General features: G+C 42.0%; 1 protein-coding gene across 4 annotated transcripts; it reads left to right on the top strand.

Moving 5' to 3' along the window:
• The first annotated feature begins 18,033 nt into the window (after positions 1-18,033).
• On the top strand, positions 18,034-63,545 carry MOB3A (MOB kinase activator 3A). Of its 4 annotated transcripts, none has more exons than XM_043976750.1 (6): positions 18,034-18,198; positions 42,411-42,562; positions 44,917-45,013; positions 45,262-45,816; positions 58,092-58,294; positions 61,136-63,545. In XM_043976750.1, exons 4-6 carry the CDS (start codon positions 45,396-45,398, stop codon positions 61,163-61,165), a joined length of 654 nt encoding a protein of 217 aa, XP_043832685.1. In that variant the 5' UTR covers positions 18,034-18,198; positions 42,411-42,562; positions 44,917-45,013; positions 45,262-45,395; the 3' UTR covers positions 61,166-63,545. The 4 variants fall into 4 exon arrangements, with proteins under 4 accessions (XP_043832685.1, XP_043832687.1, XP_043832684.1 ...); XM_043976751.1 differs by lacking the exon at positions 18,034-18,198 and adding an exon at positions 39,299-39,426; XM_043976752.1 differs by lacking the exon at positions 44,917-45,013.
• Positions 63,546-72,089: the final 8,544 nt, after the last annotated feature.

Here is a 72,089-nt window from a genome sequence, read left to right as displayed (position 1 = left end):
CCAACCTCCTTTTATTTTTAGTTAGTTAGTTAGTTAGTTAGTTAGTTAGTTTGCAGGGCAATGGGGGTTAAGTGACTTGCCCAGGGTCACACAACTAGTAAGTGTCAAGTGTCTGAGGCCGGATTTGAACTCAGGTACTCCTGAATCCAGGGCTGGTGCTTTATCCACTGCACCACCTAGCTGCCCCCCCCCCTTTTATTATTTATGGAAAGTCTGAAGCCCAGAGAAATGAAATGGCTTGTTTAAAGTCACACAAGGAATAATAACTGGCACATGGGTTAATGAATAGTCTTGTTCAAGTCTCCCAACTGTTCTCTAAGTCAAATGCTATAGGTATTAGTCTCATTTTACAGATGGAAAAACTGAGACTTGGAGAGGTGAAATGGCTTGTCTAGGGTTACACAGCTAATTAAGTGTCCAAGGCTAGATTCAAACTCAAGTCTTCCTGACTCTAGGTCCCAAATTCTATTCATCCTACCAGGCTGTCTTAGGAAGTACCCAAACCAACAGATTCCTATCAAGAGAACCTGCAGAGCGGGGCAGCTAAGTGGCACAGTGGATAAAGAACCGGTCCTGGATTCAGGAGGACCTGAGTTCAAATATGACCTGTGTGACCCTGGGCAAGTCACCTAACCCTCATTGCCCCACCAAAAAAAAAGAGAGAGAGAACCTGCCAGAAAAGGGCTTTCTGAAATTAGACATTGTATTGAAAGCCCTTTTTAAACATTAAAGGCAGCTAGGTAGCAGGGAGAGTCTGTGTGTCTCAGAGACAGATGTGTTGGTGAATACTCATACAGGTTCCTGGAGCTGGTTGTTAAATATTCAGTGTGAGCATTTACATCTCAGAAAACAGCAAATGCAAAATAAATCAGGCCTTGATTTATTGTTTTGTTGATTGCCTAAACTTAAGAAAGTAATGGAGAAAATATTAATAATGAGATTAAACTGATAAGTGTGTCCTACCTATACATACACCAGCACATCTCTGCCTCAGATATTTATGAGCTGAGTAACCCTGGGCAAGTCACTTAACCTCTTGGAGCCTCAGTTTCCCCACCTATATAAAGTGGGGATAATAACAGCACCTCCCTCCCTCCCTCTAGGTGAAAAGACCCTTTCCCCCCCGGCCCGCTCCCCAGTGGAAAAATACAGAGTACAAGAGATACTGATAAATAGGGTCACGAGGCTTGCGGTTAGGCCCGGTGTCAGGACTGAAGCCCACACCCAAACAGATGGCCTCACTTGATGAAGCCCACACCCAAACGGATGGCTTCATTTGGACGAGCCAATGAAAATCCCGTAACTATGCTTCTGCTTCTGTACGCGCGCTTCTGCCTCACCAACCCCATAAAAAGGAATCGCAGAGGAACCCCGGCGCACCAGTTCCCCAAGCGGCCTGGTCGCCCGCAGGTACCTGTGTTCAATAAACCTCGTGTTGTTTGCATCAGATCAGTGGTCTCGGCTCGGTCTTTGGGTCCCGGGGTCTCTCCTGAAGGAAGGGTCCAATCAGGATCTTTCATAGGGTTGTTGAGATGATATACATAAAGGGCTTTGGAAACCCTTAAGTGCTAGCTATGATGGTGGTGGTGACGATGATTTGCTTTTTTATTTTTAACATTTTTTTTAAATTTTGAGTTTCAAATTCTCTCCCTTCCCCCAGGCCCTCCCCTACCCCCGAGAAGACAAGCAATATGATACCCATTATACATGCGAAGTCATGTAAAACACATTTCCATATTTAGCCATGGTTATTATTAATGTCACTATCTGTGACAATGAGCCCTAGGTGGATCACTGTACGGGTTGCATTTTAAGCCACCCTAGTGGGAGGTAGCTCCAAACATCCATCATTGTTCCCATCTTAGAGATGAGAAAACTGAGGCCCAGAGAGGGAGCAAGGGAGGGAACGAAAACAGGAAAGAGCAAAGAAGAGTTAAAAGCTAGAAGGAATCTTGGAGATTTTCTCCTTCTCCTCCTTCTCTTCATTTTACATCTGGGGAAGCCCAGGCCCAGAGGCATAAGATAAGTTGCGACCAAGTGCCAGTCCCATTAGAACACAAGTCCTTTGACTTCAGATCTAGTGCTCTCTTTCCTGTCGGGCAGTAAGCATTTATTTATTTATTTGTTTGTTTGTTCGTTTGTTTATTTATTTTTAGTGAGGCAATTGGGGTTAAGTGACTTGCCCAGGGTCACACAGCTAGTAAGTGTTAAGGGTCTGAGGTCGGATTTGAACTCAGATACTCCTGACTCCAGGGCCGGTGCTCTATCCACTGTGCCATCTAGCTGCCCCGAAGGCAGTAAGCATTTATGAAGCACCCACTGTATGTCAGGCACTGTGGGTACCAAGGAAGGCAAGAGAAAGTCCCAGCCCCGTTGATTCCATTTCTGTAGCACTTTAGGGGTTTACAAAGTACTTCTCTCAAGAACTTTGTGGGGGTAGACAGTGCAAGTCCATTTTACAGATGAGGAAACTGAGGCTCAGAGAGGTCATAGCCCACATCTTCACAGGCAGTAAGGTTCAGAACAGGGATTACAGTCCCAGGTCTTGGGTATCTAGGGCCTATTCATAGAGAAGTGATGCTTATAGAAGCCAGTGCAGAGGGGATGAGGGGGTGGGGGTGGAGGGGGACAGGGCCAACGGTGCCACTAACTGCTTGTCCCTAAGCAAACTTCCCAGTGTGATAGCTTCAGAAACAGAGATACCCCCCATTAGTAACCACCCAGAACAGGAATCCCCCAAACACAGACACCTTCACTGTGCTTCCTTTGTCCTTATTGTTTTTTCAAGAACAGTCATGCCTTGATAGCACAGTGGTCTGCCTATACAGAGTGAAAAGCTATGTATACCAGAAGGTACACAGAGCCCCCACTCACCAAATAGCATGAAATTGTTCCCAGGCAGGCCCCTTGGGAACACAACAGCAAAGGAAACAGAGCCTTGGGCTTGGTGTTATAGGAAGGCCTGCATTCACATCCTTCCCTCTGACAGTTCCGAGCTGTGTGACTCTAGGCAAGTCCCAGGCAATTTCTCTGACCTGCTTCCTTACTTGTAAGATATGGATAATCCTACCCATAGCCCTAACTTCAGAGGGTTGTTGTAGGAATCCAGTGAGAGAGCTTTGTAAACCTTAGCATGCTATCTACATGTCAGCTGTTGGGACCATGATTATCCCATGCCTACCACAAAATGCCCAGAAACACAAAGGCGGCACAGAGATGTCGGTGACAGGGGGACATCCCTGGATACCCACAGAAACATAGACATAAGGTCAGCAATATGGTCATATTGCTAGGTGGCACAGTGGATTAAGCACCGGCCCTAGAGTCAGGAGGACTTGAGTTCAATTCCAACTTCAGACACTTGACACTACTAGCTATGTGACCCTGAGCAAGTCACTTAACCTAATTGCCTCAAACATCCAGGAACAATCTCCTGTTGTCCTGATGTATATCTTGCCATTGGACCCAGATGGCTCTGGAGGTTGGTAACCCTATACAGCCCTCCCTCACTTAAATCCAATTTACTACAAATCATGACATCATCTCCCAATGTCATGGTCGTCTTTGAGAATGAAGGACAAACAATATCTCTCAGACCTTTAACTAGCAATCTTTCAACTGAGGCAAACAGTATACAATATGTCTTAATCTAGTTGAGGGTGGGGAGCCCAGGGCAGGTTGGGGGCAGACTCACCTGGAACCTGGAATGTGGAAGTCTTAGCTTCCTCACCTAGTTAATTATTCTTTTTGTGTGTGTGAGGCAATTGGGGTTAAGTGACTTGCCCAAGGTCATACAGCGCCACCTAACTGCCCCATGTTAATTATTCTTGATAATTAGGTGCCAATTGTTTCTATGTTGTTAAAAAAAAAAAAGTTGAGGGGGCAGCTAGGTGGCGCAGTGGATAGAGCACTGGCCCTGGATTCAGGAGTACCTGAGTTCAAATCCGGCCTCAGACACTTGACACTTACTAGCTGTGTGACCCTGGGCAAGTCATTTAACCCCCATTGCCCCGCAAAAAAAAAAAAAAAAAAAAAGTTGAAAGTCCTGTCAATGCCCCCTAGAAATCTCTGCATCCTGTGGCAAAGCCCCATCACTCTACCCTATTTATACTTGTCTTTTCAAACTCACTGCAAAACCCTATGATTTCCATCCTACCCTGACTCAGATTCCCTTCTCCAGTCTTCTCTGTGCCTGAGACACCAGCATGTTCTGGGCCTTTGGTTACCTGGGTCTGATAAATCCATCATTCAGATTCTCTAGGCTCTGAGAATGAAGAATTTCTCCAATTATTCTCCAGGTGGGCTTTATGGGGGTGGGAATCAGGTGACTATTTTGTCCAAGTTTCTAATAAATGCTTGACTTGTTATTGTCTTCTTTTGTTGTTCAGTAATTTCAGTTGTGTCTGACTCTTCATGACCCTCATTTAGAGGTGGGTTGGTTTTTGTTTTTTGTTTTTTGGACAAAGATCCTGAAACCATATCATTCTCTAGCTCATTTTACAGATGAGGAAACCGGGGTCAGCTAGGTGGCGCAGTGGATAGAGCACCGGCCCTGGAGTCAGGAGTACCTGAGTTCAAGTCTGGCCTCAGACACTTAACACTTACTAGCTGTGTGACCCTGGACAAGTCACTTAACCCCAATTGCCTCACTAAAAAAACAAACAAACAGATGAGGAAACCAAGACAAATGGGGTGAAGTGACTTCCCCAGGATCACACAGCTGGTAAGTGTCTGAGGCTAGATTTGAACTTAGGAAGATGTCTTCCTGACTCCAGGCCAGCACTCTATCCACAGCACCACCTGGCTGACTTAGTTACCCAGAATAATTAGTTAAAATACTACCAGATAAGCAAGCTTCCTCCCACATCTCCCTACTCTTTTTTTCTTTTTTCTTTTCTTTTCTTCTTCTTTTTTTTTTTTTTTGTGAGGCAATTGGGGTTAAGTGACTTGCCCAGGGTCACACAGCTAGTAAATGTCAAGTGTCTAAGGCCGGATTTGAACTCAGGTACTCCTGACTCCAGGGCCAGTGCTCTATCCACTGCGCCACCTAGCTGCCCCCATCTCCCTACGCTTGAGCCAACCTAGCCCCATCCCTACTTCAGGTCTGCAGGAGTATCCCCAGTATTGACTTCCCAATGATCCCATGTCCCCAGGACCTCTGGTTCAAGGAATCCAGTGTCCAGGAGTTCTCTCTCCATGGAGCTCAATGTCCCAGGTTCCAAGGTCCCCTCCTCACTGTCTGTCCTCCACCCCTCAACTGAATTGGTCTTAAGTCAACTGAATGGGCACCTTCCCTGCTGCTGGCCTCATCACATTTTGCATTGCTCACTCTGGGTACTGGAATTCCTCATTAGGGCTCTGACCTCCCTTCTCTTCCTACTCTAACCTAAGAGTCTCTGCTAAAGGAATCAGCATCTTGAGGCCATGAAAGACATTTAGGCCCCCCTTGTATAAAGGCCCACAGACATATCTAGGTGCTCATTGGGTGTTCCAGACCAGCTCAGTCTGGGGCCACAGGGAGGCTGAAACCAACCCCTGCATTTGCTGCCTTTGCTGCCTTTGCTGGTGAGCATTAATTGTGATTGACTCTCAGGCCTTCATCTAGTAGTAGTAGGCTTCTACCAGTCACAGACGATCATGGATCAGCGCCTTGAAGAGCCACAGGCTACAGTGTGGCTGTGCAGTCCAATGTGGGAGCCACAGCTCCTGATGCAACAAGGACATCGGAAAACTGCGCTCTCTGTTGCCCGTCGGTTCCTATGTCTCATTAGTTTTTCTTCCTCTCGAGCTTGAAGGCCCATCTTAGCTGTGCGCAAGCTGCTCCTGAGTACTGAACTCCATCAGGCGTGGTCTTTGGCCATCTCCTCCCAGCTGCCGATGTCTATTCCCAGAGCCCTCAAGTCTCGCTTGCATACATCTCTGTAGTGAAGATGGGAGTGTCCAGCAGGTCTTTGGCCTGACACTAACTCACCATAGAGTAGGTCTTTAGGAATGCACCCATCTTGCATGCGATGCACATGACTGAGCCAACGCAGCCATCTTTGTTTCAGTAGCATGTAGATGCTCGGAAGTTGTGCGCGTTGGAGCACTTCTGTGTTGGTGATCCTATCTCACCAAGATATGCCAAGGATGCGCCGAAGGCAGCGCATGTGGAAGCTGTTAAGCTTCTTCTCTTGTCTAGTATACATAGTCCATGTTTCGCTACCATACAGTAAGGTACTCAGGACACGTGCTCTATAGACAGCAAATTTGGTTCATCTTGTCAGTTTACTGTTTGCCTAGACATGCTTGGCAAGCTTAGCCACGGTTGAAGTAGCTTTCCCAATCCTCTGATTGATCTCAAAATCAAGTGACAAATTGTCATTGGTTTATGACATCCAACTGGTAGCTACCGATGTGTATCAATGGAGGCGACATAGCACTCTGACACATGACTCGTCTTTTTAAGATTTATGATTAGGCCAAAGTCTGTGCAAGCTTGGGAGAAGCGATCCATCAAGGTTTATAATTCACACTCTGAGTGACAGGCAAGTGCAGCATCATCGGCAAAAAGCAGGTCCCTAAGGGTGCTACCTCTCACTCTGGTTTTGGATCTCAAACGTGAAACGTTGAACAGGCCTCCATCGAACCAGGAATGCAGATAGATGCCATCAGTTGATAAACCAAAAGCATGGCGCAACAGCATGGAGAAGAAAATTCCAAACAGCGTGGGAGCAAGCACACATCCTTGCTTGACTCCGCTGTTTATACTGAATGCTTCAGAGGTGTTGCCTTTGAACTGTACAACACCCTGCATGTTGCAATGAAAGGAGCTAATGAGGCTATGGAGTTTAGTAGGGCAACTAATTCTCAAGAGAATTTCAAAAAGACCTTCTCTGTTATTAAAACAAACATCAAACACTTTGGTCAGGTCTATGAAGGCAATGAAGTAGGGTTTTCTTTGTTCTCTGCACTTTTCTTGCAATTGGTGAAGCAAAAAAATCATAATGGAGTCCTTCCCTGTACTACAGGAGTTGGACAATGTACCCACACTTGAGGAACTTGAGAATGCAATTAGCTCCCTAAGATGTGGAAAAGCTCTAGGCCTTCATCTATTTGTTGCCTATTGGAAGGGGAATGGGGGTATTATCTTTTGTAAATTGTAAGTGCTGTAAGGGTGAGGGGTATTTCATTTTAGTCTTTGTAGCCCTGGTGCCTAGCACGGTGCCTAGAACATAGTAGGCAGTTAATAAATGCTTATGGAACTAAATTGCATTGAATTGTTGGGGAGCAAGCCTCCCTTGCTGGACTGCCTATTAGATATCTCAAACTGGATGTCCTATAGACATCCCATAGCCCAAAGTGAGCTCATTATCTCTCCCCCAAAATCCTGCCCAGCCCCAACTTCCCATTTACTGTTGTGGGTAATATCATCTCTCAAACTTACAACCTAACAGTCAGCCTGGATTGCTCACTATCTCTCACCTCCTGTATCCAAACCATTGACAAAGATCTTCAATTTCACCTTTGTAACATCTCCCTAGTATACCCATTTCTCTCCTCTGACAATGCCACCTCTCTAGTGCCCTCATCACTGCAATCCTGGACTATTGTAATAGCCTGCCATGAGTCAGCCTGCCTCAAGTCTCTCCCTGCTCCAATCCATCTTCCTTTCAGCCACTCGAGTGATTTTCCTAATGCACAGGTCTGATCACATCACCCCACTGAGTGTACTCAGTGCACTCCAGGGACTCCCTATTGCCTCCAGAATCAAATACAAAATGCTCCATTTGGCATTCAAAGCCTTTCCTAACCCACTCCCCTTCTATCTTTTCATTCTTCTTACATCTCACTCCTGACCGGTATTCTTCAATTCAGTGACAATGGCATCCATCTCTAAGCCTGGGATATTTTCTCCGTCTGCCCTGCAAGTGTGAAAAGCTCTCCTTCTCTTGCTCTGACTACTGATTTCCTACAAATCCCAGGTAAAATCCCACCTTCTACATTCCCCATAATGCTGGTACCTTCCCTCTGTGAACTATCTCCAATTTATCCTTATATGTCTCGTTTGTAAAGAGTTGTTTGCAGGTTGTCTCCTCTGTTAGAGTGGGAGCCCCTTGAGGGCAGGGACTGACTTACTTTTCTTTGTATCCCCAGTGCCTGGCACACAGTATGTTCTTTTTTTTTTTTTTTGCAGGGCAATGAAGGTTACACAGCTAGTCACACAGCTAGTAAGTGTCAAGTGTCGGGCTGGATTTGAACTCAGGTCCTCCTGAATCCAAGGCCAGCGCTTTATCCACTGCGCCACCTAGCTGCCCCCAGTAGGTTCTTTTTTAAAAAATGATTTATTAATTTTCATTTTAATGAATTACATTTAAAGATATTTTTTGAGTTCCAAACTTTTCTCCCACCCTCCCTTCCCTCCCCCCTCCTGAAGCCAATAAGCAATTTTATATAGGTTATACATTACTATCATGTTAAATGTATTTCCACATTAATCAGAACAAGAGGGAAAAAATGCAAGAAAAAATAAACAGAAGCAATAACAAAAAAGCAACAACAAAGGAGAAAATAGTATACTTTGTTCTGCATTCAGACTCCATAGTTCTTCTGAATGTGGAGAGCATTTTCCACAATAAGTGGAAATTTTGGCATTGTTTTGGATCATTGCATTGCTGAGAAGAGCACACAGTAGGTTCTTTTTTTGTTTGCTTATTTGGTTGGTTGGGTTTTTTTGCAGGGCAATGAGGGTTAAGTGACTTTCCCAGGGTCACACAGCTAGCAAGTGTCAAGTGTCTGAGGCTGGATTTGAACTCAGGTCCTCCTGAATCCAGGGCCAGTGCTTTATCCACTGCGCCACCTAGCTGCCCCCTACACAGTAGGTTCTTAATAAATACTTATTGATTGACTTGAATGACTCCATCCTCATTGAAAGTTACCTCCAAAACAAGGGATTTCTGAAGAAGAATGATAATAGCTAGAATTTGTAGAGCACATATGTTATCTCTTGATCATCACAACAACCTTGGGAAGAAGATGCTATTATGCCCATTTTATAGGGGAGAAAACAGGCAGCTAGGTTGAGTGACTGGCCCAGGTTCATGGGGCAGAAATCTCTTGAGATTTATCACTCCCCTATCTCCTGCTTTGTCCGGAGGGACCAAATAAACAATACTAACTCACATTTCCTCTAGTGCTTTAAGGCTTGCAAAATATCTTGCTGATATGATACAACTCCTGGGGAGGAGCTTGTGTCAAAGAGATCTTGAGAGGAACTAACTGGCCCCAGATCATACAGCTAGTGATTGGCAGAGTGATGATTCAAACTCGGGCCTTTTGAATCAAAGTCTTGGATTTATAAATTCTTAAACTGTCTCCTCCCACCTCCCATTCTTTCAAATTCTCTTCAGTCTATTTTCAGCTGTGTCCAACTCTTCATGATCCTGTTTCAGATTTTCTTGGCAAAGATACTGAAGTGGTTTGACATTTCCTTCTCCAACTCATTTGACAGATAAGGAAACTAAGGCAAACAGGATGAAGTGACTTGCCTTGGGTCACACAGCTAGTAAGTATCTGAGGCTAGATTTTAATTCAGGTCTTTGTGACTCTAGGCCCAGAGCTCTATCCGCTGTGCCAACTAGCTGCCTAAATCTTAGGTTGGTGCTAATCATGAAGTTTATAGCCAGGACTGATTGACTCATAGAGAGACTTGATAAGCAGTTTTGTTTTGCTGACTAAAATTTAACAATAAAGCAATTGTGTGTCGTTGCTGACACATATGTACCATAAACATAGGCACATGGGCCAGGTAGGTGGAGGCCTTGACCCTCTTAGTTTATCTTTGGTTTCGGTTCAGATTCACGGGCTGCCAAACTAGAAAATGTTTTATGAATATCTAAGAGCATCAGAACCCTAAGTTAGATGGTTGTCTGCAGCATAAATCTTTGCTCTCCACCCAGACATGAGAAAAGGCTTAATCTTAGCATGGGGATGCTCTGCCTGGCTTTTGTTGACTGGGTGTGACTGCTATAACTAAGACTGCCCTTGCCAGGAAGAGATTTTAGCAACTTTACCCTCTCAGACTGAAAAGGAGATGGCTTGACCAGACCAGTAAAGAGGATCCCAGCAGGAACATTGTGACCAGTTCAGGAAGGGCAGCACAATGACCTCATCCAGGGTCCTGAAGTAGAGGAGGTATGAACTGCCCTTCGACACATATTCTCCAGTTGTGGGCACCTCAATCCATGCTCATTCTCCCCGTTAAAAGTGCATATGTTAGGGGCAGCTAGGTGGCACAGTGGATAGAGCACCGGCCCTGGAGTCAGGAGGACCTGAGTTCAAATCTGGCCTCAGACACTTAACACTTACTAGCTGTGTGACCCTGGGCAAGTCACTTAACCCCAGTTGCCTCACTTGAAAAAAAAAAGTGCATATGTTAGTTCTTTTTGTGGTAGCTAAGAATTGGAAATCAAAGGAATGGCCATCAACTGGGGAATGACTAAACAAACTGTAGTTTATGATGGTGATGGAATATTATTGTCCTATAAGAAATTACAAATAGGATGATTTCGGAAAGGCCTGGAAAGACTTGTATGAAATGATGTATAGTGAAGTGAGCAGAACCAAGAGACCTTTGTTCACAGAGACAGCAATATTATTTGATGAAGATCTGTGAAAGGCTTGACTGTTCTCAACAATACAATGATCCAAGACAATCCCAAAGGACTATGGATGAAACATACTATCCACCTCCAAAGAAAGAACTGATGCTGATGGAACAGACTGAAGCATGCTATTTTTCACTTTTTTTTCTTATACAAAATTACAAATATGGTAATGTTTTACATAATCATAAATGTATAACCCATATCCGATTGCTTACTGCCTCAGGGATGGGGAGGGGAGAGAAGAAGGGATAAAAATTAGAACACAAAACTATGAATATGTTTATTACAGTAAAAAAGTGCATATGTTATTTATCATGATCATACTGTATAAGCTATATCAAATTGCTTGCTGCCTTGGGGAGGGAACAGGGAAGGGAAGGGAAGAGAGGGAGGGAGAAAATTTGGAACTCAAAATCTTATAAAAACAAATGTTGAAAACTATCTTTACATGTAATTGGAAAAAATAAAATACTATTTAAAAAGAGAAAGTGTTGTATATGTTGTGGGAGAGTATCTACCCTAGGTTTATTCTCTATTGCAATTTTATTTGATTGCAAACTTTCTTACTATTTCATTCCATTTCTTAGTTATTTCATCACTGAATAATCTGACTGAATATCCAGACTTCAAAGGACAGTCATGGAAGAGTTTAGGGTCAACTCCAGCAGAGGTCTCCAGTACATTGGCCCCTCATTCTTTTGTTTTTGTTTTTGGTTTTTTTCGGGGCAATTGGGGTTAAGTGACTTGCCCAGGGTCACACAGCTAGTAAGTGTTAAGTATCTGAGGCCAGATTTGAACTCAGGTTCTCCTGAATCCAGGGCTGGTGCTTAATCCACTGTGCCACCTAGCTGCCCCGGCCCCTTATTCTTATCAGCAACTTGGATAAAGGCAAAGATGACACAGTTAGTAAAGACCTAGCCAAGTTGGAACAGAAATTTAATAGGGATAAATATAAAGGTATATGTTTCTTGTTGGGTCGTTTCTGTCATGTCCAACTCCCCGTGACCCCATTTAGGGTTTTCTTGGCAGAGATACTGGAGTGATTCTCCATTTCCTTCTCCAGTTCATTTGACAGATGAGGAAACTGGGGCAAACGGGGCTAAGTGACTCGTCCATGGTCAGACTGCTAATAAGTGTTTGAGGATGCATTTGAACGCAGCTCCTCTTGACTCTATTCACTGCTCTACCTAGTTATATTCTACAGCTAAAGAAATCAGCTTCATAAATACAAACAGCAGAAGCATGACTGGATAGCTTTAAAAAAGGATAGGATTTTTAGCTGACTCTGCATCAACAAGTTGACATAGCAATTGAAAAGGGTAATGTGATTTTTGTCTGCAAGGAGAGGCCCAGTGTCCTGGAATAATGATCTCACTGTCCTGGACCTGGCTCAGAGCACATGTGGAATATGTGGACACTACAGTTTAAAAGCTCAGATAATGGCAAATATAACAAAAACAGAAAATATTGGATATTGGAGGGGATATGGCAAAGCTGGGACACTAATCCACTGTTGGTGGAGTTGTGAACTGATACAATCATTCTGGAGAGCAATTTGGAACTATGCCCAAGGAACTATAGAACTGTGCATACCCTTTGATCCAGCAATACCACTGCTAGGTTTATATCCCAAAGATTTCCCCCAAAAGAGAAAAAGACCTATTTGTACAAAAATATTTAAAGCAGCTCTTTTTGTGGTGGCTAAGAATTGGAAAACAAAAGAATGACCATCAAATGGGGAATGGCTGAACAAGCTGTGGTATATGATGGTGATGGAATATTATTGTTCTATAAGAAATGACAAGCAGGATGATTTCAAAAAGGCCTGGAAAGACTTGTATGAACTGATGTAGTGAAGTGAGCAGAAGCAAGAGAACATTGTGCACAGAGACAGCAATATTATTTGATGAAGAATTGTGAATGACTTGACTGTTCTCAACAATACAATCATCCAAGACAATCCCAAAGGACTATTGAAACATGCTATCAAAGGCAACTAGGTGGTATAGTGGCTAGAGCACTGGGCTTGAAATCAGGAAGACTCATCTTCATGAGTTCAAATCTGACTTCAGATATTTACTAGCTGTGTGACCCTGGGCAACTCAAAAAAAAAAAAAAAGAAAAAAGAAACATTCTCTCCACCTCCAAAGGACCGAAGCATGCTATTTTAAATATATTTTATTATTTTCCAGTTACACATAAGGATAGTTTTCAACATTTGTTTTCACAGGATTTTTAGTTCCAAATTTTTCTCCCACCCTCCCTTCCCTCCCTCCTCCCCAAGATGGAAAGCAATCTGATATAGTTTATATATGTACAATCACATTAAACATATTTCTGCATTAGTCATATTGTGAAAGAAGAATCAGAGCGCAAGAGAAAAACTTCAAGAAAGAAGGAAAAAAAAAACAACGGCCCCAAAGTAGAAACAGTATGATTCAATCTGCATTCATAATCCACAGTTCTTTTTTCTGGACGTTGAGAACATTTTCTATCATGAGTTCTTTGACATTGTTTTGGATCATTGCACTGCTGAGAAGAGCACCATTGTTCACACAATGTTGCTGTTACTGTGTACAGTGTTCTCCTTGTTCTGCTCCTCTCAGTCAGCATCAGTTCATGAAGCATGCTATTTTTCACTTTCTTTCATTTTTTTCTTTTATTCAAATTTTCTTGTACAAAATGACTACTATGGTAATGTTTTATTTAATTGCACATATATAACCCATATCTGATTGCTTACCACCTGGGGGAGGGGAAGGGGAGGGAGGGAAAGAGAGATAAAAATTGGAACTGAAAAGTATAAATAAAAATACATATTACTTTAAAAAAATAACACAGATAAGCAGGAGAACTTCTGGAGGAGGGAAATCATCATGATGTAGGAACTGGAGACCAAGCCATATGAGGAGTGGTTAAAGGAAATTTTTGTCATTGTTCAGTCATTTTTTTTCAGTCATGTCTAACTCTCCATGACTCCATTTGGGGTTTTCTTGGCAAAGATGCTTGAATGGTTTACTGTTTCCTTCTCCAGCTCATTTTACAGAGGAGGAAACTAAGGCAAACAGGGTGAATTGACTCACCCAGGGTCTCACAGCTAGGAAGTATCTGAGGTCAGATTTCAACTCAGGAAGATGAGTCTTTCTGATTCCTGACTCTAGAACCAGCATTCTATACACTGTGCTACCTAACTGCCCTCTTGAAGGAAAAGATCTGTTTATTAATAAGAATAATAGGGGGGCAGCTAGGTGGCGCAGTGGATAGAGCACCAGCCCTGGATTCAGGAGGACCTGAGTTCAAATTCAGCCTCAAATACTTGACACTTACTAGCTGTGTGACCCTGGGCAAGTCACTTAACCCTCATTGTCCCCACCAAAGAAGAAGAAGAAGAATAGCATTTATATGGTGCCTAATATGTGCCAAGCACTGTGCTAAGTCCTGGAGTCACTTATTAAGTCACATATAATATGTTAATATTATATATTATATGATGACATACAATATATTATTTAATAGATAATTCTTCTTCATCGTCGTCATCATCATTATTATTGGTGGTTTCACCCTCAGTGGAAGTCTCCCAGTGAAGATTTATACACACAGATCACGTCATAATGGGGACTTTTTCTGAGTATGAATTGGACTAAGTGGTGTTGAGTCCCTTCCAACTCTGAAATTTTGATACCGTGAGTCAAGAAGGAATGTTAGACAGTCAATAAATATTCATTAAGTCCTTACTATGCGCCAGACACTGTGCTGAGTAAGTGCTGGAGGCACTGGGCTAAGCCCTAGAATTAGAAAAATGAAAAGCATTTATTAAGTGCTTACAGTAGTAAAATAAGAGTCTCTGCTCTTGGAGGAGCTCAGGTTCTGAGGGGGGAGACAGCTGCAAGTCAGATAAAAGTCCCTGTGGTGCTTGGGATGTAGCAGCAAAGTGGATGGCAACAATACCATCTTTTGTATTATTTCTAAATTTTTTTTTTATTATTTATTTTTAGTGAGGCAATTGGGGTTAAGTGACTTGCCCAGGGTCACACAGCTAGTAAGTGTTAGGTGTCTGAGGCTGGATTTGATGTATTATTTCTATTAATAGAACCATATCAGTTTCTGATGTTGAAGCATCGCCTTGATCATTGGAGCCTGGGCCTTTCTCCACAAGGATTTCCTTTTCCCTGACCAATTGGCTGTAGAGGTTGACTGAGAGCAGGGCACAGAGTAATTGGGGGAGGGGGGAAGGCGGGCTGCTGTTCCTGGGGTTCTTGGGCTTCTCTTCTCCATGGCAGTGGGCTTTGGTCAGGTAGTCAATCAACCTGCATGCATTAAGCACTTATTATATGCCAGATCCTCTGCTAAGCCCTGGGTATACAAGGAAAAGCAAAAACATGGTGAACCCTCAAGGAGATCCCATTCTAATGGGGGTGACAAGTATGTGCACATACAGTATAAACAGTGTAAATGGAAGGTAATAACGGTAACACACTGAGAGAGGGGAGAACCTGTTAGGGCCCCCTGCCTGTAAAAGGTGGCATTTGAGCTGAATTATTGAAGGAGGTGTGGAGGAGAGAACATTCCACTCCAGTCTGAGGGCCAGTGTGAAGTCACAGAATAGGGAGATAGTTCATTGTGTGTAAGGAGTAGCAAGCACTGGTATTGATGGAGCTAGGGATGGTGGGCCCCTTCTTCAGAAGGGTTGTTCAAATGTATGATGGCTTTTTTTTTGGTTAGACTGGAAGAAGAGCCAGTGGTCTGGAGCCACCCCTGTTCCTTCAGTTTAACAACCTCTTGATGGCATTAGGGTTTGGGTTTTGTTTTTGTTTTTTTTACTTTAAAAAAATCTATTAATTATTAATAATATGTTGATGGCTATTAGTCAAGAGACCTGGATTGGAATCTAGACTCATCCAATTCATTGACTGTGTGACGTTGGTGTAGTAAGTCCTTTCCCTGAGCCACAGTTTCTCCCTCTGTAAAATGAAAGGGTGGATGACATGGTCTCTAAAAAGGTCTTCCTTCCAGTTTTGAGGTTCTGTGTTCTCTGGTCCCTCCCTGTACTGTGAGGGAAACTGAGGCAGGGGAGTTGTTCTCATGCTCCTAAAGGAGGTTCCCCAGGGTAGCTGCCCATTCACTGATGTGAGCTGGGATAGGAAAGTGCAGCTCCTTTAACCTGTCCTTTGACCTGTTGGGCAGCACTGACCCCAAGATCAGGACCACTTGAATACATCATAGATCGGGGTTAACATGGTGGTTAAAGATGAACTAGCAGGTGTTCCCGTACAGAAAGGAATTGTGCACAAATTCTAGCAAGGGACCGGCACGGCCCCGCCCCTTTAGACCCTGCCCCCTAGGGCAAGAGCCAGATGGCTCCGCCCTCCCTGCTGGCCCCGCCCCTTCGGCTGTACCTGCAAGCCCCTCTGGCTATCAGTCCCTCCCCTAGGGGCAACAGCCAATCCCAGGCTAAGAAGAATGACCTGAAATTGATTCCGTGCCTTAAATAAAGGCTGGCAAAGGACTTTACTGGGCGTCATCCCATATGATCTTCATGATGACCTTGTGAAGTTAGTGCTTTCATTATTCTCTTTTAACAGATGAGGAAACTGAGGCTCAGAGAAATTGAGTGATGTTTCTGAGGTAAAATTCTCACTCAAGTCTTCTTGGACTCCAAGTTTAGCACTGTATTCACTATTTCCCCTCTCCCCTCTTAGGGGTTGTGGTTGGAGTAGATGATCTCCAAGGGCCTTTTCAACTTTAGTTTTAGTTGTGGGATATTCACCACCTCCCAATGAGTCACCTGGGAGAAGAGGCAAGATCTCACAGTCAGTTGAATCTGAGGATGGTCTGAAGATAGACCCTCCCTAGTTCTGTGGGGACAGGAGCTGAGGGGAGTACCCTGGAGAGGGACAGAGAGACAGAGACAGAGAGACAAAGTGTTAGAATCTGGGGGTGGGGGAGGGCTGCTCTGGGGGTGGGGTCTGAAGAGCTCTCAGAACGTAGTTTGAGGAATGTTAGTCTAAGGATAGAGGCGGGGGGGCAGCAGGGTTTGAGTTGAATTAGTGTATGATAGGCTAGTGGGCTGAGTGGGAGCATAGCCTAAGGAGGGGAGAGCGCCTTAGAATCTCAGAATCGGAGAGTCTGGAGACGATCCCGTCTGTCTACTAATCCAACCCATATAGGAAAGAAATCCCCACCGTACCACACCCAGCGAGGGGTCGGTCAGCCAGTCTCTGCTTGAAGAACTCCAAGTTTGGGGAAATCCACGGTCTTTTGAGGCAAGCCCCAACACTTCAGGACTTCGCTAACGGTTAGGACGGTTTTCCCCAGACCAAACCTCCATCAGCCTCATTGAAACTTCCATCCTCTGCTCCTCGATCTGCCCTCTCCCCTCTCCCCAAAACAGAATCCGTCTCCGCACAACAACCTGCAAATATTTGAACACATCTATCGTTTGCCCCTGTGTCTTCTCTTCCCCGAGGTAAACATTCCCATCTCCTTCATCCGTTCAAATGATAGACTCAAATGACCCTTCACCATCCCGATCATCGGGTGATTTCGAATTTATTGTTATCCTTAAACCATGACCCCCAGAACTGAACAGAAAACTGCAGATGAGGGCGGAGGACGGTGGGATGGTCACCTCCCTATTCCCGGAAAGCATGCCTTTCTGATTGCTGCCCTAGGGGTGGGGATCTAAGGTAGAGTAAAAGGGAGGGGAGAGGAGACAAAGGTAGGAGTGTGTGTGTGTGCCAATGCCCCGGGCATCACTCATTCCAGGTCCTTGCTCCATTCATTCCTTCGATCACCCATTCCATCAAACGACCTTCGCCAGACTCTGCTAGCCCCTGTGACTTTAGCCAAGAAGCCGATACAAGGGAAAATGACTGGGAGCCAGAGAACTTGGGTTCAAATTCCAGCTCTCCCACTGACCAGCCGCGAGACCTCGAGCCAAGTCATTTCGCTCCTCTGGCTTCAGTTTCCCTATCTGTAAAATGGGAGGAGTCACACGGGCGGGGCGGCCCTCCCCGTCTTGAGCTGTGGTCGAAAATGGTTTCCTGTCTCCCCCTCCCTCCACAGCTCGGCGGCTGAGGAAGTAGGAGAGCTGGGGAGGCACAGCCCAGCCACTAATTAGCGATGTGACCTTGGGCAATTCATTCACTTCCTTTCTCTGGCCCTTGGTTTCCTCCTTTGTAAAAATGAGGGAAGGGGGTGTTGGGCTGGGCTGAGCTGGGCTGGATGGTCTTTAAGGGTTTTTCTAATTCAAGAAATCCCAAGAGCCAAGTTTTATTTCAGAGACTGGTTGCTCCGCCCCGCTCAGTCCTGATTTGCCGCCGGGTGAAAGAAGGGCGGTCCCTTTAAGAAGAAGTAGATCCGGCTCGGGCCTCCTCGAGGGGAGGAGGAAGAGGAAAGGAAGGGCGGGTTACCGAGAACTCCTCTCGGAGCGGTCCGCGAGGGTCGGAGAGTCCCGCGACAGAAGAGTCGGGACCGGGGATCTCACGCGCCTGCGCAGCTGGGCGGTGGTTGGTCTGCTAAGCCGAGGGGCATTGCGGGGCCGGAGCAGGTGAGAGGGGCGAGGCTGGGGCGTGGGAGCGCGGGGAGTCCTGACAGCCGTGGGGGGCGGGAAAGATAGGGCACGCCGGGGTCCCCCACTTTGGGGAGGGGATGTTTGTGTGTTTGGGGGGTCCTCACGGCGCATCCCGGTCACGCGAGGCCCTCTCTGGGGAGGGCCTCGAGGAGGGTCAGCCCGCTCCAGAGAGAGGGGGAGGGGAGGTGCCCCTCAGTCTTGGGCAGGACCCCCCTCTGGGTTCGAGCCCAGGCTGTGTCATCTTGGGCCGTTCTTCCCGCTCTTTGGGCCTCAGTTTCCCCGGCTGTAAAACGAGAGGGTTAACTCCTGGTCCTCGGTTGCCCCTTGTACGTAAAAGGAGGGGGAAAGAAGTATGAACTAAATCGGTGGCCCTCGAACCGGGTTTTAAAAAAATAGTTTGGTACTTTAATTTCTTTAATTTTATAAAAAACTGCCGAATCTAATGCAAATGAAAAGAATTGGTTTTCCTTTGTCATCCTGTGTATTTTATTTTATGCCTTTAAAAACGTCATTTTTAGGAGGATTTACCAGACTAACTGCCCCCAGAAGCTGGCATGGTGGGGGCCGGGGTCTCCAGGGACCCTTGCAGCTCTGAGCCCTCAGACCCTCTTGTGGTCATCTTTAAGTCCTGGCTTCCCTTTCTGAGCCTCAGTTTCCTCATCTGTAAAATAAGGAAGTTGTATTAGAAACTCCTCAGAGGACTATGATATTGTCATCTTTCCCTTCTCTGGGTCAAACGTCAGATCCATCTCAGTGAGTCAGGGGTAATTTGGTCCCTTCTTTTGGGGGACTCTGGGGGGGGGTCTTTCTTCACTCCTTCAAGAAGCTGCCTGTCGGTAAGGGAAGGAGAAAACACAACTTCAGAGCTGACACTTTGAGAGTTTGTTGGGGACTTGGGTGAAAGGATGTGTCTGTTGGGGGCTTTCTGTGACCTTCCCTGCCTATCTCTGGTACTTTAAATGTGGAAACACCAGAAAATTTCACCAGGAACTCCGAGCGTGAACTTCGGATTTTCTTGGTTCTTGACTTCATTTAAAAAGGCATTTGTTGCCTTTTTTAAGCTTAAAGCTACAAAGCTTTTATTTTTAAAATAAAAGCCCTTACGAGGTTTGGCTATTGGGGTGAAACAACTTTGGTATTTGCAGAGAGTTTTCTGAGAAAGAGGCAAACATCCAGTCTATGTCCTGGTAGTGAGAATGAGCAAGAAAAAGTAAGTAGTCCAGATGATAAACTAGGCAAAGATTTTTCTTTCTTTTTTTCTTTTTTCTTTTTTGAGGGGGATGGTACTAATTCCACTCTCCTTCAGGAAAGCCCTATGCCAGAAATCCCCATGCTGGAAATCCCCACTATGTTGGCATATTAAGAAGCATCTTGAAGATTTTCCCCACCTCCCCCCCCTTACAAAAACAATTCCAAGTGTATTTATGGGTGACCCTAGTTTTCTGAATTGTGCGAAGTAACTTTCAACTTCCTTCCCTAATGATTCAGATTAACTAGGTTGATTTTTTCTTTGCTAATTTGCTAAAGGGAATTAGATACTCAAAAACTTGAAGTGTCAGGTTTTTAACATTGGTCAAGTGATTATAGAACCTCTTAAATTTTACTTCCAACTTTGACACTGAATAATTGCCTTGGTTTCTCACTTTGTTAAAGTAAGAATAATCAACAGCAACTTTTTCTGAGACTTGTGTTTAAACTGTATTTTGGGGGTACTTTGAGAGATTGTGGAAATGCTAATTTAGTACGTTATAATTTTAGAGGGTGGGTTTTTTTTTTCATTTTAAAAATATATTTTTATTGGTATCTTTTTTATACTGACTAGCTTTTCTCTTCTCCCCCCTCAGAGAACCATCACATATAACAAAATACTTTTTTTTAAATTTAATTTTATTTATTTATTTATTTATTTTAGTGAGGCAATTGGGGTTAAGTGACTTGCCCAAGGTCACACGGTTAGTAAGTGTTAAGGGTTAGTAAGTGTTAAGGGTCTGAGGCCGGATTTGAACCCAGGTACTCCTGACTCCAGGGCCGGTGCTCTATCCACTGCGCCACCTAGCCGCCCCACAAAATACTTTAAAAAAAAAGAAAAAAAATGGAACAGCTAGGTGACACATTGGATAAAGCACTGGTCCTGGATTCAGGAGGACCTGAATCCAAATCCGACCTCAGACACTTGACACTTCCTAACTGTGTGACCCTGGTCAAGTCACTTAACCCTCATTGCCCCTCAAAAAAACAAAAAGGAAAAAAAACCCCAGCAAAATTTAGCAAAAACACTTAATAAATCGAAAAAACTAACATATATTACATGTTCTCTTCCCACTTCCTCTCCCCCCAGCCTCTGCAGAGGAATCGGGAGAGGTTGTTTCCTCATGTCTCTTCTTTGGGGCCAAGCTTGTTCTTTATATTTTTGCATGAGTCATTTAGATTATTCCGTGGTTATTGTTCACATTGTTGTAGTCTTTTGTACATAGTATGTCCCTTGCTTTGCTTGCTTGACTTTGCATCAGTTCACATGTTTCCAGGCTTCTCTGTATTCATATTCATCGTTGTTTTCCAGAAGAGTGAGATGATTTTCTAAACCATTTTAGTAGTATTTCTTTATGTATGTACTTTTCTTAAAAGTAAAAATGTTTCCTGACCTATATTCTTTTGAAATTTTAGCAGTAGGTAGCTTTGCAGGGACATTTTCTCATTGTAATTGTTTTCTAAAATAGAGAATTAAAGAAATTCCCAGCACATCTGAATTTAAAATTTATATGTGTGTGTGTGTGTGTGTGTGTGTGTGTCCATACGTATATTTGTGAATACACACACACATATATTTTTTACTCTTGGAGCTTTATCATCTACTTGTGTGACTTCCTGTTTTCCTGGAATTTAGAAATTCAGTTACTAAACCAGACAGAAGGTGAATCAGCCAGTTGACTGATGGGTGGGAAGAACTGGAAGTTATGTCTTTAAATGAAATCTTCACTGATAGCTCCCCAAAGCATTCTAGCCTAATTTGTGGAGCTAAATAAGAGGCTCAGGGATAATGAATTGCCTTTTATGATCTTAGAGTACTAGACATCTTTTTGTTATTTATTTATAACTAAGCACTGATTTTATTGTGCTTTGGGAGGTTTTCCTTGAATATGTTATTTTCCAGATAGATGGTTTCAGACCTGCTTTTGTCAGGAGTTTTGATCCCTTCCTGTTGGAGTTGAAAAGCAAAGTCTATTTAAAAATTTATCAACTAGATCAGAACTCCCCCCCCCCCCAGTAACACTTGATGTTATGTGAGACTTACTTCTGACCTGGTTTGTTAGGCCATTTTGAGGCTAAAATAGTTTAAAAATATTCTCACATTAGTTCTCCACTTAGGACTGCCAATTAAAATTATCCAGTTACTGTTATCTGTTAGATTAAAGGGGATAAGAGATTTATCTTTGGATAGATATATTGTTTTTAGTTTTTCATTCTCTGGAGGTGATGTCATGAATTGTAGTGAATGGGATTTATGTGATGCAGGGCTGTGTTCAGAGTCACCAACCTTACTCTGTTCTCCAGAGCCATATGGGTCTATATATATCAGGATGACTGGAGATGACCCCGATGTTGAAGGCATTTGGGGTTAAGTGACTTGCCTAAAGTCACATAGCTAGTAAGTGTCTGAGGTGAATTTTAACTCAAGTCTGCTTGACTCCAGGGCTGGTGCTCTGTTCACTGCACCACCTAACTGGATAGGTATATTAGGGTAAGAACCAAGGTTTTAGGAGGCCTGAACTTGAATTTTGGCTGTGATGATAACGTATGTGCCCTTAGATAGATCTTTTCTACGTGCTTCCACAATTTTTCTACTTTTCTACTCACATAATATTTATGAAGTGCCTGACACATAGTAGGCAATATATAAATATTAGATATTATTATAATAATCCTTAGCCTGGTGTGAAGATTGTTGGTTTTATTATGTACATTGAGTTTTTCTTCCCCAGTTGTTTATGTTTAATTAATAGTTTTAAATGGTTTAAGGATTTAAATCAAACTTTTCAATTGCATAACCCTTATGGTAAAAAAAAATTGAGCAAGCACCCCAATATATGAATACTCTCTTTTAAAATTGTGCATATTTACTGGGGTATGACTTCTGTCCCACCGAAATCAGAAAAAGTGGAGGGTGTACATGAGTACTCTTGAAGCCATTCTGGGAGTGAAGCCTGCTTTTAGGTATGGGTTGGTTGGAGAGAATTTTCCCAGTGGCACTTGTATGGCTGTTGCTGTGAGTACCCACCTAGGAGGTTATAACTGTTCTGAGGGACCAGATAAGGTGGGTGGGGTGTTGGGATAAAGGAGGATAGGGGTAGTTTTGTTGGAGACTAGCCCTATGATTAGCTATTGAAGGAATGATGGGATTCAAACTTTTTTTCTACCCTCCGATTGGTTTTGCTCTTGCACCACTCCTCCCCAATATTGACTTATATATCTCCAGGAAAGATTATTAAATTGGGAACTAGAATGAATAGCTTTTGTCTGGTACAGTGAAAAGAGCACTGAGCCTGGATCAGAGGATCTGGATTGAACTCTCACCTTTGACTTTGACCATGGGAAAATTGCTTAACCTCCTTGAGCTTCATTTCCCTCAAAAGTAAAATGAGGGAGTTTAACTAGATGATTTTTGAGGTAAGTCCCTTCCAGCTCTCCATCTGTGACCCTATGAAAACAAAGCTGGGAGTGGTAGCTAATACATTGGGAGACAGAATGGGGAAGGTCATCACTTGTAAGCTGACCCCTTGGTGATGAATTCTTTAGCTTTGGCAATCTGTGAAACAAAGAAAAATACAATATGGCCCTCGGTTCTCTGGGTCCCTTCCTCAGCTACTTCAGTGAAGTAGCAAACTGGCAGATGAGGATGTAGAGGGCACTAAGAATCACTGGGTTTCAAATCATCTATAACCATTCTCTCTGCTGTAAATACTCCAAATGGGAGATTTTTTGTCTGATGACTAGCCAGTGGACAAATTACTAAATAAATTAATCATATCAATCATGACATCCTCAAAAGTGAAATCAGAAGACAAGGAAGTTACAGCTAAGTGGAAAGATGGTTCCTAGGTCAGTCAGTAAGATAGCATTTATTACGTGTTTCCCTAGGTGTTGGGCACTCTGCTAATGACTGGGTATGGGCTGAAGGAGCAAAAAGCCTAACGGCAAAGACAACATACAAACAACTAAGTAAAAACTATCCATCTAATATCTGTCATCTGTTTGAGTATCTAATAAATTGGGGTTAGTCAGAGAGAAAAAAAAGAATTAAGGAGAATGAAAAAGCCTTCTTAAAGAAGGTGGGATTTGAAACCAGGTGGAGATGAGGAGATGGAAGACTGCCTGTGAGAGCGCCCAGAATCTAGAGATGGAATGCCTTGTTTGAGGAAGAGTGAGGAAGCCAGTGTCACCACTAGATTGTAGAGTACGTGGAGATGAGTAAGGTGTAAGAAGACCGGAAAGGTAGAAAGAAGCGTGGTTATATAGGGCTTTAAAAACCAAATAGAAGACTTTATATTTGATCCTGAAAGTAATAGGGAGTCACTGGATTTTATTGCCTCTTTGGCAAATAAAAGAATTGATATAATTGGTTTTATTGTGCATCCAGAGGTCATAATGATACTATTTATGTAGTTATTTAAATAGCATTTAAGGTTTTAAAAGTACTTTACAAATACTATCAAGTTTTATTCTCACAACAACCCTCTGAGGCAGGTGCTATTATTGTCCCCATTTTACAGATGAGGAAACCAAGACAGAGAGGTTTGATTACTTACTCAGGGTCACACAGCTAGTAAGTGTCTCAAGTTGGATTTTAATTTAGGACTTCCTGACTTCCAAGTCCATTGTGATATCTACTATGCCACCAAGCTGCCTTTAACAAATAATTCTTTAAAAATTTATTATGAACTTAATCAGCATGAATAAGAAATATAATTTCATGGGTTATTTAGTGATTTCATACTGCACAGTAATTGCAGTTTATGCACTATTGATTGCAGACTGTGAAGAGGTAGAGGAAAATTTTTTGGATAACTCAGGCTGTCCAAATTGGATCCACATATATTTTAATATTCAATTACTTCATTACAAAGTTGGGAATATCATGGGTGGCCATACTGGAAAATATGGTCCATGAGAAAGGAGTAATGAAGGTTACAGACTTTCAACACATCCTCAAAAAGAGAAAAAGACCTATTTGTACAAAAATATTTATAGCAGCTCTTTTTGTGGTGGCTAAGAATTGGAAATCAAAGGAATGCCCATCAACTGGGGAATGGCTAAACTAGCTGTGGTATATGATGGTGATGAAATATTTGTGCTATAAGAAATGACAAGCAGGATGGTTTCAGAAAGTCCTGGAAAGAGTTGTATGAACTGATGGATAGTGAAGTGAGCAGAACCAAGAGAACACTATGCACAGAGACAGTAATATTGTTTGATGAAGAACTGTGAATGACTTAACTATTCTCAACAATACCAGGATCCAAAACAATCCCAAAGGACTACTGATGAAACAGACTATCCACCTCCAAAGAAAGAACTGATATTGACTGAACACAGACTGAAGCGTGCTATTTTTCCCTTTTGTTTTTTTTCTTTTACTCAAGTTTTCTTGTACAACATTACTGATATGGTAATGTTTTACATAATTGTACATGTATAACCCATATCTGCTTACTGCCTCAAGGAGAGGGAAGGGAAGGAAGGAGGGATAAAATTTGGAACTCAACTATAAATAAAAATGTTTATTAAAATAAAATAAAGTAATTAAAAGCAAAAAAAAAGATTTTCAACAGTACAGAAGACTCATCGTGAATACTTGGCTTTAGAAAAGAACTATAAGATTCTGCACATAGTGAAGACTGAATAACTTCACAAAAAATTGAAATTGATTATATTTGAATAGACAGAAAATAGTCAATTGCTTATAAAGGAGTTATTCCTGAATCAGATGTCTTGTGTTTAATCAGAGCACTAATACGTTAGAGCAAAACCAAGTAAAGAAGCACTTATTACTAAGTACACTGTGCTAAGCACTGAATAAAGCTAGGAGAAAGGATAAAATGAGAATTAAAACAGTTGCAATGTAACTCATTTAAACAAGTTATTGACCTCAAAAAAGTAGACAAAAGAAATGTCAGTGACACTGATTATAGCACTTTCATGCCAAAGGTTAACCACTGTAAATCAGTTACCACAATGTGGAGACCAAGAGAGCCTACAGACCCCCTTAGCTGGCACACACTTTCCTTCCCAAGGGTAGAGAGATAGCAGCCAAATACCACTTTAGAATATAAACTCTAAGTAAAATCTTATGGGATGGGGCAGCTAGGTGGTGCAGTGGATAGAGCACTGGCCCTGGAGTCAGGAGGACCTGAGTTCAAATCCAGCCTCAGACACTTAAGACTTACTAGCTGTGTGACCCTGGGCAAGTCACTTAACCCCAATTGCCTCACCAAAAAAAAAAAATCTTATGGGAAAAGATTGTGGGAGATGATGAGCAATATAAAAAAAATTTATTAACTAGTTTATTTTAATCTGAAAAAATTATATAACAGTACTTATAAAAATTATGATTATGTGAAAAATTATATCTATAGAAAAATTATAATTGGGCCGTAAGTCCTGCATCGGTCGCCATTCAGATATGGGAATATTTTAGCTAACTTACTGGGGTCTCACCTGACTGGAGTACTAATCTGGGGACTGATGACTATCCTTTGGATGTTGGACTGGCTGGCTATCTGACTGCTATTAATTTCCTATGGGCCTTGTATAAAATTCCCCCCACTGATCTGCTCCCAAATTGATAAGCAAAAGACTAAGAAGCCTCTTAATTAAATAATCAAAGCAGAATTTATTTATAAAAATCAATGCAAGGGTTAAGAAATGCAAATTATACAACCTGTCTTTTAATAAAATGAGGGCCTTTGCTGCCTCTTGCCTTAGGGTATGCTCCAGCTTTCTCCAACTTTGACTCTTTTTCTCCTTCTCTGGCTCCCCTGCTTTACTTTTACTGCTCTCTCATTACCATAGCGATGAACCCTTGAAAAGCCCCTTACTCCATACCGCTTCTTCCTCTGTCTCCTCTCTTACTGTCTTCTTAATCTTCTGGCCTCTCCCAACCTCCGCATGTCTCTCCTGCAGTGTCTCTAGTCTCCTCTCCCTTTCTCTATCCTCCGGTGTCCTTCTGTTCTCTCAATCTTCCGGCCTCCCCTCCAACCTCTTTGTCTGCCTCCTTGTCTTCTCCAATGACCTGTATCGTACGCCCCCCCTTTCACTGTCTTCTCCCCTGTATATATATGTTCCTTCTCTCCCCTCAAACCTCGGGCTCTCTGTGCCCCCGCACATGCCAAGCTAATCTGCCGGCCGCACTAGGGCTGTGCCCAGCAGGGCTTGAGGGGGCCATGCCCCATGCTGCGTGCCTGGGACCTCTGCACAGGCTATGCTATGGCCTAGCTGGACAAGCCTGGGATCTCCAGGGCAGCTCTCCCAGGGCGTAGGGAGCTGGGGCTTCTTTTTTTTTTTTCCCCAGCTGTCTGACCTGTCCTGAAAAGCCCACGGGGCTTTTTTGGCTCAGCTGAAGTGGAGGGGGAGGGGTACCAGCCCCTCACACAGAAAAAAACCCTGAGGGCCTAAGGCTTTTTAATCTCAGCCCAAAGGGAGGGTCCCCAAATCAAAATAAATTCCCACTGAAGTATCATCTACCATAAGAAGAAGCTTTCTGTAGAGAGGTGTAATGAGGTCACAGAACTCACTCATAAACTTAGATTGTAAAAAGAAATGTATAGAAAATGGAAGTCAGGCCAGATAAATAGGAGAATAAAAATAAATGTCAGGGGAAAAAAATAAATGTCAGGAGTGCTAATACTAGGACAGCATTAAGTCCAGGTCTTCTTTTAAACCTATATTGAGGGGCAGCTAGGTGGCGCAGTGGATAAAGCACCGGCCCTGGATTGAGGAGTTCCTGAGTTCAAATCCAGCCTCAGACACTTGACGCTTACTAGCTGTGTGACCCTGGGCAAGTAACTTAACCCCCATTGCCCCGCAAAAAAAAAAAAACAAACGAGCTGCTCTAAACCTATATTGAGAGAAAAAAAGGTTCACAGAAGGGACAGGACCTTTGCTTGAGGTGGAGGGATGGTGAGAATTGACATGAAAGCTGCTCAGTTCTCCCTTTGCTTCTATTTTCATTGCCATTGATTGAGATATCTGTGAAATGCCTGGAACATAGTAGGCACTATTTAAGTACTTATTCCCTTTCTCCTTCCTTCTCCTTTCCCCACTGGACTAGACCAAAATTCACTAACAGGGTTGATACCCCCCCCAAATTTTGGGATGGTTAGGATAGAGAGTTCATCAATTCAGGGTCACCTGGCCTAGATGAACTACCTCCTGGGGTACTGAAAATTGAAGGGATGAGCATCAATTGGGGAATGGCTGAACAAGTTGTGGTATATGATTGTGATGGAATACTACTGTGCTGTAAGAAATTATGGGCAGGATGCTTTCAGAAAAACCTGGAAAGACTTACATGAGCTGATGCAAAGTGAAGTAAGCAGAAGCAGAAGAACATTGTTTGCAGTAATAGCAACATTGTATGATGAACAGCTGTGAATGGCTTAGCTATTTTCAGTAATACAAAGATTCAAGACAATTCTGAATGATTTATGATGAGAAATGCTATCTACAGAGAAAGAACTGATGGAGTCTGAATGCAGATCAAAGCATACTATTTTTTTACCTTTTATGTAGGGCTTTTTTTATCTGGCTTTTTTTTCCCAACATGACTATTATGGAAATATGTTTTGCATGACTGCACATGTATAACCTGTATCAAATTGCCTGCCTGCTCAGTGAGGAGGGAGGGAGAGAATTTGGAACTCAGATTTTTTTTTAAGTGAATGTGAAAAATTGTTTTCATATGAAATTGGAAGCATAATAAAATATTTAATTAAAATGTATAGTTGCTGCACTATTGTCAGTAATATTTGAAAGATCGTGATAAAAGGAAAAGGTTCCACAGTTTTGGAGAAGGGTATATGGCCTAATTTTCGAAGAAGGATAGAGAACAGAGTTAAATCTATAGGCCAGTAACCTTGACTAATTCCTGGGGAAATTCTGGAATGGAATATTAAAGAGATGATTATCATTTTGAAAAGGAAGAAGTTATCAATGAACCAATCAAACATTTTTTGAAGTACCTACTATGTGCCAGGCACTGTGCTAAGTACTTAGCAAGGAAACAGAAAGAGACAAAAGAGTCTCTGCGTGGAGGAAACAGTATGCAACAAACATGAACAAACAAGCTATATGTAGGATAAAAAGGAAATAATTGAGAGGGAGAATTTTTTTTGTTTTTTGCAGGGCAGTGGGGGTTAAGTGACTTTCCCCGGGGTCACACGGCTAGTGTCAAGTGTCTGATGTTGGCTTTGAACTCAGGTCCTCCTGAATTCAGGGCAGGTGCTTTATCCACTGCACCACCTAGCTGCCCTGGGAAGACATTTGAATTAAGACGGATTAGGAAGGGCTTCCTATAAAAGATGGTATAAAGAGCCAGCATGGTTTCTTTTTGACAGGACTGCTGAAGTCATAGATGAGGGAAATGCTATGGATATCATTTACCTCATAAGTGAAATCAGAAGACAAGGAAGTTACAGCTAAGTGGAAAGATGGTTCCTAGGTCAGTCAGTAAGATAGCATTTATTAAGTGTTTGATAAAGCTTTTGATAAAATATTTCATGCTGTTCTTGTGTAGAAGATAGAGACAAATGGACTGGATGATAATACAGTTAGATATAGACAACTAGGTATTGCAGTAGATTGGTGCTAGCTTTGGAATTAAAAGATCTGAGTTCAAATCCAGCTTCAATTTCTAGCTGTATAACCTTGGATAAGTCACCTAACCTCTGTCTGGTACAATTTCCTCAACTGTTCTACTGTTTGAGTTTGCATTATTTTAGTCATCATGAATACATTTTTCCTGGTTTTGCTTACTTTATAGCTCTTTCATTTTTTATAAGTTTTGATGTTTCTCTGAATTCCTCTTTCATCACAAAAAATGCAGCTTTGAATATTAAAGTATTTATGGGGCCCTTCTTTCCAACTTTTTTTTTCTTTTTTGGGGCAGTGAGGGTTAAGTAACTTGCCCAGGGCCATACAGCTAGTAAGTGTCAAGTATTTGAGGCCAAATTTGAACTCAGGTCCTCCTGAATCCAGGACTGGTGCTTTATCCACTGCACCACCTAGCTGCCCCTACCTTCATTCCAACTTTGACCTCCTTGGAGTATATGCCCAGTATTAGCATCATTCATTCATAAGGTCACAGCTTAGTGACTGACTGCATTTCCAAATTGTTTACCAGGTTGAGTGACACATAGGCCATGTAACCCTGGACAGATCACATAATCTCTCAGTGTCCTTGACAACTCTGATTAGAGAGCAAGAGCTTTCATATCAAAGGCCTAATTCAAACTCCCTTGCTTCCATTCCCCACAAAACACTCCCAGCACATAACAACCAAAACAGTAGCCAGACCAATTCACAGCTTTATAGTGCGTTAATGTAGAACACTCATCTTTTTAATACCAATATTCTTCCAGTGTTGTGTGGGTGTGAGTTGTAAAACACTACAGGCTCCAAAAAAGGAAGTGGATCAGTACATGGTGGATTTACATAAGCAGGCACAAAGAAGCAAGGAACTGCAGTAGTGAAGAGGATGTCATCAAAGAAATGGCTGGGCGAAAAAGAAGCTTGGGGAGGGAGGGAGGAGGAATGGCCACTAATTAGCCCATATATTGCAGTGATGTCCTTGCAATTTCAAGAGAAAGTGCAGGGGGCGGCTAGGTGGCGCAGTGGATTAAGCACCGGCCCTGGATTCAGGAGTACCTGAGTTCAAATCCGGCCTCAGACACTTGACACTTAATAGCTGTGTGACCCTGGGCAAGTCATTTAACCCCCATTGCCCCGCAAAAAAAAAAAAAAAAAAAAGAGAAAGTGCAAGGCTTGGAGCATTTCATGAAGATCGGGGTGGAAGAGTTATGGGAGGACAAGAGTAATAGCCACAGGCTGTTGGCATTGGCATTGTTGGAGGGATTACCTGCACTTGAGCTAGCTCTTCCAGTTCTTTGGAGTATTTGAGTAAATAGCCCACAATGGGAGTTCTGATACTTTCTGTACAAGGATAGGGCAGTGTAGGCAGAACTAGGCAACTGCCACCCTAATCTAGTCACTGTTCCACTCACCAGAGCAGCAGAGAGATAGACATTGACTGAAGATAAGTACGAGGGAGCATGATAGAGTGGGAAATCTGCAGAGGAAGACAGGGCTGTTCAATAGTTTGGTGTGTTTCTATTTTGATTCTTTCAAAATCAGTGGGTAATATGGTAAAACTTTATCATAACATTTATTTTAATCAGAACATCCCATTTCCTGAACAAGCTGGTTAACAGAGTTCAGTGTTGTATTGCTATTGATTGGCATATAATTTTGGAGGGAATCCACTGCTTATATTTTGTAAATTATGATTAAGTACCTCAAAGAGTAATGAAGCTGTGAAGGAATAGGAAATTGACAGTCTTGAATAATTTTTCACTTTTCTCATTCTTCCCATTTTAAAGTGAAATTATTAAAAGGAATTGTGGAAGTAAATTCAAGATAAAATCTCTTTAGAATTAATGGGAGCACCAGCCCTGGAGTCAGGAGTACCTAAGTTCAAATCCGGCATCAGACACTTAATACTTACTAGCTGTGTGACCCTGGGCAAGTCACTTAACCCCAATTGCCTCACTAAAAAAAAAAAATTAAAAAGAATTAATGGGGGAAAAAAGAAAAAAATAATTAATGGAAGACTCTAGAACCGAAGTTCTAAACACAGGCTCTATGAACTTGTAGATCCAAGACACCAAAAAAACCCATTAAGAACCCCTACTTTAGAGAAAAATGATAAATTGAATAAGTAAAGTATTATGTTTGGTTTAAAAAACAACAGCATATATTTAGTGTTTCCAGAGTAGTGTTATTACTTTATACACATTACATTTTGTAAAATGTTGGGTCATTCCAAATCCTTCCCCCTTAGAAGGAATCATCAAAGATGGTACTTTAACTGACACAGTCAAGGAACATAAAAGAAACTTGATACCATTTATTAAACATTTGTACATATTGTGTAATTCTTTTACAACTTTAATCAAATTTACACAGTTTTATCAAGTTGTATGATTTATAGGTGTTAGTGTTACATTGAGTTAGAAATTCCTACTGTCTTTTTTTTGTTTTTAAACTCTGTTCCCTCTCCATGAAGGAGAAAAGTTAAGAAAATTATTTCATGGCAAATATCTTACTAGAGTGAATGCTTTGGTAATTAGAAAAATAGCCATCTTTGTTAATGTCTGACAGAATTGCAGCTTTAAGATCTAAAAATTCTAATCTTAGTGAAAGATTAAAATCTTTGTAAATAAATTCTAGATTACTAAAGATTGCAATCCCAGAGGATTACATTTTTTCTGATAGATTAGATTCTGGTGCATATTTTTTTTCTCTTGCCACTTTTCAGTGGTTCTCTGCTTCTGCTAGTCTTTGCTGACATACATATAGAACATAACAGCAGTTTCTGTGACTTGAGCTTTGGAATTATTTTTAGACCACTTGGAGTGAGGTTTTTATTTTTTCTAAGCATTTGAGCCCTTTTAGGAACTTTTAAAAACTAACAGCCTAAAAGCTGAAACATTTTACAAGAAGTCTCCTTATTAGTTTGACAGCAACAGGATATAAAGAGCGTAGCCAACCAGAAGGAAAGGGATGAGTTTTTGGTGTGCATCTCTCTATTTCTGAACCTCAGTTAGGGAGGGGTCATTGTTGGTTTGCTTTGTAAAAACCATGGGAGGAATTACTTAAAGAAAAAGGGGGAAGTTTGGTCATACTAGCTTTAATTTGGTTTCTTAGCTCTACAAGTGCGATTCAGATCTCAAAGGGTATTTAGGTGGCATGGACAGGAAAATGAAGGTAATAGTTTTGTTTATAACTTGTTTAGAAATTCATTTAACACTTTATTTTGCCTGGGGAAGGTATGTCTCTGAATATTTGAATCTTCTATGCCTAATTCTTGACTCAGACTTTGTCTTCAACAGGGCAAAGGGGAAAAAACACACTTTAGAGTCAGTGTGGGGTGACAGTTTCCTTTTTGAAACCTTGTACCCATTTATCAGTGACAATCAGCTGACTCGCAGGATAATAGAATTTTATCACCTACGTGATTAGACCAAACCCCTTATTTTACAGAAGAAGATCTGAGACCTACAGAGGAAAAAAAATGCTACTTTTATTAAATGGCCGAGCTGGTATTCAAATATTTGATCCAGGTCAAGTGTACTACTTTTTCCCCCTTCTATTGCTTCTAGGATAGCAGCAAAAGCTAACGTTTCCATTCTCCTTTTCCCCCCATAACACTCTCTTCCCTCACTTCCTCTAGTTTTCAAAAGAAGAGACACCTTTCATAAGGTAGTTGCTGCATGGTAATGAAAGGATGCTTGTTTATGTTTAGAATGCTCTATTAGGAGCCCAGAAGTTCTTCAGACAATTCCACGTTTAAAAAAAAAAATTCTTCCCCTTTCTGAGGAGGAACTCTAGTAGAAACTTTGTAAATGCTAAACTTTTATTTAATTAGGGTTTTTAAAAAACATACATTGGGGGCAGCTAGGTGGCGCAGTGGATAAAGCACCGGCCCTGGAGTCAGGAGTACCTGAGTTCAAATGCGGCCTCAGACACTTAACACTTAATAGCTGTGTGACCCTGGGCAAGTCACTTAACCCCCATTGCCCCGCCAAAAAAACCCCCCCAAAACAAAAAACATACATTTCAGTGCTAGAGACAAAGGATAGCAGATGAGTTCCAGAGACAAAAGGCAAGGAAAGAATTCCTAACATTTGTATGATGTATTTATTGGTCCCAAGATGATCTGGGAATTGTTCTGAAAGTAAAGAGAACTAAATTCTTCCATCAGTTCTTTATTTACCTTGGGCAAGTGACTTACCTTCTCTGTACTATAGTGCTTAGCCTATTTCCTGAGTAATTCTGGAAAACAGAAAGGAGTAATAGAAAAGCCAATGAATAGAAATAAATAAAATTAGGCATGATATTAGCTGGGAATGACTGCCTTTTTGAGTCATCCTTGTTGCTCTTGGACAATAGCCGAAGATTTGAGAGCAGGAAGCATGCTTTGTCGTTTCTTCTTTAAGGATTTTCTTCCCGATTTTTATACATTTTAGTGTGAACATTTCATCTCTGCTTCTTGGCATTTCAACCTTTCTATAATCTAATTCTCACCTACCTTTTCCAGTTTAGTTCCTATTCTTCACACATTTTACATTCTAGTCAGACTGGCTTTCTAGCCATCCTTGAATTTAACATCTCTAGTCTCAGTGCCTTCGAACAGACTAGTCCCTGTACCTGCAAAATGTCTTCAAACAGCCCCTTCCCTTAGGTCTGGAATGCACTCTCTCCTCACTTCTGCCTCTTGGAATCCCTAGCTTCAGGGCTCAGCTCTGGAGCCACCTCCTACTGTGGAGACCTTTCCTAATCCCACAAGTCCTTAGGAAGGGCAGATTCTTCCTCCTCAATTTATCTTGTTTACTTAACTATGTATGTGTTACATCTCCTAAATTCCATGAAAGTTCCTCGAATACAGCAGCTGTTTTCTTTTTTGTATCCATAGTGTCTAGACCCTAAAACCTAGCACAGAAACTATTTTCCTTCTCCCCTACATCTTAAAACCCCTTGGCACTACCTCACATTTTGTCCTTCCTTGTTTCTTTGGAAGAGATAACCTTTCTTACCAAGTACAGTTCTACTCATTCATTTGATCCCTTCTCTTGTTCTATCTCCTGGTAGCTTGTTCCCTGAAATTAGACTCCCTCTCCCACTCCCATTTTCCAATCTCTCCCTCTTTTGGCTCTCTTCCAGTTGGAGGACCGAGTCTCCTACATCCTTAAAAAAACCTTATTTGACCCTGTTATCTCCTATATCTCTCTTCCTTTTCACAGCTGAGTTCCTGCTAAAAAAAGACGGATGTAACCCCACAAAATCTGGTTTCAGTCTCATCACTCACCCTACACTGCTTTCTCCGAGGTTCCCTGTGGTCTCTTCTTAGTCATCATCCCTCGTGCATTTCACATTGCTGGCCACCCTCTGGTGGATACTCTCTCCTCCCTGGGTTTCCCTAACATTGCTCCTTCCTGGCTCCTTTAACCTGACTTTTCCATTTCCTTGGGTGCATCAGATATAGGTGACTCACCCCCAACCTCAGCACTTTGTCCTAGTCCCTCTTTTGTTTTTCTGTGCCCTCTTTCATGGGGACCATCTCTATACATATAAGTCCTATATGTGTGTATATAGGCATACGCACACACTTATGTATGTACACAAGCATATACATGCACATATATTTCCAGCTTTAGTCTTTCTCTTGACTTCTAGTTCCTCTTATCACTGACTGTCTACTGGACACCTTCATTTGTATATCCCATAGACATTTCAAATGCTTCAGGTCCAAAACAAAACTCATTCTCTTCTTTCTCATCTCCTCCTTAGTGATCGCCCTATTTCTTTTGCGGGCACATAGTTGCTCTGCCAGTCATTCAGGTTTGGAAGCTCAGTCTTGTCCTCTACTCTTCATTCTCATCCTCCCCATACATTCAATCATCTACCAAGTATTGCCAGCTCTTTCTCTACATCTCTTGCTTTCATTCCCACATAACCCAACCCATCCACTCATTAAACCATAGTGGCTCCCTGTTACCTCCAGGACCAAATAGAAACTCTTCCCTTTGTCTTCATAGCCCAGTTCCTCCTTACCTACTCTTGTCTAGTTATATGCTTCAAACTTCTAAACATTTTTGCTTCTATTGCTCTTTTCTGTTCTCTATCACTGCTCATTAAATAGAACCTTACTGTGTATACGAGGCAGCCAAACATCATAATGATTTTGCATGTCATTAAATATGCACTGTGGAAATTTATTTTGATTTGGGGGCCCTACCTTTAGGCTGAGATTAGAAAGTCTTAGGCCCTCAGGGTCTCTTCCCCTCCCCCTCTGCTTCAGCTAAGCCCCAAAGCCCCTTGGGCTGTACAAGACAGCTGGGGGGGGGGGGGGGAAAGCCCCCAGCTCCCTCCACCTGAGCGGAGCTATCCGAACGATCTCAGATAGCCTGTGCTGAGGCACGTGAGTCTGGAAGCGCACCCCACCAGCCACAGCCCTGGCTGGCGGATTAGCTTGGTTTGGGGGGGCACAGGAAACCCCAAGATTTGAGTGGAGGGAAGAAAAGGTATATATAGACCTGGGGGTTAGACTCAGGGGGGACTGACAAGGTATGGGGGCTAACAGGAGGACTGGAGGCCTGCGGACAAGACTCAGAGGTTCGGTTTGGACAAAGGGGCTGAGGAGAGGTTCAGACGGATGAGACAAGGCGGAGAAGAGGTCAAGTGGCAGCTGACGAGATTAGAAAGGTTGGAGAAGACAGACGGGGCTACAAGGATGCAGGAGAAGACGAGAAGGACTAGGAGCAGGGAAAAGAGAGGCCGAAGGGCAGACTGATGGAGCAGACAGACAGAAGGTAGGTGAGAGAGAAACACAGGGGTTCAGCGGTGGCAGTAAGGAGAGGAAAATTAGAAGCAGGGGGATTTACAAAGTGAAAGGGTACAGGCTGAGTTAGTGAAAGTAGCCGAGCAAGTGAGAATACCCTGAGGCGAGAGGTGGCTAAGGCCCTTATTGTATTCAAGAAGTTCCAAAGAGCCACAGTGGAAAGAGAAGTGGCCTAAGGCAGTCAGGTTGTACATTTTATTTCCCTGTATTCTTAATTTTCAATAGTATCTCATAAATAAACTCTGCTTTGATTATTTGGTTAAGAGGCTTCTTAATATTTTGCTTATCAATTTGGGAGTAGAGGAGTGTGGTGGAACTTTATAAACGGCCCATACTGAATTAATAGTAGTCAGATAGCCAACAGTCACAAGTCCCAGATTAAGTACCCCAGTCAGATTTAGCCCCAAATTAGCCCTAGTTAATAAAATATTTTTACATTTGAATGGTGACCCCGGCAGGACATACAGCCCAATTATAATTTTTCTAAACCTATATTTTTTCATATACTCATAATTTTTTCATAAGTCAATTATATAATTTTTCCAGGTTAGTCATAGTTATTAAGAATTAATTTTTTTACAATACCCAGAATAAATTGGAACACAGTTTTGTTTGGTTACAACACTAAACTCTACACATATAAGGTTTAGTCTTTCTTTCTTTTTGGGGGGGGAGGGGGTGAGGCAATTGGGGTTAAGTGACTTGCCCAGGGTCACACAGCTAGTGTTAAGTGTCTGAGGCCAGATTTGAACTCAAGTCCTCCTGAATCCAGGGCCGGTGCTCTATCTACTGCGCCAACTAGCTGCTCCAAGGCTTATTCTTAATAGCTTGATGCCTGTACAGCATGATTATTAGTTCACATGTCTAACTTTTGAAGGCTATGGGGAGAATGTAAAAATTGATGCTGTTGGTGGAGATGGCAGATTAGGGTTATAAAGCACTTATTTTCTAGTGCAGTTTCTACACATCAATTGATTATGGGAGAATAAAAGATCCAGTTACTCACATTAATTTATATTGTCCTGCCTCTTCCTCACAATGCTTTCTCTTAATCACTTTAAGAACTTTTATCATCACAACAGAGACTTAGAAAACATACATACTCAGGGTCTGGTGGCAATTTTAGTAATAGACTCGAACCTTTGGTTTGGTTAGAGGAACGGGGAATATTAAAGCTATCTTTTTTTTTTTTTTTGGTGAGGCAATTGGGGTTAAGCGACTTGCCCAGGGTCACACAGCTAGTAAGTGTTACGTGTCTGAGGCTGGATTTGAACTCAGGTCCTCCTGAATCCAGGGCTGGTGCTTTATCCACTGCGCCATCCAGCTGCCCCCATTAAAGCTATCTTAAGGTTTTGAAAGGGTTGTCATGTTGAAAAGAATTTAGACTCATCATACTTCAATATAAATTTATTAAGTATTTGCTGTTTAACAGATATTTGTTAAGTAACTCACAAGGAACTGGACTAGATGCTGGGGATCTAAGGACCTCCTCCCACCTCCCCTGCAAAAAAAGACAATCCCTGCCCTCTGGGAGCTTACATTCTATTAAGGCGTGTGAGAGGCGGGCAAGACACAACATGAACACCAATAAGGAGATCACTGAGAGTTTGAATCAGGAGAGAGTATTCACAATTTGGGGAAGTTGGGGAAAGCTTCAGAGGAAGGTCAGCCTGAGCTGGGCCTTGAAGGAAGCTTAGAGTTAGGGAGGTAGAGTGGAGGGAGGGTGTTCCAGGCTTGGGGCTGCACAGAGGTGGGCAATGGCAGATTGAGTCCAGCTAACAGTGCCTGATTAGTCCACCTTGTCTGGAATATAGAGTATGCACAGGGGACTGTGTACAGGAATGGTAGATTTAGAGACACATGCCACCTCTGCAACTTAGGGTGTAACTTTGGACATACCTAGCTTTCAGTTTCTTCATCAGTAAAATGAGAGGGTTGGACTAGATGTCTTCTAAGATCTCTTCCAGTTCTAAAACTTTGATCATATGATGAATGTAAAATGGGGCAAAAAAATAAAAGGTAGCTTGCATTTTAGAGGGTCTTAAATGCAGGGTTGAGGAATATGTATTTTTCTTTCTTTCTTTTTTAATGGGGGCAATGAAGATTAAGTGACTTGCCCAAGGTCACACAGCTAGTAGGTGTCAAGTGTCTGAGGCCGGATTTGTACTCAGGTCCTCCTGACTCCAGGGCCGGTGCTCTATCCACTGCACCACCTAGCTGCCCCAAGGAATATGTATTTTAAGCTAAAGGGAAAACAGATTTCAGAGCGTTCAGAGAAAGAGTAGGTAATCATCATAATGGCTGACTTTGAGATAGCAGCTTTAAGAGTTAGTGCTTTACACACCTGATCTCATTTGAGCCTCATAGCAAACCTGTGAGGACATAGTTATTACAGGTATTATCCCCACTTTTAGCTGAAGGAACTGAGACTTGACCCTTGTCATACCCCTAGTGTCATAGTTGGCATTTAGGGCTTCCAGATTCTGGGTCCAGCACTCTTTCTACTCCACTATGCTCTGGCATGCTGTTTTACAGGGAAGTCTGCCTAAGAAAGAATGGGGCACTCTTAAGTAATGAAATTCTTTTTTTTTTTTTTAAGTTCTATTGATATGTTTTATTTATGTTTCCCGGTATGTTTTCTACCTCCCTTCCCTTCCAGAGAGCCATTCCCCAAAAGAATAAAAAATAGGAAAAATCATTTAGTGAAACTAATGCATCAATTAAATCTGACTTCATAGTAGTATTCTATACCTGTTAGAGTCCTACACTTCTGCAAAGAAAGGAGGGAAGTATAGAGAATATTCAGAAGAGATGAACAGACAAGGTGGAGTAATAATAGCAGACATTTACATAGCATTTAAAAGTTTCACAAGTACTTTCTATTTCTCACACACATGTGTGTTTATTCACGTACACACATATATACACGTTACCTTATTTGATCTTCATGATAACCTTGTGAAATAGGTGCTATTGTTAGCCCCATTCTATGGAAGCGAAAACTTGAGGCTAAGAGAAATTTAAGTGGCTTACACAGGCTGGGTGGCACAGTGTATGAGATACTACACCTGGAGTCAGGAAGACCAGAGTTCAAGTCTGTCTTCAGGTACTTGTGAAAATAAAGTGAGATAATGTTTATAAAGTGCTCTGCAAACTTTAAAGTTCTATAGAAATACTAGTTGTTGTTGTTGTTGTTACTTATAGTGGCTAACGCAGCATTTCATGAGTTCAACAACATGTTGACTGCGTCACCTATCTGGAAGAGCAAAGTATCCTACAGAGACTTATCTGGATGCATAAGAAACTTTTGGACAAATGCAGATTTTAAAAATATATAAACAGGGAACTGAGAATGAATACAGAAGACCAGCCCCATTCTATAAAAATTAAGTCAAGATTACCAGAACCTCCTTTGGTATCCACAGTTGTGTCAGTCAGGAGCATGAGATGAAGGCCCTAGCACATTTGGCGACACACTACCAACCCCCCGCGATCATACGGGAGGTCATGCCCAAGATTCACGGAATGGACAGGTAGGGATGGCTTTCAGTCAGCTTCATTAGAGGATCTACTCAAGATCCCAGATTTACTGAAACAGAGCTTCTTAACCTGGGACCTATAAACTTGTTTGTTAAATCTTTTGATAAATGTATTTGAATGTAAGTGGTTTCCTAACACTGTTTCATTTTTATGCATTTGAAAACATTCCTTTCAGAGGGGGTCCATAGGCTTCACTGTACTGCCAAATACACAAAGGTTAAAGCCCCCTACCCTAGAGTATTACATCTCTTAGATTCTTTGTATCTCATTCTCTTTATAAAGAGGAAGGGGTTGGACTAGGTGAACTCAGAGTAAGAAAACACACTCCTTAAGCACCAACTGTGTGTCAGACACTGACAATCAAGAAAATCTGAGGTTAAGTGCTTTACAATTATCTCATTTGATCCTTATAACAACCTTGGGAAGGTAGGTGCTGTTATTATCCCCATTTTACAGTTGGGAAAACCCAGGCAGCCCAGAGTCACACATCTAGTTAGGCTCTGAAGCCAAATTTGAACTCAGGTCTTCCTGACTCCAGGCTTAGTATTCTGTTCCCTGAGCCACCTAGATACCCTGCGGGGTAGGACTTCATCTCACTGGGGTGGCCTGGAGTTAAAATAATGGAACAGACTTCATGACCTTCTTTACATCCCCATGAGTCTATGTATTTACGGTTATCTGAAGAGCAGGGGTATGCCGGAAACCACTCTAACCAGCAAATAGATTATTAGGGTTTTAGGTTTTCACTGCAAAGAGGACTTGATTTATTGTTGTATCAATTGTCTGGACTTAAGAAAGTTATAGGGGGCAGCTAGGTGGTGCAGTGGATAAGCATCGGCCCTGGAGTCAGGAGGACCTGAGTTCAAATCCGGCCTCAGACACTTAACACTTACTAGCTGTGTGACCCTGGGCAAGTCACTTAACCCCAATCGCCTCACTAAAAAAAAATTAAAAAAAAAGAAAGGTATAGAGAAATTGTTAATAAACTGAGGCAGACTGGTGATTTGCCTCGAGTCACAGGTAGTAAGTGTCTGAAGTTGAATTTGAAATTAGGGCTTCCTGACTCCAGGCTTGTGCCGTAGCCACTCTGCCACCTGTTTCTAATGTCCCTTCTGGTTCTAATTTCTGTGATCCATTGAATCCAGTATTCTCTCCACACTATGATTAGGTATCAGAGTAGTACTTAAGCAGAATTTAGAGATTGAAAATAGCTAACAGGTGAGGAGGGAAAAATAAAATCACTGATGGAGATGAACAGTTGACAGAAAAGTTATGCCCTTGGTTTAGGGGCCCAGACTTTAAGTCTGTCCTGGTAAGAGATATTCTGTTATTTCATTCCTGGTTAGGGATCTGTTGACATGGCAAATACAGGAATTAAGAATTAATGGGACCGGGGGCAGCTAGGTGGCGCAGTGGATAGAGCACCGGCCCTGGATTCAGGAATTCCTGAGTTCAAATCCGGCCTCAGACACTTGATACTTACTAGCTGTGTGACCCTGGGCAAGTCACTTAACCCCCATTGCCCTGCAAAAAAAAAAAAAAAAAAAAAAGAATTAATGGGACCTGCCAGTCTCCTGCTTGAGGAGATTGCTATCTCAGAGCCACTCTCTCTGTGCTTTCATGCCTTTCTCCCCATGAGAAGTCTAAGGATTTCTTCATGGTTTCCCTTCCCTTCCCTTCCCCTTCCTCTAAATAAACAACTATCTTATTCTAAAAAAAGAAAGAAAGAAAGAATTAATGGGGTGGGGTTTTACTGATTTGCAGACAAGATCTAGTATGCAAGAGTCATAGGACATTTTTTCTCTCTTCCCCAATCATCCTCCATACCACTGCCAGAATAATCTTCCTAAAATGCCACTTTAATCATGTCACTTTTATGTTAAGAAAGCTTCACTGGGGGGCAGCTAAGTGGCGCAGTGGATAGAGCACTGGCCCTGGATTCAGGAGGACCTGAGTTCAAAGCCAGCCTCAGACACTTAACACTTAACTAGCTGTGTGACCCTGGGCAAGTCACTTAACCCCAATTGCCTCACCAAAAAAAAAAAAGAAAGAAAGCTTCACTGGTTCCTCATTGCTTAGAAGATAAAGTCCAAAATCCACATTTAGCGATTCAGGGGCATCTATAATTTTGCACCAATTCACATTTGTCCCTGTGGCTAGTGGCACAGTGGATAGAGCACTGAGCTTGGAATCAGGAAGACTCATCTTTCTGAGTTCAAATCCAGCCTTAGATACTTACTAGCTGTGTGACCCTGGGTGAGTCACTTAACCCTGTTTGCCTCAGTTCCTCATCTGTAAAATGAGCTGGAGAAGGAAACAGCAAATTAGTCCAGTATCTTTGCTGAGAAAACCCCAAATTGGGGTCACAAAGAGTCAGACAGAAGTGAAATGACTGAATAACATTTGTCCCTTACTTCTCTTTTTTTTGTTTGTTTGTTTTTTTGCTGGGCAATGGGGGTTAAGTGACTTGCCCAGGGTCACACAGCTAGTAAGTGTTAAGTGTCTGAGGCCGGATTTGAACTCAGGTACTCCTGAATCCAGGGCCAGTGCTTTATCCACTGCGCCACCTAGCTGCCCTGTCCCTTACTTCTCACTACTTGTACAAACTCTTATTCACCATAGACTTGTCTCTTTACTTTACCCAGAATACAGTTGTGAGTTTCTGTATCAGTCCTGTTGCTTACACCATTCCTTTGACTCAAATGTTTTAACCTTTTCCTTTTGCCTCCTCGAAAATCTGTACCCTATACTGTCTACCAGTCATTTGGTATTTAATCATATAGTTCCTTGTATATTTAACCAGTCACCTGTGTCTATCTTGCCTCCCTAAATATATGATAAATACCGTAAGGGCCAATATTGGATCATATTGCTCACTTTGCTTTGCTTATAGTAAACATTCAACTAATTATTAAATGAATAAATAAATTTACTGAGTATAAATATCACAACTTGTCATTTCTCTCTTCTGATTCAGGACTTCGAAAGGTTGGGTTTTGGTAGAACCTCAGCCTGCATTTTCTTGAAAGAAAGGAACCCTGGGAGTCAGTCGTTTAGTTACCCCCTTCCCCCTTCACATTCTCTTTCTGGTACTCAAGAGAACCAACTTGGTAACTGCTCTGCACTAAAGTGAGTCTTTGTCTAAACTGTAAACAGCTGCTTAGACACAGGAAGGCCTCTGAGGCCTGTTTTAGACCATTTTCTGTGCTGCTGGGATAAAGATAATTAAGGACTTTTGGGTACAGGATGTGGTAAAGTTATGACTTGTCTCTCACCAACCATACATCGAAATGTAGAAGAATATAGATGCTAACTATTTACCTTTGCAAAAGCTTATTACTTTTTCAAAATCTTTTTTTTGGTTGTTGTAATGGGCCTACTAGTGATGCATACTTACATCTCAAGTACATTCCTATTTACTGGACTTTAAACCTCAAACTGGATTATAGTGATAATTGTTAATCATTATATTTCCTGAGCTGGGCTTTGTTTTGCCATATTTGATGTTAAATTTGCCCTTCTTCAGTTAACATAACTGAACATAACATAACATAACATATGGATATATCATTGTTCCTCAATTCCTCACCTTTTAAAAGAGAAAGTTGGACGAGGGGATCTATAAAACCCCTTTTAGCTCTAATATCATCCTGTGATTGACTTAGATTACTGTCTAGCCCATCCTTTCTTCTATACTGCTGAGAGAGAGAGAGAGAGAGAGAGAGAGAGAGAGAGAGAGAGAGAGAGAGAGAGAGAGAGAGAGAGAGAGAGAGAGAGAGAGAGAGATGTTGATTTTATTGGAAATTCTGCTGAACTTGGAGTCAGAAGGCAGGTTTGGCTTCTGGCTTTCACTTTCTGAGTAACACTGGGGAAATCCCTTTTCCTTTCTCTGGCTCAGTTTCCTCATTTCTAAAATGAGTGTCTTGAATTAAATGATCTTCAGGGTCCCTTCCATCTCTAATAGTCCATGAAGCTTTAAATTTCAGCCTTGTCTCTGATTTATAACAAAATCTAAATCAGGAGGCCCCAAGTTGAGATTGTATCTTACTTCTCAAATTTATGAAAAGAATGTATGGGTTTTGTGTAGGATTTTGTATCTTATCTTTGTTTGATTTGCTTTAATGGACAGTCATTAACTTTGTCCTTTAAAATGTTTTTAAGGAAAAACTGCAGTCTTTGCTTAGAAAATCAGCCTTTGTTCAGGCGTATCCAAGAGCTCTGGGGGATCGCATGGAAGGTTTACTCATCACATCTGCAGATGACCAAGAGCTGAGAGGAATGATAACAGAGGATGGTAGTCAGGATACAGAAAGATCTTGACAGGCTATAGAGCTATCTTATAAAAGAAAAATATGTAAAGACTTGCACTTGGGTCCAACTAAATTAACTTTACAAGTATAAAATGGGGGAGACAAGGAGAAACCATTCTGAAAAACATGGGAGTATCTTAATGAATTGTAAGGTCAATAAGAGTTAGCAGTGTAGGGGGCAGCTAGGTGGCGCAGTGGATAGAACACTGGCCCTGGAGTCAGGAGGACCTGAGTTCAAATCCAGCCTCAGACATTTAACACTTACTAGCTGTGTGACCCTGGGCAAGTCACTAAACAAAAAAAAAGAGAGTTAGCAGTGTAATGTGGTAGCCAAAAAAGATCATGTGATTTTAGACTGCATTAAGAGGGGCAGAGCCTCCAGAAATAGGGTAGTGATAGCCCCATCCCCACCCCACCCCTGTGTTCTTCCCTTATCAGATCTCTCAGAAGCACTGTGTTCAGTTCTGGGTGCCAGGGTTTAAGGACAATTGATAAACTGGGATGAGGCAGGAGCCTTGAGAAGACTAAGAAAGGACATGAGAGCTGTGTTCAAGGGCTGCCATGTGGAGATGGGGCGAGCCTTGTTGTCAAGGGGCATTCCTAACAATTCTTCCTAATGATTCTAACTGTCAAAAGTGGATTGGGTGGGGTGGCTAGGTGATGCAGTGGATAAAGCACCGGCCCTGGATTCAGGAGTACCTGAGTTCAAATCCAGTCTCAGACACTTGATACTTACTAGCTGTGTGACCTTGGGCAAGTCACTTAACCCTCATTGCCCTGCCAAAAGAAAAAAAAAAGTGGATTGGAGGGGCAGCTAGGTGGCACAATGGATAAACCACTGGCTCTGGATTCAGGAGGACCTGAGTTCAAATTTGGCTTCAGACACTTGATACTTACTAGCTGTGTGACCCTGGGCAAGTCACTTAACCCCCTTGCCCCTCAAAAACCAAAACAAAACAAAAAAGCAAAATACATTTCATTAAACAACAAAATAAATGATAAAAATTATTTTTTAAAAAAAGTGGATTGGAATGCCTAGAAAGTGAGGGGTTCCCCCTCCTAGGTGGTCTTCAGGAAGAGGCGGGATGACTTCTCGTTGGATATTTTATAGTCGGAATTGCTTTTATGTGTGAGTTGGACTAGATGATGACTGAGGTTCCTTCCAACTTTCAGATTCTCTGATTTGTGGAAAGGAAATTAAGGCCGAGGATAAAGAAGATAAACCACATTTAACCAGACCCTTGGAACTTCTTTGAAAAGAAAAATTAAGGTCAAACTTTAAGGACTCATGTTTTCCCTTATGACCACAGTTTCAGTCTGCACGTTTTCTGCTGAGCAATAGGGTGTGTCACTGGGGAGTCAGGGTACCCTATTGTATGGATTTGAAATTTCTTAATTCAAAACCGGCAACATTCTTCATTGTGGAAATGCAGCTAATTCCTGCTTTGAGAGTGAGAACTATGCCAAGGGAGATCCCTAACTTCTAACATATAATAATGATTTAATTTTGTATTACAGATCTCATAAAAGGGCCAGGGGGTCCCAGTGAATTTCCAGGGCCTTCATTCAAGTCAGCAGGCATCCAACAGGCATCGTGCTTTTTCTTTGAAGAATTGTAAAGAGAGAACAGAGCCATAGCAGAAGGGGGGAAAATGTCCAACCCCTTCTTAAAGCAGGTTTTCAACAAGGACAAAACCTTTCGGCCTAAGCGCAAATTTGAGCCAGGCACACAGAGGTTCGAGCTTCACAAGAAGGCTCAAGCTTCCCTGAATGCAGGGCTAGATCTGAAGTTAGCTGTTCAGTTGCCGTCTGATGAGGAACTAAATGACTGGGTGGCTGTGCATGTGGTAGACTTCTTCAATCGCATCAACCTCATTTATGGAACCATCAGTGATAACTGCACTGAGCAGTCGTGCCCAGTGATGTCTGGGGGTCCCAAGTATGAGTATCGATGGCAGGATGAGCAGAAATATCGGAAGCCAACTGCTCTCTCTGCACCCAAGTATATGAACCTTTTGATGGACTGGATTGAGGTTCAGATCAACAATGAAGACGTCTTCCCTACCAATGTCGGTGAGTTGTGGCCCTGGGGCTGCTATCTAAGGAATAAGAAACAAGGAAAAGAAACTTCTGCTGTCTCCTGCCTCCTCCTTTCTATTCGCCATTCCTGCTCCTAGCCTTGACCAGCCTGTCTGTCCAGGGCACTTACGTCCAGGCCTGTAGAGTGCTGAGTCCTGAGGCATCAAGACTTGAGTCTGTCACCCTTGTGAGTCAGTTCATTCCAGGCCTGGCTGCTACAGAAACTGGTGCTTCTCTTAGAGAAGTTGGAAAGAACGGGTAGAGACTTCACTTCATGAAGTTCCTCGAGCCAAACAGAGTTGTGGCAGGTGAAACAATGAAAGGGGGAGCCCTGAAGGACAGAGCAATGCTGATCTCTGATTGTCTCTTTGTTCTTCTATTCTTAACATGTTTGTGCTGCAGGGGTCCAGCTGGTTCCTTGTTAAATTAACCAGGTCAGTTTGGGGCTGGTCACTGTTAATGTGACCCATTCCCTATGAGTCACAGAAATTCCAGGTAGTAAAGGGTTATTATACCCACTTGGCAGTAGCTAACACCATTCCAACTATTCTCCTTCCCCTCACTTCAATCAGTAACTTAAAATAAAGTATAAAGTATGGCAGGAGGGCTAAGCCAAATCTCCCTTTCCTTTTACACCCACATTCCCACCTCCATTTTCTCATTTCAGGGAAATAATCCCAAAAACTCAGACTGCCTTCTTAGCTTCCTTAAGTGAGATTCACCAGCGGTTAAAGATTTTTTGTTATCTCCTGTTGATGTGTTGGGCCATAGCATGGTGTGCTAGTAGACACCTCTGCATTCTAGTCCTTACAGTGTGACCTTGAGTCTTTCCCTTTGAATCTCAGTTTTCTCATCTATAAATGTTAAGGGAGGTGTCCACTCACCTTTATGTGTTATGAGTTTGTTCGGTTATATCTCAGAAGAGTTGAGTGGTCAGAATGGCAGAGCAGTTAGACCAGTGTGCCGATGGTGATGGCCGGTGCTCTGATCTGGGCTCTGCTGTTTGTAGGGTAGCTTCCCTCATTGTTGTCCTTCTCTTACAGTACAGATTTTGTCTTCCGTCCATTGACTTCTTGTTTGCTTGTCCACGCTGTGACCAATTGCATTAGATCTCTACTTTTTAGAAGTCTCAAAGGTTTCAAGTTCTTCTGTAGCACCTTTACAGTTTTTTTTTTTTTAGTGAGGCAATTGGGGTTAAGTGACTTGCCCAGGGTCACACAGCTAGTAAGTGTTAAGTGTCTGAGGCCGTATTTGAACTCAGGTACTCCTGAATCCAGGGCCGGTGCTTTACCACTGCGCCATCTAGCTGCCCCTTTACAGTTCTTTTTAAAAATAACCATTAACTATACTTCATGATCTTTTCCTTTGTAGTCTTGTGGATTTTATTTTATGCCTTTAAAAACATCACTTTGGAGAAGCTTCAACAGACCAGCTGCCTCAGTTGTAATGCACTCAGCATAGTACCTGGCATGTAATAGGTGTTACACAAACGTTAGCTATTATTCTTACATGTATAATTTTGCTTTTTAAAACTAACTTTATATCAACCTCTTTTGTGTTTGTAGTAACTGCATTTCCTAATGTATCTTTCCTTTATAATAAATTATAAAAGAGAAAAAATAGTTCAGCACAATTAACCAATATATAGACAAATCTAATATTTTATGCGGTTCCACACCCATACTTCCCCATTTTCTCAAAGAAGTACAGGGAGATTCTTTCTGGTCTTTCTCTCTTTAATCATAATTTCAAGGCATTCAGTTTTGATTATTTTTGTTTTTGTTCTTTACATTTACATTTTTGTAGTCAAGGGTTTATCAAACACTGGGTGACTGCTTCCTGCTTTGATGTTATTTGTCTGTTCCACCAATTTCCTTTTCTGTTTTTTAACTAGTACTAAATAATTTTGGTGAGTACCACTTTATAATATAATTTGATCATTAATATAAATATAATATAAATCTGATGATTCTGGGGCCTCTTCATGGCTGCTTTGAATTTTTTTCATTTTTTTCCTTGAGAATTGTGTATGATTTTAACAAATCATTTTGAACTAAAAGAAGTACAGTCCTTGCTGGTTGGCCATGACCTGTTATTTATGATAGTAGGTTTCATACAAGGTTGGCCTCAGGAAGAACCAGGTAAGTGGGGGGGTGGGTCACCCTTTGGCTGAGTAGGGCTTCCTTTTTATACACCTCTTGAAATGTATGTCCTATAACCCCTCTATTTCAATGTCTCCCCTGCCTGGGGTTACATCTAGTTATCTAATCAAATGAAAAATGAAGTGAGCATGTCACACATTAAAGTATTGCTAAGGGATGAAGCAGTGCCAAAGGCACTGAACCAAATGACAACAGAAGGAGCGTGGGGCTCCTCCACTAGCCCACTGTGCACCTTTAGGAGTATCACTTGTGGTCTCTGGTACCATTTCCTCCTCTGTAAGATTAAGAGGTTCAGATAGAAGATATCTGAACTCTGGTGTATCGTCAGCATTCCACTTTCTGTGTTCTGAAAGTTTCTTGCATTAAATGTTTGTTTAGATGTTTTAAGTCCCTTTGAGGCTCTGTTATTCTTATTCTTTAAGTTGTGTTCTAAAGTTCCTAAAACTCTAGACATGAAACATGGGCCCAGTCCTTGAACTTAGAATTAAGGCTGGGAGGCTTAAAAGCACTAAAAGTTAAAGAACAAAGAAACTGGCAGTTCAAGAAATGTCCCTAGGCAGTATATGTTTCATTGTTCAACCATTTCTACACCAGTGGTATACAAAAACTGTTATAGAGGAGGGAGGTGGCAGAGTAACCTTTGGGGGCTGGTAATGCACCATAGCCTTGTTCTGAATGGACAGGGAGAATGTGGATGATCAGAAAGGATTGGCCAGCATTTTTAGAGGCATTTAGAGCCAAAGGGCTTGCTGCTTATTACCTTTGTGACATTTAGTCCCTTTGGCCTCAGTTTCCCTATCTACAAAATGACAGGGTTAGATTAGATCATCTCAGTGGTTCCTTCCAGCTCTAAGTCTGTGAAACTACATGATAAAAGGCATAGAAGCAAGAATTTGGAGGACTGTCTGCAGGAAATTCTGCAGAGCAAGTCTTCATGTAGGGCTCCTTGTAGGGTGTGATAAGATTGGAAGGGTAGAGAAATGATCGTAGCTGACTTCTGATTCTAGGCCAAGCAATTTGGACTTTATCCTGAAGGTACTAGTATGGCAGTTAAGGTTTTTGAGCAGGGAAAAAAAATACAATGAAAATGTTTTTTGAAAAAATCAGGTTAAGCTATAGAGACGCATATCATTGGTATCGTTATCTCTGGCCAAGTCATTTAATCTTAATTCTTTTGTCTGTGAAATGAGGGAAGTACTTGCAGGTTTGTTGTGAGGAAAGTATTTGCAGGCTTTAAAGCCCTATCTAAAAATGAGTTATTACTTTTGTTAATTCTCTTTGTATCTAGATAATTGCATACACCAGTACATCAAGGATCTGTAATTTATTCCATAAATATAGCCATTTTTTTACTTAGCTAGGACTTGTAGAGTGACCTGAGGCTTAGAGAGGTTCAATCAAGGCCCAAGTCTTCTAGACGCCAAATCCAGTACTCATCTGGCCACGCCACACTGCCTCTCTTCAGTGAGAAACAAAGGTGGGCATAACGAGTCAGAGAAGCCGAAGATAATCTGACATTCTCCATTTGCTCTGTGACCTTGGAAAGCATCACTGCTGACCTCTGGACTCAATATCTTCACCTGTAAAGGGAGAAACCAAACGATATAACTCCTTAGGTCCCCTCCTTCCTTAGGATCCTATGGTAGACGTAACTGTGGCTTTGGAAAGTTCACTTCTAACCCCCTCTAATTCCTTCATCTGTAAAGTGAGGGTATTGGACTCAGCCTCTAAGGTTCCATCAGGCGCCAGCCTAAAAACCTCTGTACAGATGTGCACAGGCATCTGGAGCTGCTAGTGTTTCCCCCTGTAACGATTGGAATGACGCCACCTGCTGGATACTTACTGTAGAAGAGTTCTGCCCATGAAGGGAAGGTCTTTGAGGGCAAGACCAGGAGTCAGGAAGTGACGCGGGCTAGTGGGAGGAGGAAGGAAGAGACTGGCGCTCAGTCTCGCTCTTTTTCCTGAGGACGCTGGCGGAGAAGGGAGCTAGAAATGTGCTCTCCCTTTAATAGATAGGAATCTAGGCCTTTCTCTCTCTCTTTACCAAATTCTTATTCTCCTTAATAAATGCTTAAAAGTCTAACTCTTGCTAAAGCTTGTAATTGATTGGCGACCACTCATTAGATATTTTAGACAGTTTAGCTAGAATTTTAGCCCTTAACACCCCTCAAATGATCTTTTAGTTATTTTGTATATACCTGGGTGTGTATGTATGTTGTCTCCCCTAGGAGATTATAAGCTCATTGAGAGAAGAGACTGTTTAATTTTGGGTTTTGCATTATGAGCACCTAACACAGAGCCAGGCCCATGGCAGGGTCTTATGGATTGACACCTCTGTCTGTCTATACGGGTAGCTGTTCTCTGTTGCTTCATCATGACCCTGGGTTCTCAAAAAGGACCTCAGCAGCTTAGCAGATTCTCCCACATTGGAATGCCTTTGAGTACAGTCCAGTGAATGCTTGTCATCTGAGAACCACCATAAATTGGAAGAGGGTTATGACTAGAAGTTTGAAATGGTGAACTTTTTCTGCCTCTCTGACTCCTAAAGGTGTGGAAGAGGTTGGGATCTGCATCAAGGGAAGGTGTGCCCATCACCATGCAATACAGCCCTTGGAGTAGTAATATTAAAAACACCCCTAAATGTAAGCTTAATGTTTGTAAAGCATTTTACATGTAATAGAGCAAGGCTGATAGATTTAATTTCTTCATGGAAAAAGGCTTAAAGACTCCTGAGGTGATATAGGCAACTGTTACAGTTCCCTTTGGCAAACAGTGCTTTTGTTGTCTAATCCAGTAATGATGGATGGCAATATCTGGAGGGTAGAAGTGTGCTTGCGGTCTTTTCAGGAGGCCAGTCCCTAGAAATGGAAATGTTTTGTTGTTTAAAAACCCACTTTTTAGTACCTGTGGTCCGTCTCCCAGGAATGTCATGACTTTGAGTCACGCAGATCAGAATATCCCAAGATGAAGATGTGAAAGGGTCCTTAGAGAAAATCTAGTCCTGAGGCCCAGAGAAGGGAAATGACTTGACCAAGGAGAAGTCAGTGGCTTTGCCACGTCTTCTAACTCCAAACATAGAAAGACAAGTTAGGTATAAGCAAGCTGCATCATGGTACCAGATGATGATTCGCATGCTAGAAGTGGAATAAAAGACATCCTCAGGTCATAAATGACCAGGGGAAGGAGTTAAGCCAGTCTTGTGGTGAGAGTGAAGGACAGTGGATATAAACAGCATTATGTTTCTTATATCCACCCAATTTAGGTGATTTAGAAGAGAGTGGTAGATTTGAGGAGTGAGAGGAGTGAGGAGTGAGTGACTGGCTAAGATGGTGGTGTCAGAATGGAGCTAGGGCTGTTAGCGAGGGATGGACTACACCTAACATAGTTGTCTGGAGTCTTCAGAATCTAATCTAGAGACTTTAAACTGAAAAGGATAGGAGAGGGGGGAAATTGTTCATATGAATCCCAGGGGTGGTATTTTAGTTTTATGGCATTTATATTCAATTGTATATGTTCCAGGCTCCCTCCCATTCTGTAGTGTCCCAAGGTCCCTCCCATCAAGAACAGTAAGTACAACATAGAAAGAGTAGAAGTGGGGAAGAGTAGTGCTTAATAGAAGTTGGTATCGAGGGAAAGAGCCAACAACTTATGACTGTATTTCTATATACAAAATGCACAACATATGGCTAAAGGGTGAGCTAGAGACCCTGTTGCAAAGAGAGAATTTTCACCTTAAAGGAATCACTGAAACTTAGTAGTGTGGAGGAAGGATGGGGGGGCAGGGCATAAGACATAAAATAGGGAAGTAGCATTAAGTATTGAGCTACCTTAATGTGAGGTTATTTAAAAACCTTATTGGAGAAACGTGAGCCCATTTCGGTGAAGATCAGCTGAGGAGGAACAGAAAGCTCTTGCTGTTGAGAATCCAGTATGGACCACACGGACCAAACAAAGGAGTAGATGAGAAGTTAGACGAGGGTAGAACTTGGTGGGAGTTGGAAAGAATTAAAGTTAGGCTTGATACAGGAAAAGCTTCCCAACTGTGAGGGCTAGCATGGGCTGCCAGAACCTGAGGTGAGGGGGTCAGGCGGGGATCTTCAGGAAGAGTCTGAGTGCCCTGTTGTTAGATGTGTTGTTCAGGTGCAAGTCAGACTAGATGACGTGTAGGAGAAAAGGAAGTGAGAGTCCCACTGTACTTTGCCTGGTCAGACCATACATGGAATTTTAGACACACATTAACAGGTGCCAGTGCCAAGCTGGCAAATAGAACACTTTATAAAAGTTTCTTGGACTAGATTGGGAAGATGAGACAAATGAGGTGACAGTTAACATATTAACAGGATGTAGTTGTAACAAGTTGAATAGAAGCAAGGTTTCCCAATGGAAAAAGAAAATTTCTCAGAGTCCTTCAAGGTTGCAATACTTAGCCCACCCATAGTCTTCTGTGGTCATGTAATGGCAAAGATCCTGATTCAACAACACATTTAGATTTGATGTAGGGAAAAATTTGGTAATAATGAGCGCTTTCCAGAAGTGGTCGGCCTTAAGAGGTAGTAGGGTTTCCCCTTTCTGCCCACTTTGAGGGTTTATGATAAAGAGGCTTATCAAACTAGACTCTGATGTCCCTTCCAGCTGTAAGATTTTGTGATTCTGCCTTTAAGGTGATAGAAAACACAGTTGGCACAAAGACATACTATTGTCATGATGGGAGAATTCAGCTACCTGAAAAGTGCGTGGCTTGCTTTAAGGGTAATTTTATTCTTCAAGCTGGAGGAAGTGGGAATGAGAACTGTGTTAGATCTAATCCCAATAAATAGGGTCTAACTAGTTGCTAAAATTTAGACCATGTCACCCCCCTGTTGAAGAATCTTTAGAATGTGCTTTTTGGGGTTTTTTTTTTGCCTCCAGGATAAAACACAAATGCCTTTAAACACAAATGCTTTTAAAGCCTTTCACAATCTGGTTCCATGATGGTTTCCTGCTTGATTTTATGCTGCTCTTTCTTACTGACTCTACCTTTGAGCCAGATTGCCATCCCGTATACACACCATCCATTTTCTTTCTCCATTCTTTTGTACAGATTGCCTTCCTACCTTGAATTCATTTCCTCCTCATCTCTTCCTTTTAGGAACCCTGGCTCCTCCCTTTCCTTCCACCTTTCCTGTCTCCCCTGTGGTTAGTATTGCCCACCCCTCCCAAAGTTGTTTGCATATTATGTGTATGCATCTATTCAGTTTGCCTGCTGGTGAACACTTTGTTTCTTCCAAATAGCACATAAGCTTCTTGAGGGCAGGGACAGTTTTGTTGATTTCTTGGTGTTCCCCGTGCCTAGTGCCTAGACTTCAATGCGCATTGGATTGGATTATATAGTAGACTGTATACTTTGTCATTCAGATTTTTAGAAAAAATTTTCAATCTTCCCCAATAATATTTCCTTTCCCAGAGAATTAAAGGACTGGAAAAGAGCTTTATAAACCATCTTATCTATTTCAAACAAGTCTATATTTAAATAGATCCTAACTGATGGAAATCTGTATCTAAATAAAGCATTTCCAGAGAAAGATTTTCCACAGCCCCTCTGGTAGCCTATTGCATATTCAACAACTCTCCCAGCCAAGAAATTCTCCTTCTTCTTTAAGCTAAACCCTTCATAATGTTATTTAAACATCTTTCTTCTTCTATTCTGGGTAGCTATGGAGAGCATTTATGCTGGTCTCTGTCACTTATATGACTCATTCAGATTGCCCCTCAGCTTCTTCAAGTTAAACGATAGCTGTTCTTACCACATTTTCCTCAGATGTTCTTTATTAACCTTTCAGTAGCATCTCTGGGCTTTTCTCTAACCTCAGTTCAGTGACAGTGCTGTCAGCAGAACTAGCAGCTCCACCACGCATCACCAGTACCTGCTTGTGTGACCTTGGACAAGGCACTTCACTGCTCAGTGCCTCAGTTTCTTCAGTTGGAAATGAAGCTGACATCTCTAAATTGAAATCAATAGAAAGGGGTGATTAGGTGTAATAGAGTCAGAAGACCTGAGTCCAGGTCCTACTGTGCTCCTCACTCCCTGTGAAATCTTGGCAAGTCACTAAGCCCTCTGGGCTTCCATGTTACAGAATGGAGGGCACTCTACCCAGAAAATATCCAAGGGCCTTTTCAGCTCTAAATCTATCATTCTGTCTTGCCTGCTTCCTAGAGTTGTTGTGAGAATTAAATGAGACAACTTTTGTGGAAATGCTCTTGTCCATTGACAGGTGCTATATAATCTGAAGATTGAAAGAAATAATATACATGAAAGTGCTTTGAGAAACGTGAAACAAAAGGTTTCATAAAATAGAATGTTGGGATAAGAAGGACATTTATAGGTTACTTAGCCTAACATTTTTATTTTACAAGGGAGGAAACTGAAAGGGCCCACAGAGGGCAGTGACTTACTCCTGGCCCCCCTTACACGGCTCTTTTTCTCTAAATGCACTGGCATCTTTCTAAGCTTGCTACTAACATTGGTATTATTGAGGTATGAGGTACTGAACTTAACTGGAAGATAGTAAAAAACTGAATTCTACAAATATATAGCAATCTTTCTTTTTTTTTTAATTTTTTTTTACATATAAGGTATTTTATTTTTTCTGTTACATGTAAAGATAGTTCTCAACTTTTGTTTATACAGGCTTTACAATTTCAGATTTTTCTCCCTCCCTCCCCTCCCTCCCCTAGACAGCAGGTAATCTGATATAGGTTATATCTATATACATATACATATATCTATACACACATATATATATACACATAATAACATTAATCCTATTTCTGCATTAGTCCTGTTATAAGAGAAAAAATCAGAGCAATGATGAAAAACCTCAAAATAGAAATAAAACAACAGCACCAAAAACAAAAGAAATAGTATGGTTCATTCAGCATCTATACTCCACAGTTCTTTTTTTTTTTTTCTTGGATTTGGAGGTCCTTTTCTATCATGAGTTCCCTGGAACTCTTCTGTACCATTGCATTGGTGAGAAGAATATAGTCCATCACAGTAGATCAACACTCAATGTTGATGTTACTGTGTACAATGTTCTTCTGGTTCTGCTCATCTCACTCATCATCAGCCCACACAAGACCCTCCAGGTTTCTCTGAACTCCTCCTGCTCATCATTTCTTACAGCACAATAGTATTCCATTGTATTCATATACCACAACTTGTCCAGCCGTTCCCCAATTGATGGGCAACCCCTCAACTTCCAATTCCTTGCTACCACGTAAAGAGCAGCTATAAATATTTTTGTACATGTGGGTCCCTTTCCCCTTTCCATGATTTCTTTGGGAAAAAGACCTAAAAGTGGTATTGCTGGGTCAAAGGGTATGCACAGCTTTATCGCCCTTTGGGCATAATTCAAAATATATAGCAATCTTTCAAGAAGCTATGCTACTATGTATAAACAGGCTAAATACCATTACAGTTATTGGTAGTTCATTGAAAATATTTGTTTAATAAAATTATTGCAAAAGTTAAGGTGGGGGGCAGCTAGGTGGCACAGTGGATAAAGCACCGGCCCTAGAGTTAGGAGGACCTGAGTTCAAATCCGGCCTCAGACACTTGACACTTACTAGCTGTGTGACCCTGGGCAAGTCACTTAACCCCAACTGCCTGACCTAAAAAAAAAAAAAAAAAAGGTTAAGGTGGTAACTTGCTCAAAAAAATTTATTAAGTCTTTTAATGATCATTGTATTAGATTTTTTAAAAAAACATCTTTTTTTATTCTGAAGTTAAATACCAAAAAAGAACATTTTCCACAAACACAGTAGAAAACAGAAAGAGGATTCTCCATACCGACTGTGAATCTATACTTCATACCACTTGCCTTTTTGGTTGTTTTTTTCTTTTATTAATTTTTTTAATCAGTAAAAACTGCCTCATCATACTTGCATCCCCCTCCCTTAATTGAGAAAGAAAGAAAAGCAAAATCTCTGTTAAAAACATTTCTAGTCTAGTAAAACAACCTCATTGGCCATCTTCCCCCTCCCTGCCCAAAAAAAGTCACATTATGTACTCTTGAATCTTTTACCTCTCTTTCAGAAGTAGCCTATTTCATTGAACCCTTTGGAATTATGGTTGGTCATTATATTAATTAGAGTTCTTAAGTATTATAGAGTTGTATGTCTTGACAATATTGTTGTCATATAAATTCTGCTCCCATCACTGCATCAGTTCATACAAGTTTTCCCAAGCTTTCTCTAAAACTGTCCTCTCATCATTTCTTATAGCACACTAGTATTCCATCACATTTCTATGTCATAACTTCTTCAGTCATTCTCCAGTTCATGAGTACCCCCTCAGATTCCCATTCTTTACCATCTCAAAAAGAGCTATAAATATTTTTGTATATCCGTAGTAGTTTGTTTTTCTTAGTACTGATGCTTCCTTTAACCTACTCTCATTCTAAAGCCCCTTTCTCTCTTCTCCCCCTTTCTCTCCTGTTTCCCTGTTTCTGGTAATAGATTTCTGTATCCAGCTCTGTGTGTGCGTGTGTTCTTCTCTCCTTCGATCAGTTCAGATAAGAATGAAAATCTCAAGTATCAGATTCCCCTCCTTTTCCATTCTTCTTTTGAGAAGTCAAGATATGGGGCAGCTAGGTGGCGCAGTGGATAAGAGCACTGGCCCTGGAGTCAGGAGTACCTGAGTTCAAATCCGACCTCAGACACTTAACACTTACTAGCTGTGTGACTCTGGGCAAGTCACTTAACCCCAATTGCCTCACTTAAAAAAACAAAAACAAAAAAGTCAAGATACAACAACTACTCCAAGCCTTTTATCTAATTACACTCCCTCTGGGACCTCTGATGATGGTAGAGTTCTGAGGGGATACACATAAACAACTCCCTATGTTGGAATGTAAGCTGTTTATCCTGTTTAGGCTCTTATGATTATTCTTTCATGGCGTGTGTGTGTGTGTGTGTGTGTGTGTGTGTGTGTGTTTCTCTTGACTCCTTGTGTTTGCACTTCAGAGTTTATATACAGCTCTGCTCTTTTCATCAGGAATGTTTGGAAGTCTTCTGTTTCATTAGAGATCCAATTTTTCCCCCTGTAGGATTATATTCATTTTTGCTGGATAAATTATTCTCGACTATAAGCCTATATTCTTTGTCTTCTGGGATATTGTATTTCACAGTCTCCACTCCTTTATAATAGTGACTGCTAAATCATGTGTGATTCTGACTGTGACTCCTCAGTCCTTGAATTCTTTCTTTCTGACTGCTTACAGTATTTTTTCCTCTGACCTGGAAGCTCTGGATTTTGGCAACAGTGTTCCTGGGAGTAGATGCATAGATCTTTCCTATCTTGTGAAGTTCCATGGTGGAAGTCATCCTTTGCTGCAATTTCTCATTGGGTTTCTTGATCATTATTTGGTTCACATTGTTGCTGGCTTAAGTCTGTGGGCGCTTGGATAATATGCCTCCCATTCAGGAAACCATCTTGACCTGAAATCTTATCCTGATATATTTACCCATGAGCTTAGGTAAGGGCAGTGGTGCAGAGATATGGGATCACAATCAGAGGTGGAAACTAGAAGCATTTTTCTAGTACTTTTAAAAGTTTTACAACATGCTTTCTGCACAGCTCTGAGTGCCACAGGGCCATAATTATCCCCATTTTATAGATGAGGAAAGTTATCCTTAAGAGAGGATAATGACCTGCCCACTGTCACACGCTAATAAGTTACAGTTATAGCTGTGATTTAAACCTGTTCTCTTGACTCCCAAGTACATCATACCTTCTACTCCACCACACAGCCAGAGGAACTACAATGATTAGCCTAGTCCCATAACTAACTCCCCAAGCCTAGTGAATGCTAGATGTTAGTTTAGAAAAGACTAGTGGGGGGTGGGGGGGCAGCTAGGTGGTGCAGTGGATAAAGCACCAGCCCTGGATTCAGGAGGACTTGAATTCAAATCCAGCCTCAGACACTTGACACACAATCCTCATTGCCTCTCCCCCCCCAAAAAAAGAAAAGACCGGTGGGCTTCCACTCTCACTGTAGTCATCCAGAGCACAAGACAAATGATTTTTGAAAAAATATATAGTCCTCATTCTTGGTTCTTCTCTTTTAGGTACTCCATTCCCCAAGAACTTTCTGCAAGTGGTAAAGAAGATTCTGTCCAGGCTTTTCAGAGTTTTTGTTCATGTTTACATCCACCACTTTGACCGAATCACTCAGATGGGCTCTGAGGCTCATGTGAACACCTGCTATAAGCACTTCTACTATTTTGTGAAAGAGTTTAACCTGATAGACACCAAAGAGTTAGAACCACTGGTGAGTAGAGGCAGAGGCATGGGGGCCGGGGAGGGGACAAGGGTAACAAATAGCCACTAGTTTTGTATCCTTTTACCTGTCTTCACCATCTGAGGGGATTAATACTTCAGGGAGGGCTTGGATCAGGTCACCTCCAGTGCCCCTTCCAGTTCTGGATTCTCTAGTGCAAGCAGGAAAACCCAAGTAGCAGAGTCTCTCCATGGCTTTAATTGAATCCATGAGTGAGCAATCTGAGATAACCAACTTTAGTGTGAAGGGTTACAACCAGGAGATGGATCCCATTTCTGGCACTTACCAGCTGAATCAGGAGTCCACTGCCCAGAAGATCAAATAGTCAGCTGACTTCCATATAAGAACCATATTTTCTGTTTTGCCCTAAATGGAAAGAAAGTGCCTTTTATTGACCGAGACAATTCTTCCTTTGCTAAGGTGTGGCTGATAATCAGTAGTTCTTGAGGCCCTGGAGTGGGAATGGGCTGAGGCAGGGAAGAAGACAAAGGACTGTCTGCAAGGAAAATCATACTGCTAAGAGTGAGTGAGACCTGCTGGATTTGGGAGGGTGCATTCCTCACACTAGCAGGTTCAGGGTTCTCTCAAAAGTTCAAATTCAGATCTAATCTGGAGATTGTCCTCATCCTCAGAACATTTTTTAAATGAAAAAACCAAAAACTCATGCCCACTCAATTGAACAGACTCAGTTCAACAAACCTTAAACACCTACTTTTTTTTCCCCTCATTTTTTTTTGGCTTTTTGGGGGGCGGGCAGGGCAATGAAGGTTAAATGACTTGCCCAGGGTCACACAGCTAGTAAGTGTCAAGTGTCTGAATCTGGATTTGAACTCAGGTCCTCCTGAATCCAGGGCCAGTGCTTTATCCACTGCGCCACCTAACTGCCCCCCAGCATTTACTTTAACATGTAAAACAACCAAGTGAGAAAAGCAATAGTCACAGGACTAAATACAAATGCAGCTCAGTCAAATTGTGGCCCAAATTCTCTTAATGCAGAAGCTGCAGGACAGAGGGTAAAGTATCCTACTGTAAAAGAACCAAAAATATTATCCCAGAGTCTGGCACAAAGGATCCACCGAGCCATCCTCCAGCAGTAAAAAGACATCTGCCATGCCTGTCCTGACCACTCTTTATTTTTTTTAAGGGGCAATGAGGGTTAAGTGACTTGCCCAGGGTCACACAGCTAGTAGGTGTCAAGTGTCTGAGGCTGGACTTGAACTCAGGTCCTCCTGAATCCAGGGCTGGCGCTTTATCCACTACACCACCTAGCTGCCCCTAACCACTCTTTAGCTGGGCCTGTGAGGCTCAGCTCTGGCCTGGGCACAAAGAAGTGAGGCAGGCTCCCTCCCTCCCCTCTCAGCTGCTCCTCTAGGAGTTTTGGAGATGGAAAAAGGCTGAACTTTGAGGACACGTGCAAGGCCTGTGTGGAGGGTAGACTCACAGGACCTAGGGGTGGCTCTCATCCCTGCCACTTGCAGCTGTACTGCCTCAGTCAGGACGGTTTCTGAGGTCTCTTCCAGCTCTGAATCCTGTGATTTACCCCATAATGTAAGGGGTGCTCTGTGGCAGTCATTCTCAAATTGGGTTCATCTGTACCATTTCCAAAGACATCAGTGACCTCCCATGTCCCCCAAGACACCTTACCTACCAAAAGAATCCTATCTCTTCCTTAGGCTGAAAATACAAAATAAGCAGTTTCAAGAGGAAAGCCGTGAGATAAAACCATCCCAACACCTTCAGACTTTCCTGAGGGTCCTCTTCACTTGAGAAATTCTGCTGTGCTCTATTGATTGGTTCCCTGATTGCACGGTGCTCTCTACTGCCCATAAGGTTCATATTATCATAGACTCTGAACTGGGAGAGGACCTCAGAAGGTGAATAGGAATCCCTTCCACAACATTTCTGACAAGTGGCCTTTGCTTAAAAACTTCCAGAGGTAGAGAATTCATTACCTTCTGAGCCAGCTAATTAACACTTTTCGACAGCTCTGATTTTTAAGAAATTCTCTTTATATTCAGCCAAAATCCACTGGGGCCAAACAAACCAAACCAAATCTTTTTGCCACATGACAGGCTTTCCTATATTTGACTTTGTAAATTCTGTTTTGTTTTTTGTTTTTGGTGGGCAATGGGGGTTAAGTGACTTGCCCAGGGTCATACAGCTAGTAAGTGTCAAGTGTCTGAGACCAGATTTGAATTCCAGGACCAGTGCTTTATCCACTGCACCACCTAGCTGCTCCCTTTCCTATATTTGAAAAGAGCTATCCTGTTACCCCTAAGCCTTTTCTTCTCCAGACTACACATCCCCAGTTGTGTCAGGCCTCTGTGGCCTGGTCTGGTCACCTTAAAGACCAGCCTATCACCCTCCTCTGAATTCTAGCTTGCCAATGTTCAGCCTAAAATGCAGCACCATTTGTGTATGTGTGTGTGGGGGGGGATATACAATTCTTATTGCCTGTGAATAGCGGAAGTGCCAAACAACACCTCCTCCTCGTTACCTATTAGTCAGCAATCATTTCTGAAATTCAGCCAACAGTAAGTGCTTGCCTATGTGCAAGGCTCCATCCTAGGCACTAAGGGATACATAAATGAAGACTATGAAGCATGGGTGTCCCTGCTCTTCCATAATAGAATTGTATGACAGTAGGAATGTTATAAATGTCCCTGTAAAATGCTGGCTGGTTGTTACTGTAGTGCCTTTTGGTTTTCAGGAGGCTAAAAATAAATTCACCCTTGGCACCTACAGACTTTTGGTCTGGGCCTTCCCTCCTATAGTTTTACTGATTCCCATAATTCACTCTGTCATCTGGGTTGGGGGGCTTGTTTTTGACAGAAGGAAATGACCGCCCGAATGTGCCACTGAAAATGGAGCCACCTCTCAGATCCACCTTTCTGCACCCAAGAAGCTGGAGATACCATCTGGAAACCAGAGACTGATACACGCATTAAAAAAAATCTATTTTTTTAAACCAGAAAACCCCCAGTGAAAATTCCTTATATCTTTTCTTGAGCACTGTGACATTACAGTAATCATTTTTAAGATGCTTCATAGAGTTAAAGATTCTTTTTGTTTTGTTTTTAGAGTTGATTTCTAGAGGGCAGCCTGCTAAAGTGGAAAGACCACTAGTTGTCAGCACTAACTAGTCATGTCTCTACCACCTGCAAGCTGTGTGACTTTGGGGCAAATCACTTCATCTCTCTAGGCTTCAGTTTCTTCATCTGTAAAATGACGAGGGTTGAATTAGATGACCTTTAAGGTCTCTTCCTTCTCTAAGATTCCATAATTTTATGATTCTAACTTTGCTTCCAGCTCTTAAAAATCTATGATTCTTAGTGAATGGAAAACCCCACTTTGTCCTTAAACCACTTTTGTCAGGAGGCAGAAGAGCTTTGTCAGCAAAGCCACCTGATATTTCATCATTTCATCTGTGGCCCCACTGAAGTCCTCATCTTGGAGACCTGATGCTGTAGCATATCAGCCTGGACTTGCCTTGAGACAGTATTGGTCGCCTTCTCTTGGGTGCTCTATGCGCTAATCCCCCAGACGTGGGAGGGGAAGGATTGTTATTTGCTCTTGAGAACCAGATGGAGAACTTTCTGCAGAATGAGGAGGAAAAAGCAAAGTGAGAGAGTTTATTGAGTCATAGTTATGAATAAGAGCCCTTTAGTCTTACAAGTAGCCACTGGTTTTTACCTCTAGTTTTTGTTTTTGTTTTTGTTTTTGAATATAAGGTACGACTAGCGCACAGACTGCACTCTCCCTCATCTTTACTTTTACCCCAATGCTCTGGCCGCCTCAGCTAGTCAAGATATGCATTTTGTTGAAAGCCAACTCCTTCTTACTCCTTCTAAACCAGGGTTTCCCAAATCAATTTAGCCACAAAACACTTTTGGTTAGAAAGTGTTTTGATTGAACCTTTAAATTCCTGTCCAGGGAATCCCTAGGAAAAAGGAAGTTGGAGACATTTTGGAGTAAAATGGAAGACATTAAATCTATTTTCATAATGGAAAATTGCTATTCATAATTAGCATTTTAATAATGCATCATTTCATATTTAATATTTTAGAGCTGGTATCACTACCATCAGTGCTCATGAAATTCTTATTCACCTGATGTGGAATGCCTAGGTCCCACAGAACAGAGTTTGGAAAACTATAATAAAGCCCAGCACATCACCATGTATTTCTTCTGAGCTGGAGATGGAATTTTCATGAAGGTTCATTTACCTCAGACTGAGGTACGAAGAACAATCCCTTATAATTGGTGAACCCTAAAGGATCTCACTTTTCCATTACCAAGGAAACTGAGGTAAATCTTCTCTCATTCACATCTTTTTAGTTGAGGACTGGAGTTTTGTTTTTGACATCTTTTGCTTTTAGGTGTTTTGAGTTCAATTTTCTCATGATGAGGAAGAAGACTGACCTTTGTTTGATAAGAATTATTGTTTGAAATACAGGTCACCAAGGCCAGTGGACCAAATTCCTGTGTAAATCCTTCTGGTTCTGGGTATTTTTTCTTAGGGAAATGCCTTCATAGGACAGTGTGAACTCCACCCAAGTGACCAAAAGAAGCCATATCCTTTTCTCCAGTACTCTAGACCTAATCCTTCAACTGCTGAAAATTTTGCCCGTCCTTGGATCATTCCTGGAATCATTACTATTGGATTTTTTGGTTGTGTCTCTTTTGATGGTTCTGAATTTCTGAAGACCATGTTTGAATTTGGTACTGCCTACAAATCATTCTCTGTTAGTGCACAGCTACATTTACTGTAAACCTCTGCTGAGATAACAAGCTTGTTGAAATTGGCTGAGATCCATCTGCTGCTCCGTCTGTTAGACCACCCATCTTCATCACTCCCAGTGCAAAGACCCAAAGCTCGGGCCCTTTCTAACCATATCAAGCATTTCCAAAAATTGAGAAAGGTTATATCAAGTAAATTTTTTAAAAAATGTTTTTGTGTTAGCAGTGACCAAGCTACCGCAGCCATCTCTCTTATATATTTAACTATTCAGGAGGCAAGCAGCACCTGGAGGTAGCTTAGAATGAGCCCAACACATTCCCTTCTTCCACTGCTTGCTGAATCAGAGGGGAAACTGGAGAAGTACAAATCCCTGTGGAATTCTGCTTTTGCTGGATGGACTCTGTCACTTAAAGTTGTTTGAAACACTCCCCTCTCCTCTACCACATACCACTATTATTCTTGGAAATGAACATAAGAATAAATTATGCTGTATTTGTCTAAGTAGTGTGGTCTATCACTTATTACTTTCCTACATAGAAAAAGGATACTTGGTGGTTTGCATGAGGGATGTGCTCAGGGACTGGAGTCGCAAGCAGTATTGGAAGCACTACATGTCCTTTCTTGGCTATTTTTTTTTTCCTGGAGTTGGTCTCAGTAATTCCTAAACAAGAATATTCGTATCACTTGCTTTTTTTAGACAGTTGAGTAAGTCTAAGCAGATTGAGGTAGTGGAAATAACAATAGCTGACATTTAGATAATACTTGAAAGTTTGCAAAGTATTTTGTATGCCACATCTCATTTAATCCTCCCAGCAACCCTGTGAGGGAAGCCCTACAAGCTTTACAAATGAAAAAACAAATTCAGAAAGGGTCAGTGACTTGGAGTATGATCGTGTTTGAGGTAAATTTGATGGATCTGCCTTATTTTCTGAGAAGTAACATGTTACAGTGGTTACAGATGGCACTGGATTTCGAGCCAGGAAGCCCTGGGCTCAAACTCTATTTCAGATACTTATTGTATGTGTGACCCTGGGCAAGCCACTTAACCCTCATTGCCCCGCCAAAAAAAAAATAATAATAATAAAAATCAGGGGGAGTTAGACTTGATGGTCTCTAAAGCCCTGTGTAGTTCTAAATCTCAAATGCCATGACTCAGAATCCTGCACTCTCTCCATTGCAGACCGAGTCAGGAAACAGGGTCTTGTCTCTACTTCTCTTGTATCGTGTAACCTTGTGCAAGTTACTCATCTTCTCTAGGAGAAAGGATTAGACTAGATCAGGGCTTCTTAAATTTTTTCCTCTCATGACCTCTTTTCACCCAAGAAATTTTTACATGTTCCTGGTATTCTACTGTTGCCAAATTTTTCATGACCTGGGCCCACATCAGTTACACAATCCCATATGGGGTCTTGACTCACAGTTTAAGAAGCTTTGGACCAGATCTCTGAGATGCTTCAAAACTCTAATGTGTTATAATTCCGAGTGGAAAACAACTCTTATCACTCAGGGATTTGCCCTTTTCCACTTTTGGTTGTGAATTTTAGACAGATACACAGCTGGAAGGACCTTAGAAGCAATCTAGTTCAAACCTCTCATTTTACATATGAGGAAACTGAGGCACAGAGCAGTAAAGTGACTCATCAAAGCTGCACAGATGGTAAATGGCAGAGCTGGGTTGTGAGCCCAAGGTATCAGACTGAATCCAGGGCTCTTTCAACTGCACTGTGTTTTTTCAACTGTTTCATTAATTAGAATTTCATAATTCAAAAGTTGAAGAAATTGGGGGAAGCTAGATGGTGCAGTGGATAAAGCACCAGCCCTGGATTCAGGAGGACCTGAGTTCAAATCCGGCCTCAGACACTTGACACTTACTAGCTGTGTGACCCTGGGCAAGTCACTTAACCCTCATTGCCCCACCAAAAACAGAACAGAACAAAACAAAACAAACAAACAAACAAAAAAGTTGCAGAAATCCGCTGTTTGCTGAGGCAAACTACTTTCTGGACCCAAATCTTATCAACAAGGAGGAACTGGTTACTAGGATAGGAATGATGGGAAACTTGGGAAGTGGCTATTCCATCTTAGAATGTGTGGTAGAGAAAATCGGAAATTCACCCTAGTCCCACATGCACCTGAGATTCTAGGAAAGCAGTTTAATTCAACAAGCACATTTCAGGAAGTTTAGAGAAAAGGATAAAGGGGATATCTTGGACCTATAAAGGAAGCCAGCCGAGGAGGGATGGGGAAACTTTTGTTTCCAATCTTAGTAGTATTTTTCCCCAGTTACATGAAAAGATAGTTTTCAACATTCATTTTTATAAGATTTTGAGTTCCAAATTTTCCTCCCTCCTCTGCCCCCTCCATAAGACAGTAACCAATCTGATACAGGTTATATACAATCATGTTAAACATATTTCTGCGTTAGTCATGTTGTGAAAAAGAATCAGGACAAAAGGGGAAAACCTCAAGAAAAAACAAAAAAAGTGAAAATAGTATGGTTCAATCTGCATTCAGATTCCACAGTTCTTTCTGGGTGTTAAGAGCATTTTCCATCATGAGTCCTTTGGAATTGTCTTGGATCAGTTGATCATCACACAATGTTGCTGTTACTGTGTACAATGTTCTCCTGGTTCTGCTCACTTCACTAAGCATCAGTCCACTTAAGCCTTTCCAGGTTTTTCTGAAATCTGCCTGCTCATCATTTCTTATAGACCATAATATTCCATCACAATCATATACTATGGCTTGTTCAACCATTCCCCAATTGATGGGCATCCCTTCAATTTCCAATTCTTTGCCACCACAAAAAGAGCAGCTATTATTTTTGTATATGTGGGTCCTTTAGGGATGGGAAATTTTCAAGAATAAAATTTTGAAGACAATTTTAGCGAGAAGGAAAAGGATGGTTATCTAAAGAAACTTATTGTTAATGCTTAAGGAAACTAACCAATTTAGATTTTTAAAAAACAAGGGGGGCAGCTAGGTGGCGCAGTGGATAAAGCACCAGCCCTGGATTCAGGAGTACCTGAGTTCAAATCCGGCCTCAGACACTTGACACTAGCTGTGTGACCCTGGGCAAGTCACTTAACCCTCATTGCCCAGCCAAAAAAAAATTAAAAAACAAGGACAGGTAAGTAGAAACAACCCTAATGGCATTTTTTTAAGCTAGGGAAAAGAGAATCTAAGAAGGGATAAGAGTGGATGGAACAATGATTAAGGATAACTTCACCTCTTGTTTCTGTTTGCCAAGGAGAATGACCTTTGGATGGGAAAGTACAGGACAAAAATTACTTGTGATGTCAAAGATGAACAAGATAGTAAGGGAGCACTAAGCCGTCCTTGCTGCTCTTCCCAAGGCGTAGCCCCCACAGGCCATGAAGAACTGGAGAAATGCCAGAGGGCTGGGGAAGGACTGAGGTCCTGAGCCTCAGAAAAAAATGAATGGATTTTATAAACTAGCAGCCAGTGAGCCCAACTTCTATTTCTGGTTAGTTTATAAACATCTAGAAAAGGAAATAGCAGTCAGAGACCTAGGATGGCTTCATCAAGCACACGTCATACCATGCTAACTTTTTATTTTGGACAGAGTATATGTAATAGTGCCTTCACACTCCCTAGGCCTTCACAGTTTGAAAAAGCAATTTGCATTCTCTTATCTGATCCTTACAACAGCACTGTGAGATACAGGTGTGATTATCCTCATTGAGGAAAACGAATCTCAGAAGTTCAGGATCCCAGTGTCTAAGGAGAGATTTGAATTCAGGACTTCCTCATTTCCCTTATGCCATGTTACCTTTCAGTATATGTATTATAACTTTAACTCTATCCACTGCACCAGGAGCTGCCCTAGATTTTTTTTTTCAGGGCAATGAGGGTTAAGTGACTTGCCCAGGGTCACACAGCTAGTAAGTGTCAAGTGTCTGAGGCTGGATTTGAACTCAGGACCTCCTGAATCCAGGGCCGGTGCTCTATCCACTGCACCACCTAGCCGCCCCCAACCTGCCCCAGATTTTAACTAGATTTTAGCAAAGCAGTTGACACACTCACGCTATTCTTATGGATGGTGATAATGATAGTTAGCATTTATATAGCACTTTGTGGTTTGCAAAGCACTTTCCCAGTATTATCTCATTTGATCCTCAAAACACCCTGTGAGGTAGGTGCCACTACAGCCATTTTACAAATGAAGAGACTGAGGCTGAGTGAGGCAAGAGTGGAATTAAGGTCTTTCTGACTCCACGTCTAGCTCTGCACCACCGCCTGGCTGCTTAAAAAAAAAGAAAAGAAAGAAGATGCCAAGGATTGCGTGCTGTGGTCCAGACAATAGCACAGTTAAAGGAAGCAACAACTAAAGGAATCTCAGCTAAAGTGAGACCCAGAGCGTGGCTGTCAGTGGTTCCATATCCACTTGGGGTGTGTTCTCTGATGGAGTCTCCCAGGTATCTGTGCTGTTGAACACTTCTCAGCAACTTGGATAAAGACAGGTGGTGGGCTTAGCAGATGTTCCCATGACCCAAGCTGGGAGGGAGACCTAACCTAATATACTGAGTTATGTACTGGATTTAAAACGAAATGGGCACTTCGGGAGAGAAGGGTTGATTTATTTCAAAGTTTCATGGTGAAGTTGATCTTGACCATTGGTGAATCCCACAAAATGGAAGGCCAAGAATTTAAGATAATTATGTTTGTTTCATTCTTAGAGATACTATAACTTGTGCTTCCCCCTCTCCCCAGCATGATTTGGGGTAAGATGCAGAAAACACTTGGTATTTGCATTGTGCCATCCATATTTTCACTTCAGAACACTTAATTATAACTTCTGAAAATCCTTAATTACATTGAAATTTGCTATGGAAAGATCTTTGTGTTAAATCTTTTATTATTTGTCCTTTGTTGTTTTTACTGTCAGGTTAATTTTGGTGATCTAAATTTGATCTTGCTTTTTTTTCTCTGTACCCTGTCTTTTGATCACTTTTCCCCTGCCTTTCTGTTTTTCTTCAACAGGTAGAATCCCATTTGCTAGGGGGCAGCTAGATGGCGCAGTGGATAGAGCACCGGTCCTGGAGTCAGGAGTACCTGAGTTCAAGTCTGGCCTCAGACACTTAACACTTACTAGCTGTGTGACCCTGGGCAAGTCACTTAACCCCAATTGCCTCACTAAAATTAAAAAAAAAAAAGAATCCCACTTGCTAATGTTTTATACAACCCTTTTTGAAACAGGAAACTTATTACTAAAAATGGATAAGTAAATGGTTATTTACTTTTAGTTCCATGAAGCAGTTGTCAGGGATATGCCACATAGAGGTAGTGACCAAGTAATGGAGGGGTAGGTGTTCTGAAAGAAATGTTCCTAAACTCACTGGAACCTGAGAGGGTAAATAATCCCTTCTGCTGAAATTATGTTTGAATGTATTCAAAGATTGTTAATAAATTTTATATGATTTTCAGAAAAAATAATAATAAAAGGTAACAGGGTACACCAGTGGTGTCAGACTCAAATAGAAATAGATCTCCTTGGGCAGTATATTGACTTAAAAAACCTCAAACTAAGATCTATGTTGTGTTTTTATTTATTTTTTTTAAACATTTCCCAAATACATTTTAATCTGGTTTGAGTTGCACTTGGGAGTTTCATAGGCTCTGCTGTGGATTTGATACCTCTGGACTAGAAGGTTAGATTGAATGTAAAATCGAGTAGGTACAAAATCAGCCTTGAATTAAAAAAAAACATCATCCTCCTGAGTGCTAGGTGAGGGAAATAGACTCAAAATGTATAACTGGACAACCCCCAAAGCTAATGCAGTCTAGGCTTCATGACAAGAGATGGCTAGGACAAGTCGGTGACAACGTGGATACACTCATCAGGAGTCCTGTGTTTGATTCAGGGCCCCATGTTTAAGGGAGCACATGACCAAATGTTCTTGCCACAGTGACAAGGGACATGATCACTGGCTAAGGAAGAGGCATCAGACTCATTCTGCTTGGTGCTCCCAGACTAGAGAGCTAGAGGTAATGGGTGGAAGGTGCAAAGCAAACAACTTACTGTTGATGTCGGGAAAAACTTCCTTAAATAGAAAAGCTATCTCAAGGTGGAATGGACCCCCTCACTGGAGGGATGTCACTAAAGGCTGGATGACATGTTGTTGGGTATGGCATAAGGGGGTTTTTGTTCAGGTATGGGTTGGACTAAGGGGTTTCCTAAGTTTCCATTCTGAGATTCTCTGATCTGGTAGCAGGAAGGAAAACTGCCTAGGTCCCCCATCATGACCTTTTTGTCTGTTTTTTCAAAGGTAAATCAGTTTCCCTCCATTTTCTTTGCCCTGGGTACAGTGTCCTATTGAACACTATTGGGCGCTGGCAACTTCTGGCCTCTAGAGGGTGCCATGTGTCTATGATGAGGAGACGTCATGCTGGTGTGGTATGCAGAATTCACCAAGCTGTTTAATTTCACTCTCCAAAAACCATATGGGTCAAAAATTCTTTCTGAAAGAGCCACCTTAGCCTCTGAAATTAATTTCTTTTGGCTGTTTGAATGCCCAATTTAGATTGATCTCAGCTGCCTCCAAAGTTAGATTCAGGGTAAGGTAAGGCCAGGAGCTTAGAAGATTCTCAGAGCGGGCGGCTAGGTGGCACAGTGGATAAAGCCCTGGATTCAGGAGGACCTGAGTTCAAATCCGGCCTCAGACCCTTGACACTTACTAGCTGTGTGACCTTGGGCAAGTCACTTAACCCTCATTGCCCCACCAAAAAAAAAAAAAAGATTCTCAGATGTTTCACTTACAAAGCATTGTGTGGGGACGGGTGTGGGCCCCTCAACTAGGAGTGTTCTAAGGACCAAGAGTGTTGAAGGTAAAGCCAGCCACAGGTGTCCTCTACCTGTCTCCTCCTCCCCAGTCTTCACCTGTTCTCCTATATCTTGAGCCCTACAACTTTCAGATTAATTATGTCAGTGCTCCAAGATCTCATTGCCCTCCAGATTTTGAACCCCAAGGTCAGGGGAGCTCACTTGCCAGCAGATTCTACCACAGTGGCAAGGTTTTGAGTATAGTGCTGACTCCAGGCTGTTTGCTAGATGAGAGTGGAAATGCTAAGGGATGGCTTTTTTCTGTGGTAGGAACAGTTTGTGATCTGTGTCATTTGAGAAACACTCCACACACGAGCTCGGGGGCAGCTCTGTTGAGGGGTCAGAATGATGAACCTCGGTCTGACCCTAAAGTATCCAGAGGAAGACAGCCCAGGAAGGGCCGAGGCCTGGAAAGCGTCTGATTCAAGGCAGAGAAGCTGAGAGGAGTGGTCAAGCACCCGAGCCAAGCTCCTCCGTGACCTTTGACCAAAGGAGAATCGGCCCTCCAGTTCAAACCCTGTCTTTGCCCCTGAGGACTAACCCTGGACCCCAGTGTCCTCATTTTGTAAAATGACAGAGTCTGGACTAGATGGCCTTTGAGGTCCCTTCAACTCAAGATACATGATGTGTTTGCGGGGCCTCACCTTCTTTCTCTATGTGTTCTGTCCTTATAGAACCTTCCCATAAGTATCTGTGCAGTTGTTCAGCTGGTAACCCTGTTTGGCAAAGATACTGGAGCAGTGGGCCACTTCCTTCTCCAGATCATTTGACAGATGAGGAAACTGAGGCAAACAGGGTCAAGTGCCCGGGGCCACACAGCTAGTAGGTATCTGAGACCTGATTTGAACTCAGGAAAATGAGTCTACCTGGCATAGAAGGCTTGGGTAGGGCTCAAACTAAGCTTTGGAGAAAGGGCAAGAATTGAAATGGGGTACGGGTTGGTGGGAGTTGGGGTTCTTGGGAATTCCTCTTTAAAGAATTACATCCTCTTGCACACAAAACTTAGTTAGAATAAGGTGATAGTTTATTTAGGAGCAAGGGAAGGGAAGGGTGGGGGGGGGAGGGAAACCATGGAAGAAATCCTTGGACTTTCATGAGGAGATTGGCATAAAGCACATGGCTTAGAGGTACCAAATCTCTTCAAACAGGAGACTGGAAGGTACTTTTATAGAGGACTGATGGGGGTGGACCATCTGCCCGTGAAAAGTTCCTTTAGTGAGAGAGGACCATCCCCCACTGGTGGTAGCTGGGGGAATTGGGTGAGGAGTGGAGGACCATCCCCCACTGGTAGTGACTAAGGGAATTGGGTAAGGGGTGGCTACAGATCCCTCTTCAGAACACAAAGGCCGCAGCCACACCCAAATTTATCTCCCTAGGGTAAGGGAGACCAGAATGAAGGGTAGGAATCTCAAGCTAGCTCAGTCCGATTTGGTTCTGCTTATCTCTCTAGGCTTTATCTGTCCTCTGGTTTAGTTTCTCAAGAAGGTTCCTTGATGTGCCCCAGAGAACTTCTGGGGTGCTCTGCACCCCATGACAGAATTATGAGGAGAGAATGAGAAGGCATTCCGGGTATTGGGAATGTTCAGAGCAGAGGTGACCTTAGACTGACCTAACACACAGTGGATAGAGCTATGGGCCTGAAGTCAGGAAGACCTAACTTCGAATGTGGCTTTGGAAGTGTATTAGCTGTATGACTTTGGGCAAGTCATGTAACCCCTGCCTCAGTTTCCTCAACTGTAAAATGGGGATAATAATCATACCTACCTATCAGGGTTGTTGCAAGGATCAAATGAGGTAATATTTACAATTTATAAAAGGTCCTTGGCATAGTGTCTGGCACATAGTAGCTACTCTGTAAATGCCTATTCCCTTCCTCTTGCCTCATAGAATTTTTAGTGAAAAAACTCAGCTCACTTCCCACATTTACTTTTCTGTGAACATATTGTTTCTTCTCAATAGAATGTGAGGTCCTTGCAGACAGGGGCTGTTTCCTTTTTGTCTTTGTACCCCCGTTGGGCTAGAGCTTAGAAGGCAGTGTGAGAAATATCACTCCAATAACTTCTGGAACTCAGTATTAGTGATGTGTCAAAGGCTCAGTTATTGTCATTCTCGCTAGAATGGGCGGGGTGGCCCTAGCTGAGTGAACATCATGCAGGGCTCCTAGGCTTGCTTCTGATCCACTAACATGACTGGCCCTCCCT

This window comes from Dromiciops gliroides, chromosome 1 (assembly GCF_019393635.1).
Source record: "Dromiciops gliroides isolate mDroGli1 chromosome 1, mDroGli1.pri, whole genome shotgun sequence".
Lineage (NCBI taxonomy): Eukaryota > Metazoa > Chordata > Mammalia > Microbiotheria > Microbiotheriidae > Dromiciops > Dromiciops gliroides.
The sequence above is the reverse complement of the archived record's forward strand: the minus strand, read 5'-3'. Positions and strand labels throughout refer to the sequence as shown.

Bases quoted from the DNA above. Each gene is read 5' to 3' on its own strand.
- MOB3A (XM_043976749.1), top strand. From the start codon at position 45,396: ATGTCCAACCCCTTCTTAAAGCAGGTTTTCAACAAGGACAAAACCTTT. The intron at 45,817-58,091 runs GTGAGTTGTGGC...CTTCTCTTTTAG, and splicing joins CGTCTTCCCTACCAATGTCG to GTACTCCATTCCCCAAGAAC. The intron at 58,295-61,135 runs GTGAGTAGAGGC...TGTTTTTGACAG, and splicing joins CCAAAGAGTTAGAACCACTG to AAGGAAATGACCGCCCGAAT.